This window comes from Amphiprion ocellaris, chromosome 3 (assembly GCF_022539595.1).
Source record: "Amphiprion ocellaris isolate individual 3 ecotype Okinawa chromosome 3, ASM2253959v1, whole genome shotgun sequence".
Taxonomy (NCBI): domain Eukaryota; kingdom Metazoa; phylum Chordata; class Actinopteri; family Pomacentridae; genus Amphiprion; species Amphiprion ocellaris.
In genome coordinates, this window is record NC_072768.1 from 35,938,478 (window position 1) to 35,999,684 (window position 61,207).

The 61,207-nt window shown below is 38.9% G+C and overlaps 1 protein-coding gene, 1 long non-coding RNA gene and 1 other non-coding gene across 5 annotated transcripts; 1 reads left to right on the plus strand and 2 right to left on the minus strand.

The window, feature by feature from the left end:
* Nucleotides 1–11,685: 11,685 nt before the first annotated feature.
* On the minus strand, nt 11,686–32,258 carry LOC129347998 (uncharacterized). Of its 3 annotated transcripts, none has more exons than XR_008600392.1 (7): nt 29,832–30,555; nt 23,183–23,278; nt 22,675–22,824; nt 17,481–17,596; nt 15,055–15,180; nt 13,910–13,955; nt 11,686–13,723 (listed from the first exon to the last, which is right to left on the minus strand). It is a non-coding gene; the product is annotated as an uncharacterized LOC129347998 (long non-coding RNA). The 3 variants fall into 3 exon arrangements; XR_008600390.1 differs by having other exon boundaries at nt 22,688–22,824; nt 29,832–30,554; XR_008600389.1 differs by having other exon boundaries at nt 17,481–22,824; nt 29,832–32,258.
* An 8,746-nt stretch (nt 32,259–41,004) lies between these two features.
* LOC129347876 (ankyrin repeat domain-containing protein SOWAHC) lies at nt 41,005–60,671 on the minus strand. Its single transcript, XM_055006439.1, has 4 exons — nt 60,663–60,671; nt 58,602–58,646; nt 55,020–55,142; nt 41,005–41,285 (listed from the first exon to the last, which is right to left on the minus strand). Exons 1-4 carry the CDS (start codon nt 60,669–60,671, stop codon nt 41,121–41,123), a joined length of 342 nt encoding a protein of 113 aa, XP_054862414.1. The 3' UTR covers nt 41,005–41,120.
* On the plus strand, nt 52,591–52,663 carry trnar-ucg (transfer RNA arginine (anticodon UCG)). The gene has a single exon. It is a non-coding gene; the product is annotated as a tRNA-Arg (tRNA).
* Nucleotides 60,672–61,207: the final 536 nt, after the last annotated feature.

Below are 61,207 nucleotides of genomic sequence, written 5' to 3' on the forward strand. Positions count from 1 at the left end.
CTAGTATGTAAATATGTACAATTATGTAACTAATTAATATATAAACACAAACCATGAATTAACACCAAGGTATGAATGATGAGCTTGTGCGTCTCACTAAACTCAGGACAGCTATTTCAGACCTACAGTGTTGTGTCTGGATGTTTTCCCCAAGTCTGAGCTGGATATAAAAGCTGCTGAGAGATGATTTCCAAAAAAACGGCGCTTTGAATGTGACACCAATGAGCGGCGACATATTGTGTCCTGCATTCGGCGGGAACAGCATATGGACGGAGGCCGAGAATCTGAGAGAGTTTCAGCGGAAAATAACTTCAGTGGAGCCGATGGGAGCCAACCAGCAGACGGTGGACTGGCAACAATACGTCAACAGGCTCTTTGAAAGTCACATGAAAGTCGCGTCGGGTTTCACAAACAGTCTTTTGTTGGTCGAGTCTCAGATTCTGCGTCTGGCCTCGAGTTTATTCCAGCAGCTGAAGACTTACAGCAAAAAATCTGTGTTCAATCAAGAAATACAAGTTTCAGACAGATTTAATAATTTAGATCAAGTTTAGTATTGATCCACTTAATGAGGCTGATCCAATAACAACTACATTACCCATAAACCTCTACTGGAAAAACAGACAAATCTGGAGTTTAGGGCTTTTTAATGACAGAACCAACAGTTTCTGTGACCAGTTGGATCACAAAATGTCTGATTATTTGATAAAAAGTCAAACTGTATTGAAAAACTGAAGGAAACAATGATTACAACTCCCAGAATGCATTGCATTGACCAAGTTTCTTCTTCTGACAGACCAACTGTCAAATGTCATGTTTAAGAGTTACTTTCTTATTTCAAGATCTAAACTCTTCACTGTAAATGACTGTAAAGAGGGATAATGAATTTTTAAGCATTTTTAACCTGACCTAACCTTGCCATTTTGAGTTTTTTATATAAAGCTACTTACTGGACAGATATTTTAGTTTTTTGCACTTAATTACTTATTTTTACCACACTGGCACTGATTTTTAGCTTGAAAAGTTAAAGTGTTATTGCTTTACAGAATATTTTGTGCTGATTCGGATGTTTGCGTTTTATTTTAACTAGAAGCATCTCATACAAAACTGATTTTTGGAAAAATTCTTGTCTTTTTTCAAGATTTCTTTGTCAGCTTGTTTCAGAATAAACTGAGGTGACATTTATTAAAATAACCAGCAAAAATCGAGTTTTCAACGGGTTCAAATATGATATTTTTCATTTTAAAAATCATTTTTAATTGAAAAATTTTCTGCCTTTTTCCAAAAATTCTGCAGATTTTCTTTAGCTTGAAATGATCAGATTTCACTGGTTAATAGAATGTTTTGTTATTTCATATGTTTGTATCGTATTTTAATAGGACGCATCTCATATGGAACTGAGTTATTAAAAAATTCATGTCCTAATTTAGTATTTAAACTTTTCTTTGTCATCTTTTTTCAGGATTAGAATTTGAGTTGAATTTGAAACTTATACAGAGGTCTCATTTATTAAAAATAATCAGCAAATAAACTAGTTTTAAACCTCCTTAACTTGAATTTCTGCTTATTTTCAGTTTATTTTGCACTTTTAAGGGCATAAAAATCTCATAAACATTGCGAGAATTAGGGTTCTCTTTGCTGAATTACAGTTTCTTTTTAGTGTAAATTCATGTAGTTATTTTCAGATTTTTTAACCCTTTATTCGAAGGTGTAGACTTTACATTTATTTAAAGATGAAGCAGCTTGTAAATAATTACTGTCTTATTTAAAAACTTTCACTGTATTTGCTGATCTGAATTTCAATTGTAAACATCACTTACCTGAATATCTGTTAAAGCTTTTTTTCTTTGGTTTTTACTGACTTTTTAAATTTGATTTTTTTTGCTGGTTAAAAAACCTGCAGATTTCCAGTTTATTTTGCTTGAAATGAACAGATTTCACTGGTTAACAGCATATTTTGTGTTATTTGTAGTCTAGTGGAGGAATTTAAAGTTGAACTTGCTTTTTAACTATCTGAATTAAATCTGAACATCCTTATATTACATTAAATATTACATATATTCCAAGGTTTATCGGGCCCCCTGCAGATGGACGGCGATATTTAAAGCTCTGAGCGGCAGACTGAATTTGCTCTCTGATGGATTTCATGTGGTCGGTCTGCAGTCGGAGCTCCGTGTCATTTCTAAACTGATGTCAGGAGCTCAGTTAGTTCAGCCTCCGGGCTCAGAGCAGCAGCCCGGCCAAAGCCTCGGCTCCACTCCACTCTCATCCAAGGAGCTTACAACTGTAATTAAATCATTAAATTCTTGTCTACGCTTCACAGAGCCGCGCCAAATTGACTTCCACCAACCTCATTTTCTATTTGAACACCAAATAATGATTTTCTGCCAGTCTAATTACAAAGCTCAACATCTGATCAGGCCGGCATCCGGCGGGGGAATTATCATACGGGCCCGGCATTAGACCTCATTACCAACCTGAGTGCAAAATTATTACATCTTGTAATTGGATGGGGATATTTATCAGCGGAGTGTTGGCCTGGACGCCGCTCGGCAATCACATGCTCGACTGAGCCACAGTTTGCTGGAAAACAAAGCAGAGCTGCCAAGTTTAATTGATCTTTAACCAGCTCAGGACAGAGCCGGAAACACTCCTTCTGTGTTTTCTAACGTCCCTCTGCAGGAATGTGGTGAAGCTTTCAGGCTGATTTCACCGATGACCTTTTATCAGATCACTGTCGTTAATTAGATTTAACCTTCTGAACCCAAAAAACACACCGCCGGGGTTTTACAGTCATGTTCTCTTTTTTAAACATCAACAAAATGACACAATTTACCAGCCAGAAATGATAAAAATAGAAAGATTAATCAAATTTTCAACTTTCCAGTAGTCTTTAAATGTATCATGTGTGACATGATGCGCCACTCCATCAGGAAAATGAACCAAGTCTCAGTTTAAATGGTGATATTTCATCAAAATAACTTCTTTCTACATGTGTCATTTAAGGTTGGGTTTTTACTCAGTTGATTGTGTCTCTTTGTAGCTGTTTTCTGTCTTTTTGTAGTTGTATTATGTATCTTTGCAGGTATTTTTTGTCTTTTGTAGCTTTTACATCTCTTTGTAGCTATACTCTGTCTCTTTGTAGCCATTTGAATCTCTTTGTAGTAATTTTGCTGCCCTTTGTTCCCATTTTTTGTCTGCCTGTAGCAGGTATGAATATCTTTGTAGCTGTTTTGAGTATCTTTGTAGTTGTCTTATGTCTCTGTCACACTTTTTGTAGTTGCAGTTTTGTGTGGTTTTTTTTTTTTAGCTAATTTGTGTCTCTTTGAAACTTTCCAATCTCTTGGTAGCTGTTTTGTGTCTGTAGACAATTTTAACTCTCTTTGTAGCAGTTTCAAGTCTCTTTGTAGCAGTTTCAAGTCTCTTTGTAGTAATTTTGCTACCCTTTGTGACCATCTTTTGTCTATCCGTAGCAGATACAAGCATCTTTGTAACTAGTTTGTGTCTCTTTGTAGCTGTTTTGAGTATCTTTATGTTTGGGTTATGTATCTTTGTAGCTAGTTTCTTTCTCGTTGAAACTTTTCTGTCTGTTTGTAGCCATTTTATCTTGCTTTGCTGCCTTTCTGTCTCTTTGTAGCTCTTTTGTGTCTCATTGTCGCCATTTGAATGTCTTTGTAGCTATTGTACTATTGAGTCTTGTGTGTGTTTTTATTCTTTTGTAGTCCTTTTGACTCTTTGTAGTTTTACTATTCTTTGTTGCCATCTTTTGTCTTTCTGCAGCAGATGTAACCATCTTCGTAGCTGTTTTGAGTGTCTTTGTAATTGTATTAGGTCTCTTTGCAGATTTTTTTTTTTGTCTTTGTAGTTATTTTATGTCTCTTTGAAGCTGTTTTGTGTCTCTTTCTGGACACCATAGTTAACATGTAGTCATTTTGAGCCTCTTTGCCTCCACATAATCTGGGATTACTTTCCCAAGAGCTCACATCAAAGGCTGAAAACCTCTACTGCAAGAAACTTCCAGATTGTATTCATCTTACGAACAAACAGCATGCTTTTTTGTTTACTCTTTTCTGCTTTTAACTTTTTGTGAGTAGAGATTTTGGCAGCAAAGAGTCTGGGATTCAGAAAATCTCCATCTTGATTTCTTGTGTCTGTATGAGCTTCTAATCTGGGATCAGATAATCAGATCCTGAGGTTTGGATGCTTCCTACAGATTATTTCTTGCTTTTATTCTCACAGACGGAGGTTTAGCTGTGATGAAGATGGTGGACTGTCATGTTGCTGCTTTCTGCAGTATCAGATCAGCCTCCGTCTGTCAGTCAGCTGCTGAAACCACAGCGCTGCATTTCTTCTGCTTACATAAAACCAGTAGCTTCTTCCATTTCCATGTGGATGGCAGCTTTTGTGCATTAATCATCCCAACAACAGAAAGCAAATGGCAGCGTGCAGCTCCCATATAAATCTGGAGGTATTTCAGTGAGCATTAACCACAGAGGCCAAGCGGAGCATAATGGAGCTCTGATTACTTTCCTATTGAGGATGTAAACGCTTTCATTTTCGCCTGTCATCTCTCATAAACCTTTACTGCGTGTTGAAGGTTTCTGTGATCGTCTAGTACAGCAGCAGGCTTTGGGAACTGCTAGAGGATGAGCTGCTGTGGAAACAGTCGCTCCGTGACGATGACAAATGTGCGGCAAACCTGACTTTAGATCCATCAACACCAAACCAGAAAAGGACGGACAAGGACCTGTTAGGACCTCGGACACCTTTACTTATCTAAACTTTGTAAAATATTGCCTTGATGTGTGTTTTTATTTTGGTCACATGATGTTGAAGGTCATTTTACAAATTACCACGCCCTGTAAAAAAACTCTTCGTAATAACTTCCTGTCTTCAGAAGTCGTCCTAGACTTCTCCTGTCATCTGAACTCATCCTAAATCTGTTCTTTTTCCACAATATGTCCTGTCTCCTCAATTAGTTCCATTTTTTGGACTCATCTCCAGAACTTGACCTCAACTCCTCTTGAACTCACCTCATGTCCTGAACTCATCCTGTTTTCTCTACTTGTTTGGTTCCTTGAAGTTGTCCTATTTCCAGAACTTGTCCTGAACTCGTCTTGTCTCTTGAATTCATTCTGAACTCGTCTTGTCTCCTGAACTTGTTCTATTTCTTGAACCTGTCCTGACCTGGTCCTAAACTGGCTCTGACCTTGTCCTTTCCCCTGAACTAATTTTGAACCCTTGCATGAATTAGGTTTCTTGTACTTGTCCTGTCCTCTGAACTCGTCCTGAACTGATTCTGTCTCCAGAAATTGTCCTAAACTTGTCTTGTCTCCTGAACTTTTCCTGAACCCGTCACATTTCCTGAACCTTTTCTGTTATTTGAGTTTGTCCTGTCTTCTGAACTCGTCCTGAACTGGTCCTGTCTCCAGAAATTGTCCTGAACTCGTGTCGTTTGATGAAGTTGTTCCATTTCTTGAAGTTGTCACATCTCCTGAAATGGTCTTGAATTAATCACTGAACTCATGTATTCTGACCTTGTTCCATCTCTTGAACTTATCTTTTTTCCTAAACTTGTTCTGTCTCTTGAACTGGTTCTGTAAACGTCTCGTTTCCTGAATTTGTTTGAATTTTTGAACTTGTTGTGTCTTCTGAACTCATCCTAAACTGGTTCCGTCTCCAGAACTTGACTTCAACTAGTCTGGTCTCCTGATCTTGTGCCGTCATATGAACTGGTCCTGAACATGTCTTCAGAATTCATCCAGGACTCATCCCATCCCTTACACTTGTTAGGTTTCTTGAAGTTGTCCTGTCTTGAACTGGGTCTGTCTCCAGAACATCCACAACACATCTGGTCTTCAGAACTCGTCCTATACTCATTGGGTCTCCTGAATTTGTCCTGAATTTGTCTCTTCTGCTGAATTTGATGTATTTTTTGAGCTTGCCCCATCTCATGGACTGGTCCAGAACTCATGAATTTGGCCTGTCTCCTGACCTTGTCCCATCTCTTGAATTCATCTTTTCTCCTCAACTTGTCCTGTCTTTTGAACTGGTTCTGAACTCATCTCGTCTCCTGAACTTGATCTAATTCTTCAACTTGTCCCATCTTCTGAACTCGTCCTGAACTGTTTCTGTCTCCAGAATTTATCCGGAACTCATCCCATCCCTTACACTTGTTAGGTTTCTTGAACTTGTCAGGTCTCCAGAGCTCATCCTGAACTCATTGGGTCAACTGAACTTGTCCCATTTCAAGAAATGTCCACTTTCTTGAACTTGACTCATACAATCTCTTGGACTTGAACTTTACTTGTCACTGGAATTTGTTCTGTCTCCTGAACTCTTTCCATTCCCTGAAACCCTTTCAGGTCCATGAATGACATCCCAACTCTTTATGTCCATCATAACATGCACTCTGAGGTTACATTTTTACTTAAAACTACCAAAAGTAATACCAAATGTATCATTATTCTGAATTTGGTGTGTCCCCTACAGCATCTCACTCTATATTCTTGGATTATAACATCCCGTCACACCTCCTGCTCCGGCTTCCTCAGCTGAGTTTGTTCCACGGTGAGAAAACAAATTATTTTCTGCAAGTGTTATTTTCTCTGACAGCGCCTGATGACGGTTCTCTGTGAGCTGATTTCCTCCCGTCTGGCAGCAGCTGAGAGCGTCACATTGAGCGCCGACGGTGTCCAGGCCCAGCCGTCCTCTTTAATCAGCGCTGCCTGTCAGGACGCTGCCTGGGGCTCATTAAGAGCCTCACTCCTGGCTCTCTGCAGGCCTGCTGGGCACACCTTTACACCGGCAAACACATCGCTGTATGACTGCAGCTGACTGACAGCCAGCCGGAGTTCACCTCACTGATGGAGCTGCAGAATGTCACCAGCAGTGACTGACGTTACAGCCGGCAGAGAATAACCAGGAGGCAGGACGACCGCAGACTGAGACATCTGATGTGAAAAGTGTTGCTCACAGTCACCAACTCTCAGACAATTATCTCCATTTTTAGCCTCTTTTAGGTGCTCATTTCGATTTTTTTGGCACATTTCCTGTCTTTTTGAGCAACGAAAGTACCTGCCTAGCCAGACACTAACTCTACTGTCTCTGCACAGAGACAAAACACAGAATTAAAAGAAATATGTGTCCAGAACTGACTTAAAGCCTGTATCTGACATTTGGACATCTGTTGTGCTATGTCAAAAATTCTACACAGCTAAAGTGATGTAACCGTGCTAACTCTGCAGCTTATAGAAACAGCTAAATATGCAGCTAAAGCCAAAGAAACAATCTAATGGCACAGCTATACTCAAGATGCTAACTATACAGCCAAAGTCATCGAAGAAGCTGCCTACACAGCTAAAGTCATAAAGAGAGCTAACTACGCAGCTAGTCATAGAGAGAGTTAATGATGCAGCTAGTCCTGGAGAGACCTTAGTATGCAGTGAGAGTCACATAAAGCAGCTAAATAAACAGCTAAACCTACAGCAAAAAACTATCTATATAGCTAAAATCATGGAGAGAGCTAACAATGCAGATAGAGCCATATAAAGAAGCTAACTACACAGCTAAAGTTGCATAGAGAGCTAACTATGTAGCTCAAGTCACAGAGAAACAGCTAGCTAGACAGCTAAACTTATAGCATAAAGCTACCTACATAACATAAAATCTTGGAGACAGCCACCAGTGCTGCTAGAGTCATATAAATAAGCTAACTACACAGCTAAAGTCATAGAAGGGCAGCTAACTACGTAGCTAGATTCATATAAATGAGCTAACTATACTAAAGTCATAGAAAGACAGCTAACTACACAGCTAGATTCATATAAATACAGCTAACTAAACAGTTAAACTTATAGCAAAAAGCTGACAACGCAGCTAAAGTAACAGAAAGATCTAGCTATGCAACTAATCATGGGGAGAGATAGCTACATAGCTAGAGTCATATAACTGACTTAAAAATAAACAACTAAACCTATAGCAAAAAGCTACCTGCATATCTAAAATCATGGAGAGAGCCAACAATGCAGCTAGAGTCATATAAAGAAGCTAACTATACAGCTAAAGTCATAGAAAGACAGCTAAACTTACAGCAAAAAGTTGACTACGCAAGCTAAAGTCATAGAACAACAGCTAACCATGCAGCTAGATTCATATAAAGAAGCTACCAACACACCTAAAGTTGTAGAAAGACAGCTAACTACATAGCTAAACCTATAGCAAAAAGCTACCTGCACAGATAAAATCACGAAGATAATAAGATGAACTCTGCTTCATCATGTTTTCTTTTCATGACCTGAACCTAATCTTAAAACTACATAATCAGATCTCTCAGCTTATATTTACAATACGACAGGTGCGTCTGTCTTTAGCTTAGCATCATCCCTTCATTCCTATACTTTTTAGGGTCCGAGCACCGAATGGTGCGAAGACCCTATTGGAATGCAAGGAATTATTTATTATTATTATTATTATTATTATTATTATTCTTTTCCGGACTTTTGAATTGCCTTTTTGGCGGCCTTATCATACCCCAAAACGCATCAAACGTGGCATGCTCATCAGGCCTCGCAAAAAATTTGATATTTTATGGGAGTTGCGCATGTGTGTGGCAAAATGGCTCCATAGCGCCCCCTGGAAAATTGAAAATTTGGTCATTAGGCCAACTTGCACGATGTTTCATGTACAGCTACAAAATTTTGTATGCATATTCAGCACATCAGGAAACCCAAAAAAGTCAATCATGACCACGCCCTAACACCAACAGGAAGTCGACCATCTTGAATTAGCTGTAAATTTTTCAAAATTAATAACTCATCGGGGATAAGTCCGACAGACGTTAAATTTGGCCAATATATGCAAACACGCGACCTGATAAAAAATTATCAAAATGTTCATTTCATTTCAAAGGGCGTGGCCATGGCGACTCCCAAAAAAATGGATCCTTCGCCATGAAACAGGAAGTGGTGTCTAACTCAGCTGTACATGGTCCAATCTGCCTGAAATTTGACATGTGTGATCAATGTCCAGGCCTGACAATATCCATGTGGTTATATACATTCACAGTCATAGCGCCACCTTGTGGTAGCAGGAAATTAACATTTTTCACACTTTGATGTACTATTCTTAGCACGTTGATCAGATTCACCTCAAATGTGGTGACATAAGCCTGAACACATTGATGATGATTCCCAGAGAAAATGGTGACTCGTCGTCAAGGGGCGTGTCTGTGGCATTGCGGCGAATTTCGATTTCTCGCCATAAAAATTGAATTATTAATATCTCAGCTGGAAATGATCCAATCCGGACCAAACTTGATGTGATGGACACCAGTCCGGTTCTGAACACATCCACATTCATAAATTTAGAAATACTCATAGCGCCACCTATTGGCAACAGGAAGAAATTGTCATTACATTTGCACGTGCCATTGCCTGATACTTTGTCATATGATTCTGAAAATTGGTCAGGTGAGTGACCACACATTGACGATGGCACAGTGCGAAGATTTTGACGATTCATAAAATGCTGTTGCCGTGGAAACGTATCGTTGCCGGAATAAACAAAGTACTTTTTGACAGGTTAAAAATGCTCAAATGCTCGCCAAAATTACCACACATATCTGGACCGGCAACCCATTTCAGATTTTAGGGAAACTGCACATGTGTGTGGCAAAATGGCTCCATAGCGCCACCTGGAAAATTTCAAACATTTACTACGGCCAGTACGTGTCACCTAGAATTATGAAACTTGGTAGGCATATGTAACTCGTCAAGACACACCAAAATGTAATTGACAGCCATGCCCAAAACCCAACAGGAAGTCGGCCATTTTGAATTATATGTCATACGTTTTGACGATTTTGGGTCATTTTTGTACATTTTCAAAAGCTATAAACTCACATAGGGTAACACCGAGAGAGCTGAAATTCGGCCAGGATGTATTCCAGGCATGGGTGATCAAAAGTTATCAAAATGCTCACCTTAAGTCTGAGGGCGTGGCCATGGCGGCCTCGTGAATTTTGATGCTTCGCCATGAAACATCAACTGCTGTGTAACTGCCCTAAACATGCTCCAATCTGCCTCAAACTTTACAGGTGTGATCAGAGTCCAGTCCTGATCACATCCATAGGCCGACATAAACTCTCGGTCGCAGCGCCACCTGGTGGTTGGAAGGAAATGCTCTATAACTAGCCTGGACATGGTCCGATCTGCCTGAAATTTTACGTGTGATCAGAGTCTGACCCTGATCACATCCATAGGCCAATATACACTCTCGGTCGCAGCGCCACCTGGTGGATGGACAGGAAAAGCTCTAGAAGTAGCCTGAATATGCTCCAATCTGCCTGAAATTTTGCACGTGTGATCAGAGTCCAGCCCTCATCGCATCCATAGGCCGACCTGCACTCTCGGTCGCAGCGCCACCTGGTGGATGTGCGTGGATTCGCCGACCAGCAAGGATGCGAGGACCCGTCCAACGCTGCTTGCAGCTTTAGTTTACTTTTTGATCGCAACAACTTGTCAAGATATGGAAATGATTTTAATTTGATATTCATTTCCACGTGTAGTAATCCTGACACCACAGCATACAAACTAAACAGGAACTATTAAGGAAGAAGTTTCGGTTATCTCCCTGCCTTGTAAATGGAGAAAATTTATTTTTAAAAAATGCATAAAAGTTTTCTTGGTGCATGAACTGAGGCTGCTGACTGACCTTATATTGCACAATGTTCAATGTCTTTAAATATTTTCACAGTAAGGATTCATCTGTCGATCCATCTATACCTGAAACCTGATCCTCTGTATATAGTCTTCTACATGTTTGTTGTTTTTTTTTTTTTTTTTTAAGAATGAAGTCATCTGTATATAATGCTATGGGCGATTTTTGCACCGTTTTTTTCTTATTTATTCTTGCACTGCCTTTATACTCTTATACTTTCTCCTTTCCTAAGGAAGAAGTTTCGGTTATTTCCCCAGTTATGTTTGAAATGTAACATTACTTCTTCAGCTCAGTGCATCAGTGATCATATTGGTTTAGTGGTTGGAAGTCAATAAAACATTAGCGTCAGTCAAATTGAATGCGTCAGTGGATGGAAGTGGTGGTTGCCTTGTGCTGCTCTTCACTTCACTGCAGCTCCATGGCTCCATCTGCTGGACGGACAGAAGTGCAGCAGCTGATGGCAGCTTCTTTGACCTCACGCTGCTGTCAGACCCACAGATTAGGGTTTATTTCAGATATATATAATAGAAAATAGTAATTAAAAAATAAGCTGATGTTGTATTTTTGCAGCAGTGAGTTTTACAGGGTTAAGAGCAACCAGTCAAAGGTTATTACTGAGGATTTTAAACAAAAACATTCAGGCAAACAGTTAACATCATAGGGTGCCTGACATGTTTGTTTTTTTTCCGGGTCGATACAGATTTTTTTTGTAATCAAGGAGATCAATAACCAAGATTTGGAATCACTACACATTTGCAGAAAAAATAAAGTTTTTGAACAGCACATAAAGTTAAGTTAAAATTAAAATAATCACGAGTTGCAGCCTTTGCTTATTTATGTTTTACATGCTGAAGTTGTCCTTCAGTGTTTCACTGATCAGATTGTGCTGTGGGCAGGACAAAGATCAGAGGGAGGCAGCTGCAGCAGACCCAAAGTAGTTTCACATTCATTTATCTGATCAGATTTCAGGGGGCTTTTTTTTTTTTTTTTTTTTTTTTAAGAAATGGGACCAATAATTGAAAACATGCTAAATATCAGATGGGATCATTGGTGTCACAGGACATCTGCAGACACAGGTCAAAGATTACAAGGAGTTTATTTAACGAATGAAACTAAAACCAACACAGAAAGGATAACTAAACCAAGGTGAAAACAAAAAGGGGAAACCAGACTAATTGTAGGAGAAAGGTTCTGGTTTCAAAGTCTCTGGTCTGGCAGAGAGCGGAAGAATGAAGAACCGGGCCTTCGTGGATTAAGGTGATTGAGAACAGGTGAATCAACCCCCACACCTGTGAGAGAGATGGATGGATGGATGGATAGATGGATGGATGGATGGATGGATGGATGGATGGATGGATGGATAGATGGATGGATAGATGGATGGATGGATGGATGGATGGATAGATAGGTAGGGAGGTAGATGGACCATAGATAGATGGATGGATAGGTAGATCCTGCAGTGGGGAAATTTTCAGTGTGGCAGTAGCAGATAGGAAAAAAAGTTCAAAAAAAAAAAAAAGCAGCACTCAGTGCACAGATATAAATAGATGCTTTCTCCTTAGAGAAGAAATAGAAATGCTTGTAAAAAAAAAAACCCTGTGAAATTGCACATATTGACTTATTTACATTTTATTGCAGTTACTTCATGGGTGATCTGAACTACTGGGAGCAGGCTTGATTGAACACAGTCTGACTGCTGCAGGAAGGAAGGACCTCCTTCAAACATCGTGGGTGAAGCAGTCTGTCCCTGAAGGAGCTTCCGGTGATGGTCCTGTTTCCTGCAGGGGGTGGGAGATGTCCTCCATGATAGACAACAGCTTTGTCATCATCCTCCTGTCTACCACCAGCCCAGGACAGAGCTTGCTTTCTTAACCAGTTTCTTTAGTCTCTTCCTGTCTGCAGCCGTGATGCTGCTGCTCCAGCAGACCAGTCCATACAGGATGGCTGATACCACCACACAACCATAAAAGGTCCTCAGAATTGCTCCCTGCACCCCGAAGGACCTCAGTTTCCTGAGCAGGTGAAGTCTGTTCTGACCTTTCTTACACCGTGCGTTGGTGTTCTATCTCTAGACATGTTTGAATGTCTTTATCAATAAATGCTCAAACATATGTTGAGTGTCAGCTCAGCTCTTTGTTCCATACATGTAAATGTTCCTATGTGATTGGTGTCTTGCAGTCAGAGTGTAAAGAATTGAAGCTGTCAGAGGCTTTCTGTGGTGAAGAGGCTGCAGGACATCAGCTGCTCCAACAGGTGAAGCCTTTGTTCTTTGGCTCCAACCAGAAGCAGCAATAAATCAGCATGAGCTGCAGCTTATCCACCTCATAGAGTGTATAATAAAGAAACCAAGAGGTTTTAGTTGATAGCTGTCGCTAGCAGTGTGTTGTTCAGGTTGTGAGGAGAAGTAAAAAGCTTACAGCACCTGGTATTCCCAGGTAGTCTCCCATCCAAATACTAACCAGGCCCAACCCTGCTTAGCTTTGCAGATCAGATGAGATCAGGTGTATTCAGTCTCAAACAAACCTCACATGATTCAGATCTCCACTCACACCTTTTATTTGTCGTTTGGTTGCGCCAGTACTAATTGATAGCATCATTTAAGCAAAGTTAGAGCAACATGTTGTAGGACAGGTGGTGTAGAGGTAAGTTTTTTGCCTCCCCGGTACCTTAGTACCTTTATTATCTTCACTTCCTTAATACTTTTGTGTACCATCATTTACGAAAACTAACAGCTACACCCAGTAGGAAGGATAGTGCAGTGGTAAGTTATCTGCGTCTCATCCAGGAGGTCCTTGGTTGGAATCCAGCTCAAGGCTCTTTTTACACTTTGGCTGCATGACAACCTCTTGCAAGCATCATTACAACAAACTCCACCAGGGACCTTGTGTGACAGATAGCTCACACAGAGGGTGTGTGTCTGTCATGTGGATGGTCACGGTTCGAATCCCCGCTGGGAACCTTGTGGAAAGGTTGTGGTCTGTGGAGTGGAGTGTCACTGGACTGGACCCTGGAAAGAGGGAAAACATGGAGATTTACCCATAAGCAAGGCACGAAGGCACCTGTCTTTCAAGAAGATTTTTGGCAAATTTTGCCCAAATGTAAAAAAAAAAGCTTGAGCAGGGTGGGGGATTGAACCTGCAGTCTCCAGGTTCCAAACTACCACCACTACCTCTGGACTACCAGTCCTACATACCCAAATACAGGCTTTTCTTCTATTCGTCAAGGCGGTGACATCAACACTGAAAGAAAAAAAAACAATCCACAAAATCAAAAAAAGAAGATAATCTACCTACAACTTTTAAAGAACACGCTAAAAAACACAATACTAAAAAGTCACACTCTTCTCCTCATCACTCATTTTTACATTTTAACACAATTTCAAAGCCACACAAATCACATTCTTCATGTCAAATCACTTCTCTTCACTACAAATGGGAGAGAACAGCAAACAAATAAAATACAACTTATGGCTTAAATATCTTCAAAATCTCTTTGCTATTCCTCTACATTCAAATTCCTCAACACCACTCAACAATCACCTGCAGGATCTCTTACTTCTTTCTTAGCTCTGACAAAACATCTTCAAGACTCTGAGAAGACAACTCATTTTCAACACATTTGCTGCTTCGTCTAAGTGTCCACACACATCTCCAGTCATCCACAGGCCTCACCACTGATCAGCTGCACAAACTTACATGTTAAACTTCTCCAAAGATAAAATACAGGCCCTTCTGCCTGATCACAACTTTTACTGGTGGCTCATATTTCAAGTTCATTTCCTTGCAAAGTCTTTATTTTGGATTAAAGTGGGATCTGTGACCAGGCAGATCACTTGTTTATTCTTAGCATTTGGATTTCACTGACATTCCTGTCATGTAGAAAAATAGAAATATCTTTGCATTGATTCAGCTAAACTAACTGCAGACACTGAGAGGCGTAAAGTTCAACAAATGCTGTTTTTATTTACTTCATTGGTGACATCAGTAGATGCTTGCAGTGAAACCACCACTGCAAATATTTATGCATTTAAGTATTACAACTGAAAACTCCCTACAAACGTCCACTTCTAACACCACAAACATTGTCCAGAGGAAATGATATTAGCTGAACATAAAAACATGTAAAACAGCTCTGATGCTTTCATCCTGAGCTCCACTCAAACATTTCACTGTGCAGCAGCTCAGCAGTTTGTTTAAGAAAAGCATTTAGGTTCAATCTGTGAAGCCCAAAACCCACCAGCTTTGAAAAATGACACCATTTACCAGAGTCACAAACTGTAAAAACAGAAGGAATTGTTGGATTTTCTATGTGAATGTGTCGCCTCTCTAGTTAACTCACCCGGTTACGTCTCCGTCCTGACGCTGCTCTGCTGGACCGGAGCTTCTGGACCAGCCGGGTGGACCTTCCTTCACAGATCTTCCCGGTGGGAGTGATTCTGAGTCGGCCTTGGTTGACTGCAAACTCCTTAAAATGGACACACGAGAGGAAATCGTGGACAAATCGATACAACAGCTTGCTCGGTTTGTCCTGTTCTTAAATGGGTAGAAAACTGCTGAGAGCTCTCAGTTCAATTCAATTTTCAATTCAATTTTATTTATATAGCGCCAATTACAGTCAAATTGTCTCGAGACGCTTTACAGAACCCATAAGCCTGACCCCCAGAGCAAGCCAAAAGGCGACAGTGGCAAGGAAAACACCCTTTTAACAGGGAAAAAAACCTCGAGCAGAATCCGGCTCTAATGTGGGGGGAACCATCTGCCTGCTGGCCGGGCGGGTTGAGAGGGACAGAAGAGGTAGAAAGGTAGAGATAGAGGGGTAGAGGTAGAGATAGAGGGGTAGAGATAGAGAGGTGGGGGGGTGGGACACAAGGACCATAAAACACAGCCACACATCTGAAGCATCCAGCATCCAGCTCTGGGACCAGGGACACTCGGAGAAAGGACACAGAAAGAAACAGAGTGAATGTAATGCAATAATGGTATATGTAGTAAATACATAGGTAGTTAGAGAAGGGCTCAGTGCATCAAGAGAGGTTCCCCAGCAGTCTAGGCCTATAGCAGCATAACTAGGGGCAAACTAAAGGGACGTCAAGAGGGGAAGTCAGTTGTGCAAATGAAAACACCAGCATACCCCGTCAGGGTCCCCCAGTCAGCCCTAACTATAAGCTTTGTCGAAAAGGAAGGTTTTAAGCCTGGTCTTAAAAATAGAGAGGGTGTCCGCCTCCCGAACCCAAACTGGGAGCTGGTTCCACAGGAGAGGCGCCTGATAACTGAAGGCTCTGCCTCCCATTCTACTTTTAGAGATTCTAGGAATAACAAGTAAGCCTGCAGTCTGAGAGCGAAGAGTTCTGCTAGGATAATATGGTACTATCAGGTCTTTAAGATATGATGGAGATTGGTTGTTAAGAGCTTTATATGTCAGAAGAAGGATTTTGAATTCTATTCTAGATTTAACAGGAAGCCAATGAAGAGAATCCAATATAGGAGAAATATGATCTCTCTTGCTAACTCCCGTCAGTACTCTGGCTGCAGCATTTTGGATCAGCTGTAGATATTTCAGAGAGCTATTGGGACAACCTGATAATAAGGAATTACAGTAGTCAAGCCTAGAAGTAACAAATGCATGGACTAGTTTTTCTGCATCACTCTGAGACAGGATGTTCCTGATTTTCACAGTATTTCTCAGGTGGAAAAAGGAAGTCCTACAGATTTGTTTTATGTGCGAGTTAAAGGACATGTCCTGGTCAAAGATAACACCGAGGTTCCTCACAGTAGTACTGGAGGCCAATGTAATGCCATCCAGAGTAGCTATATGCTTTGAAAGCAATTCTCTAAGATGTTTGGGGCCAAATACAATGACTTCAGTCTTGTCTGAATTTAGTAGTAAGAAATTATAGGTCATCCAGGTCTTTATGTCCTTAAGACAATCTTGCAGTCTAGCTAGCTGATTAGTTTCATTTGGCTTCATAGATAAATACAATTGAGTGTCGTCAGCATAACAATGGAAATTAATACAGTGCTTCCTAATAATGTTGCCTAAGGGAAGCATGTATAATGTGAACAGTATTGGTCCTAAGACAGAACCCTGAGGAACTCCATGATTAACCCTAGTATGCTCAGAAGAGTCATTGTTGACATGCACAAACTGGAACCTGTCTGATAAGTAGGATTTAAACCAGTCCAGTGCTGTCCCTTTAATGCCAATAGAATGTTCTAGTCGCTGTAATAAAAGTTTGTGGTCGATTGTATCGAATGCTGCACTAAGGTCCAATAAAATAAGTATAGAGACCAGTCCATTATCTGACGCTATGAGAAGGTCATCAGTAACTTTCACCAGAGCTGTTTCTGTGCTATGATGCACTCTGAAGCCTGACTGAAACTCTTCAAACAAGCTATTCCTTTGTAAATGTTCACATAATTGATTTGCAACTGTTCTTTCCAGAATTTTGGAGAGAAATGGGAGGTTGGAAACTGGTCTATAGTTGGCTAAAACATCTGGATCTAGAGTGGGCTTTTTAAGTAAAGGTTTGATTACAGCAACCTTAAAAGCCTGTGGTACATAACCTGTTACTAGAGAGAGATTAATCAGATCTAACATTGAGGAATCAGCTCTGACAGAGTGTTGTTCTGACTCCATGTGTGACTGAGGCTGGAGTGAACAGAGCTGCTGCTGCTCAGATGCAGCTTCTTATTAGCACAACAACAGACGCTGCGTTCACTACGTCTGTGGGTGTGGAGCTGATAAAGAGGATCTTCACCACTGACCTGAGCTGCTGCCACACGGTGAGACGTCCAACAGAGTCACTGAGCAGCTGATGATGAAGAAGATGAAGGCTTCAGGAGGAGGTGGAGGAGGAGAAGCTGCAGGGCCACATGAGACACTGAAGAGACAAACCAGAAATGATTCACACACTAGACATGAAGAAAAGAAAACATCAGAGAGTGTAAAATACAAGAATGAGTCCTGAACATCACAGGCGTAACCCGTAGAGCTACATGACCACACATGTTCTGGTCTTGAAAACGTGTATTAATCCAATAGAAAGTCTAGGGGTAGGGTTAGGGTTGGAGAGGAAGGTCCTTACAGTTGCAATGAAAAAAATAGGGTAATTAATATTACACATAAATATTTTTAATGTTAATACTAAGCAGCCGAATATTCTGAGAAATTAATCCGTGGTTTTTCCTTCAGCCGTTGTAGATCTAGATAACCTAAAGGTACAGTGCAACCACAACGGCTGAAGGAAAAACCCCAACTTTATTCTAAGAATTTTTTGGCTAGTGTGACTTAATATTAAATTATGAAAAAATGTATAATTTTATATCCATGTTTTTGGTACATTGCTACTGTCAGGACCTTCCTCTGTAACCCGAACCCTACCCCTAGACTTTCTATTGGATTGATACACCTTTGCTGACAGCCAACATGTGTGATCATATAGCTCTGCGGGTTAAGCCACTGACGCATGTAGTTGGTCCTCGATGCTGAGGCCCTGGTTCGATTCCCGCTCGCAACCCTGTGCTATATTAGTTGTTCTCATTCTTATTTCTACCCCATTGTCTGGCTGTCTCTCACTACGCCTATCCATCAATTAACTGCAAAAGACTACAACACTTATTTACAAATTTCCTGTTTATTTATTAAATACAATTCTTTAATTTCTTACATCTTTTTTCCCCCCATACTTTATAAAAGTTTAATTGTCTTAACTTTTTCCCATTTATTTAATTGCTTCTTTTTTATGTATTTTCTTTCTTTAATCTTCTTCTTCTTTCTAGAATTTAACACCAACCTTCAATTTTGGGTCATTTTGAGACATTTTGAAAAGCTATCAACTCAAACAGGGTAACACCGACAGATATGAAATTCAGCCAGGATGTACTCCAGGCATGGGTGATCAAAAGTTATCAAAATGCTCCACAAAAGTCTGAGGGCGTGGCCATGGCAGGCTCCCAAACTTTGATGCTTCGACATGACACATCAACTGCTGTGTAACTGCCCTAAACATGCTCCAATCTGCCTCAAACTTTACATGTATGATCAGAGTCCCGCCCTGATGACATTCACATGCTGAAATACAGCCACAGTCATAACGCCACCTGGTGGATAGAAGGAAAAGCTCTATAACTAGCCTGGACATGGTCCGATCTGCCTGAAATGTTATATGTGTCATCAGAGTGCGGACGTGATCACATCCATAGGCCAATATACACTCTCGGTCGCAGCGCCACCTGGTGGACGTGCGTGGATTCGACGACGAGCATGGATGCGAGGACCCGTCCAACGCTGCTTGCAGCTTTAATTGAATCTTGTTTTCTTCCACAGAAAGATGTATCTGCGACGACTAGTTAATTAGCTGATTACAGAAAATCTAATTAGCATTTGGTAAGTCATATACAAAGCAAAAATATCAAAAGAAATGCTGTTTATCTTCTCAAATATGCGGATTTGATGTTCTTTCTTGTAGCACATTATAGTAAATGGAAGATCTTAACATCAATCAGATGTAACAAGATATTTAAAAATGTTAACTTGGTGTTTTTCGCCATTTACAGGCCCTTCATAGACAAAATAATTGATTGAAAAAACAATAAAATAAGAACTTTGGACTGAACTTTGAATCCTTTGACTTTCATAATTACAAATAAGACTTTTGAAGGCATTTATTTTAAAATCTAAAACCAAAACACTTAAAGGATCAGCTAGCACCCTGCAATGATAAAACCTGATAATTAGATTAATTAAACAGCTAAAAAGCTATTTGGACAACTGGTGCAATTTAAAGCTTTGTTGAGTTCTCAGCTGGTCGAGGTTCCAGTGCTGCACATTAAAGTGTCTCTGAACAAAGCCAACGTTCCCTTCGGGCTGCAGGTGGCAGCACATCACAGGCTGCTCCGTTGCGTCACTTTGTAAACCTTTGATGTCATTTTTTTTTTTTTTAGCTCATTAGGCCTCGTTTCCCACTGACTGGGCGTCATGGCGACGGCCACTCTGGACCCAACAATGACCCGGCGACGAGTTAATGGCTCTGTTTTCATTCTCGTCCTCACCGGCCGGCCTCTTAACGGGCTTTGTGAGCACTGACAGCTGTGGGAAAACAGCAGAGTCAGAGTTCACCGCTGAGGTCGGAGGTCGCCACATTGTTGAGACGTCGGTTTTCCTCCCAAAACGCCTCTTTGTGCGGCGACATGAACACTCCAGGCAACCACTCGGCTCCTGAAAAGGCTTCTTCGTCACATGTTTTGTTGCTAAATAGCTGTTGATGAGCTGAGCGGGGGAAATTAACGGCAGCGCAGGGCAGTAAAACGCTGCTTCTCGATAGGAAATGAGCTTGTAAACGCAGATTGATGCCTTGGCGGCGATTCGCAGAGCGATCAATCTGGTCATGAGGTCATGGCTGAGACTCTGGTCTGTTAAGGACCTGAAAACTCTGCAGGAACCACCTCAATAAGCTGCCACTATACGGCACTACCGCCAGTTCATAGGCTGATTTTTATATATTTTACTTTATTTTATTTATTTATACGGTATTTTGAACCTTTTTTAAATGTATGACGCTAATACAAAAGTGTGAGAGAGATGTTCTGGATATAGAGAGAAAACTGACAATAAAAAATCTTCTATTTTATTCTATAAACACAGAAAACCTACTCAGTCACAAAAATTACACAAATCTAAGATTAAAATTGGAATATTTTATCAAACTTACATCAACATCTGCATGTCTCATTTAAAAAATCTCCAACTATAAAGTGTTTACACCAGATTCTGTAAAAAAAAAAAAAAAAAAAAAATCAAAAATCAAAAATCTGAGCTCCTCTGTGCAACTGAGAGCTTTTAGGTTGAACTGCAGGCAGTGTTTCCCCAGAGAGACTGAGAGGAAAACCATCCAACCTCCTGGATGAATGAAATAAATGCAGCATGGCTCAGAAACAGTGAACAGAGGAGCAAGTTGTTGGAAGATACATTCAGCATGGAGAAACATCTTTCTATGGATGATCAGCAGAGTAGAGAGAAAAAGTTTGCAGAGGCAAAAAACGTAGTAGTTAATGATGAGGCAACACTTTTAACCCTCCAAACTCTGAGCAGTGTCTAAGATCTTTTTTTATCTCCAAATTTTGGAAATCAACAAAAATTTAAAGCAAAAAAAGTAACATCTTTGTAAAAGAAAGTCAAAATTTATGCTCAGTTTGTTTTTTATCTCCAAAAATGGGAAAACAATTTCGTGTGACAATCAAAAATTGAAAAAACAATGAAGCATTCCATTTTTTTTTGTTATTTTGTGGGTTTTTCGCAATTATTTTTTCAATTTTTCATTTAGAAACCACAATTTTGAACTCAAAATTTCAAGCGATTCGTGAGATGGTGACCAAAACCAGAAATACAGAAAAAATTAAGATAAAAAAACCCAAAGAGCTGATTTTATATTAAGGTTTGTATTATTTAGGCATCAAGTGAAACCTCTGATAATTAAAATGAGATGTTTTCTGACATTTCATCTCCTTTTCTGGAGAATTTTCTTCTTCTGTGGATTCAGTGGAGCTGCTCACACCTCATTGTTCTGCAGATGATGCATGCTGGATCTGTTCTACATTCTGCACGTTCTTTATGTTCTTTATGTTCTTCATGTTCCCGTTAGCTGAGTGCTGCTTTGCTCGGTGGCCTTTAGTCACAGCTGGACTGCAGCACATTAAGCAGAGTGAGCGCTTGTTATTAGCTGCTGCTGATCATTTACACAAACGCTGCTGCTTCGCCTTATTAAAGCAGATAATGAGCTTTATGCTGTCAGCAGCCAATGGACCGGAAGTTAATGAAGACATTTATAGGAGGGAGGACGAGACGAGTCCAACATTTACAGACCATTCCTTCCACAGATTCAACACTATCGGCTTCACGGAGTGGCAAATACAAATATATCTATATTTTAACTCAAATACAGTCAGAAATTAACATTTAGAACATTAAATTACTAGAAAAAACAACTTTTGCTCTTCAATCAAACTGCATTGAATCAATAAAACTGTTTATAGTCCATTTAAATCCATTCACTCCCCAAAAGACAACAACAAAAAACACTCATTGGTATGGAAGCCCATTTCTGCCACAAAAACTGTCATTTTACGAAGAAGAAAAGTGACTTACTTTATAACGAGTGAAATTTTTTAGCTAAAATTGATCATTTGTGTGATAGAAAGTCAAAATTGCTGCATAGTTTAGGTTGTTCATCACAAAATTTTCTAACACATGAAATTTCAAGTAAATAAGAAACATGTCTCTGATAGAAAGTTTAAATTGCTGCATAATTTAAATGATTAAGTCCAACATTTTGCTAGTCACTCCAAATTTTGAGCAAAAATGTAACAATTTTTGTGACAGAAAGTCAACACTGCCACAAAATTTAGATCATTTTAGCGCCAAATTTTGGAAATCACCAAAATTTCAAGCAAAAAAAGTAACATTTTTGTAAACGAAAGTCCAAATTTATGCTCAATTTATGTTTTTTGTCTCCCAAATTTTTGAAGTAACTTAAATTTTTGAGCAAAACAGCAACATTTTTGTTATAAACGTCAAAATTGATGCATAGTTTAGATTTTTTTGGACATCACTCAAAATTGCAAGTATTTTTCTTACAGAAAGTCAACATTGCCACAAAATTTGGATAGTTTTATCCCCAAATATAGCAAATTTCAAACAAAACAGTAACATTTTTGTCATAAAATGCCAAAATTGATGCATAATTTAGGTTTTTTTATTGCCCAAATTTTGGAAATCTGGAAAAAATTCAAGCAGAAAAATTTTTGTAAAAGAAAGTCTAAATTTACAGTCAATTGGGGTTTTTTTATCTGAAATTTTTGAAGTTACTCAAAATTTCAAGCAAAAAAAGTAACATCTTTGTGATAGAAAGTCCCATAGGAGCATCATTTAGATTTTTTTAGTGGGCAGGGCCTCCACCAGAACAGTGAGGTCATACGTAGAGGTCCAACGCATCATGTGACGTCGACTGAGGCAGCGTCCCGAAGTCCAGGTGAAGCTGACCCTGACTACGAGATCGAGACAACAGCAGAGGAAGAACGTAACGCTGAGTCCTCCGACTGCGACTGAACCTGCCTGAAAACACAACGACAACACAGGTGGTACTGCAGTACTGTGAAAACTGTATACTTCAACTACACTGAGGGAATACTACAGTAATATAACACTGCAATACTGTAATACTGCAGCACTTTAACACTGAAATACTTCAGTCTCACTCAGGTAATACTGCAGCACTGAAACACTTCAGTACTTCAGTCTGACTGAAGTAACACTGCAGTACTGTAACAATGAAATATTTGAACAAGACTGAGGTAAAACACAATAGTACTGTACTGCAGTACTGTAACATTGCAGTAACTCTGTAGTACTTCTGACAAACCAATGCAGGAAAAAAAAATATAAACAAGTCAGGTATAATAAAATGACTGACCGGACTGAGAGCCGGGTTTGTTGAAGACGTCGCTGCTACCGCTCCAGTAGTGTTCAGCTCTTTTCCCGTGATAATCTCTGATGTTGGTTTTAGCGTCTGACAGAGAGAAAAGCATGTTACAGATGTTAAAGATGATATAGACGTAACTGAGGGTATATGACTTCCTGAAAACCTGTTCATTGTGGTGATTAAAGATGGTATAGACCATGGACTGTATATAAAGATGGACGTAGCACCTGTGACGTCACCCGTTGGTTTCTGCAATGAGAAACAGTGAACAGAGGAGGAAGTTGTTGGAAGATACATTCATCATGGTGAAACATCTTTCTACTGATGATGAGCAGAGATTGTAGAGTTTGTAAAAATGTAAATATTTCCATGCGTTCTATCATGATTCAGAGTTTATTGCAGGGATCTGGGTGGAAAATTAGTTAACACCATCAATCCCAGTGAACCAGTTTGAATTTATCTACCTTCCATTAACAGGAGGCTCAGAACGAAGCTGAAGACGCCTCAGGAGAGTCACTGAGAGGAGGAGGGTAATTATTAGAGATAAGAGACCGAGGGGAGGCGGGTGAGAGAAGGGGAGGAAAGGTCAACAGCTCCTTGTAACTGAAAACCAACAGCAGGATGAATGACGGCAGGTTTACTCAAGAGATTCTTCAGTTTTTATCTGAGAGAATCAATCAGTTCCTCCATAAGACCTCCTCAGAATCAGCTGATTCTTTATCTACAGTAACTCTGGTATATTTATTGAATCCATGCCGAGTTTTACCTTCAAACTATGAATATTTTCAGAGTTAAGCATCCTTGAAGTCCATAGAAGTGGTTTGAAATTTCACATTCCATCAATTCAGAGCCTCATAACTTCATCAGTTCAGTAGACAGACACATGAAACTTTCAGACTCCAGGTGTCACAGTCTAAAGACTAAATCTGCTTTTTGTTCAGCAGGATTTTTTTTTTTTACTAAAACCAACTTTGAGCATCAGTGTTATGGGATGTATCATAGTTTCAACAGCTAAACTACACCAGTTTAATATCATAGAAACAATCATTGGTACCCTGTATGTGTTTTTTTTCAGCTTGGCCAAAATTATGAACATTTTGCCAAGAATGTCTCATAATTTGTCCAGAATAAGACACGCAAAATGTCCAAACTACATCAAACTTATCCAAATTGCCTCAAAACTGTTCCAAAATGACTCACAATTTGATCTGGATTTTGTTCAGCATGATTTTTTTACTGCAACCAAGTCCGAACATCAGTATTATGGGATGTATCATAGTTTCAACAGCTAATCCACACCAGTTTAGTGTCTCTGTAATGACACAGAGTCATAGAAACCATCATTGGTACCCTGGATGTGTTTTCTGTTTCAGTTTGGCCAAAATGATTTAAATATTGCCAAGAATGTCTCATAATTTGTCCAACAAAAAAACACCATCCAAAATACCTCAAGCTTGTCAGAATTGCTTTAAAACCTTTCCAAAATGACAAAAGTTTCCTAAAATGACTCTGTATTTGCTTCCAGTTAGTAAATCTACTCAACCACAGTACGTTTTAACCACTTTGAAGTACTTGTATTTGTGTTTTCTGCAAATTTACACCTCTAGTCTGAGAGAAATATTCCACTTTTTAACTCCACTTCAGTGACACCTTCAGTTACTTTTCCCAATAAATATGATGAATTTACAAATGATGTATGCTTTATTCCAGTTTGTAATCTGCAGAATTTATGTATTAATGCAAGAAAAAATATGCAACAATCAATTTAAATCATTTAAATACATTTTATTTAGAAAACGCCTAAACTTTCCCCTTTTGACTTCCTAAAATTTTGTTTTTGCAGTACTGTTTCACTGCAGTATTTTGTTTTATTGTATGAACTGAATACTTGATGCACCAGGATTTTCTTTTTGCTGTAGAAGAAAGTGTTTGTGTAGAAGCTCCTAAGTTTAATCAGGACACATGCTGCTCGTGTTCATATCCCATCTGAGGAGGCTGGAGGCTGCTAATGGTTACAGCCGGTAACCGACCCTGGTCATTAGCTACAGTTTAACTCCCACCGTCACTCCACCCACCGGCCTCAAACACAGTTTCTGCTGCTTCTCGGAGAAATAAAAGCTCGACTCCGCTGCAGCGAGGAGGCCAAACAAACTTTTCCTGAAACTGTATCTCCACTACGACCACCAGAAACCGAGGAGCTGCAGCAGGAAGTCTGTCCTACGTTATTTAAAGGAGAAACCAAACCGCTGCAGTCAGACTGGAACAAAGTACTGAAGTATTAGCAAAAAAGCAAAAACACGTCAAAGGAAATGTAGTCGTTCTTCAAAGTGTTTAAATATGGAGTCTTTAGGGTCCTGGAAGATGAGCTTTTTCAACTTTATGTTCATAAAATAAAAGTTTAAGTTAATCTCTAAAGAGTTCAGGAGAAACATCTTCATTATTCTCAATATAGAAGTAAATTCAGCTCCCTCAAAGTAACCTGTAACTGTAACTGGACGAAAGTTTTGAGACGGTAGATGTTTGGATGTCCATCTGTCATAGATAGACCCACAAACAGTATCCACCTACAATATATAGACAGAAGTGCATTGAAACAATTATGTTCAGACTTTTCCAGTAAGTTCTACAATTAAACATCTGTTAATTACAAATAAAATCACATGTGAGGTAAGCTGTAACATCTGAACCATCCAGGAACAGCAGGAAACAAACTTTGATCGTCCACGTTTAACAGAGATGGGTATGTTGCTTGTATAAAATGACAATTTATCCAACTCAAATTAGCCAAAAAAATGTGTTAGGTTGTGCCATGCTCTCCGTTACCATTTACTTGGACTTTACAGTAGTATAAAGACTCCTGTATCTAGATGGTCCAGTCACTGGTGTATTAGTACTCCTGGATATAACTACACCATGAGAACTACAGAACACTCCGACTAACTCTGTGAAAAGTTTACTGAAAAGCAAAAGTCAGGGGATGATACAAGAAAATTTCCAAGTCACTGAAAATCCATTGGAGGACAGTAAAATCCATCATTAAGAATTGGAAAGAATATGGCACATGTGTAAATCTGCTTAGATCAGGTCGTCCTCAAAAAATGAGCGTAGTCACAAGAAAGAGTCTAGTGATGGAGGCCACCAAGACACGATGATTCCCCTGAAGGAATTACAAGAAATCAGACTAGTGATGGAGGCCACCAAGACACCTATGACTCCTCTGAAAGAGTTACAAGCTTCAATCACTGAGATTGGAAACTGTTAATACAACAACTATTGTCTGTTCTTCACCAGTCAGAGCTTTGCGATAGAGTAGCAAAAACAAAGGCACTGTTGAAATAGGCTCATAGTCAGTGTTGACTAGAATTCACTAGAAGGCATGTGGGAGACTCTAAAGTCAACTGGAACAAGGTTCTTTGGCTTGGTGAAGCCAAAATTGAGCTTTTAGGCCATCCAATTAGACGCTATGTTTTGCAGACACTAAAGACTGCACATCATCACAAACACACCATACCCACTGTTTAACATGGTGGTGGCAGCATCATGACTTGGGCTTGTCTCGGCAGCAGGCCCTGGAAGTCTTGTAAAAATAGAGCGTAAAATGAATGCACCAAAGTACAGTGAAATCCTGAAGGACAACCTGATACAGTCTGCAAGAAAACTGAGACTTGGAAGAAAATTTGTTTTCTGGCAAGACAATGAGGCGAAGCAAACAGCCAAAGCTACACATAGTGGTTTAAAGACAAGGTGGATGTTCTGGAGGGGTCAATTCAGAGACCAGACCCTAATCCAACTGACAATATGTAGCTGGACTTGAAAAAGGGCTGTTTAATCAGGATCCCACTGTGAAGCACGGTGGAGGCAGCATCATGATGTGGGCTTTGCTCAGCAGTGCGTCCTGGAAGGCTTGTAACGGTAGAGGGTAAAATGAATGCAGCAAAGTTTAGAAAAATTCTAGTGGATAACCTGATGCAGAAGATTTGTTTTCCAGTAAGACAATGACTTGAAGCAAAAAGCCAAAGATACGCAAAATGGCTTAAAGACAGCAAGTTGAATGTTCTGGAGTGGCCGAGTCACAGTCCAGACCTCAATCCAGCTGAGAAAAGTTGTGGGTTGATTTTAAAAGGGCTGTTCCCTCATGATCCCTGTTCAACCTGACAGATCCTGGAAAGTTTTTTAAAGAAGAATGTGGCAAAATTGCAACAACCAGATGCTGTAGTTTAGTGCATCTACTAAATACTGACTTAAAAGGTGAATACTTATGCAATCACCTAATTTGAAGTTTTAATTCACTGACAGCACTTTGCAGAAATCTATTTTCACTTTGACATTAAAGAGTCTTTTTTGGGGGCAAATTCTTGTCAAAAAAGGCAAATTTAATTGACCAAGATCAATGTTTAAAGGCAATAAAAGGAGAAAATCTTCTAAGGAGAGATGAATATTTTGTTTTAGACAGTGTATTTGTTAGCATGGATATTGGAACACACCCAGTTTTTGTGGCTAAGTAAATACAGTTTGATTGGCAGGTCTGTTGTCCTGCTGGGTGTTTTATTTTGGCGGTCTCTGAGCGGCGGCCCCGCCCCCTCCCTCTCCATATGGAAACACGTTGTGACCCTGCGGACCACATGTGTCGTCTGCGGTCCGCTCTGACTTGCAGCATATGGCGATCTGCAGCTAGAAGGGGAATGGAACCGGCGCTCTGCAGGGATCATGAGGACTCCATGATGGAGCGTCTGCAGGCTCGGCCGGGCCTCATTAGCAGCCGTATGAACTCCTGCCTCGCCTCGTCCCGGGGAGGCGGAGGAGGAGGTGGAGGTGTGCGATCGGGCCGGACCTGTCAATCTGAGCTTTGGGTGGGTCTTTTGTCTGGCAGCAGCGATTTGCATCAGTGGTTTCTTCACCTCTGCGAGTCTGTGAGGCGTGGAGAGGAAGAATCCCTCGCCGTTTGATTCTCAGTGTGTGAATATCAATTTGAAGCCTCATATGAAGAAAATCCTCACATGTAGCTTCACCGAGAACAGACCGAGCGGAAGGAAAACACGCGTTTCTTATTCCAGAGGCGACGTTAGAGGCTGGACCTGCCAATTAAATTACATTCTGCATTCAGAGTGAACAGATGGGTGATGTTTTCTGCTAATATTCAGTATATGCTCTGATTTATAGGTGATCAATAAACTGAAACAAATCCCCTTTCTGTAAAAATGCTGCTTCTATCCGTCAGTCTTGGCCTTTTCATTTATCGATGCTCAAGGATACTCAGCAGCTCTTCAAGTACAGATGACAAGCAGCATCCTCCAATGGTCTCCTAACAGCAGCTGATTAGTTATTTGGCCAGAAAATAGTGAAAAAAATCAATTAATGTTTTACAAAGATGACTAATGTTTTGTCCACAACCTAAAGATATTCAATTTACTGTCATAGGGGATGAAAGAAACAAGAAAATATTCACGTTTAAGGAGCTGGAAACAGAGAATTTAAACAGTTTACATAAAATTACTGAAACAGTTTAATCAATTTAATAGTTGACAACTAATCACTTATCAATCAATGAATCCTTCCAGCTTTCATCAAGATTTTTAGCTTAAGTTCACACTATTTAAATGCAAATATTGAATAAATGTATGGATTTTTATACACACTAATCATTAGTAGACTGAAACTTATTTGGTAGATTCTCACTGGTTAATTGTGTATTCCTCTTGTAATTAAAAAAAACACCACCGTAACATGTCTTAAGTTCTGTTTTATTTGTTTCGTTTTTAGTTTGATCTTCTGTATTAAAAGTTCCTCATAAATTTGTTCTTTTTGAAATTTAACCGCAAATGCATGAGTCATTTGTATGCTTTTAAAGTAGATTCAGTCACATATTAAACTCATATTGCTGCAGCCTTTGTAGAGTGTAGCATAAACAGTAAAAAATATACAGAAAGCTGTTGTTTCTGTCCATCAGAAACTGTGTTTGTTCTACCTGGATGAATATTAATCAGGTCATGACTGATATATTTCATGTTTCTTAAGTTGCACACAGCCACTGTAACTTCTCAGAATGATAATGAGTACCAAAACCCAGATCCCATTTCCTTTTCTGTGGCTGAGGGTATCCAGGAGACTTTAAAGATCCTGTGGATTCACAAGCTGCAAACCTGTTCTGGAAACCTACCTCTGTGTTTCTATAGCAGCAGCATCAAGGCAGCTGGAGAAACCATCAATTTATTTGCAGTTTTAATAATCACAGTATGCTGCCTGGATAGAAACATAAACCAGAGCCTCATCTGCATATAAACTGATATTTAGCTGAATTTAGGGGGGATGTTGCCAAGCGGGAGTATGTGTAGTTAAAAAAAAAGAAGCAGAGGTCCTCATACAGAGCCTTGTGGTACACCAGCAAAGAAAGAGCAGAAAATGAAGTAGAGAAGACAGATGTATACTTGAATGTCTCCATCTCTGGTTCTGCTTTATAATGATCTGAGTGATAAACGCCACGTAAACGAATGTTTCTTCCACCTCATCCAAACCATCCAACAACAAAGAAAATGCTGCTTTTAAGTAATATTTTTCATTTTTGACACATTGACACTTGGACATTATGGGTGTCATGAGGTTCATAGATATGGATCAGAAGGTTTGGGAAGGATGGACTCACTGTAAGTGTTGATCAGAGTTCGGATGATCTCCTGGTGTCCGTGGATGCAGGCGAGATGAAGAGGTGTGTAACCCTGCAAATAACAGAGGTCAGGTAAATTTAACTACTTTCACAGATTTAATATTTTCCACAGAACAGACTGGATGTGGAATCAGCAGGAAGAGAAGGAACTTTTCTTAATCTGACTCAGTTCACTTCGATCAGTTTCTTACAAAATGAATGCACATTTATACAAGCAAAGTTTAAACTGTCTTTTTCATGCTGTCACAAGTGGCTGACGTGTGGACAGAAGTATTGTAATGAGGGCAACAAAGGAAGAAGGGCTTTTGTTTTTCTATCTATATTGTCACATTTGACATATTTAGCACTATAAGTAAACTGTTTTTCAAGCTGAACCATGAGACTACAAAAGACTTAAGCTTTAAATGAAGAAACCACCACAAAAGACACACAAAATCACCACAAAGATATGAAAGCCACAAATAGACACGAGACAACTACGAAGAAATGCAAAATAACTATAAATATACAAAAACAGCCACGAAGAGAAGCATAATGACCGCAAAGATATAAAAACAGCCATAAAGCAATGCAGAGATGCAAAACAACTCCAAATAGATACAAAACAACTCCAAATAGATACAAAACAACTACGATACGAAAACAGCCATAAAGAGATGATAAAGATACTAAAACAGCATCAAAAAGCTGCAAAACAATAGCAAAGATACAACGCTCACAAACAGATGTAAAACAACTATAAATATACGAACAAACAACCACAAAGAGAAACAAAATGACCAAAAAGTGACACAAAACAACCACAAAGGAATGCTATATACTCATTAAGGAATGTAAAATGACCAAAAAGAGACACAAAATGACAATACAGAGTCACAAAACTATCAGAAAGAGACTAACACAACTAAAGAGAAAAAAACAAAAGCAACCCAAAGAGGCACAACACAATCACAAGGAAGTGCAAAAATAAATAAATAAAAGGAGACGGAAATGACCATAAAGACACAAAAACAACTACAAACATGTGAAAACAGCCCAAAGAGATGCAAAACAAAAAAAAGAGACACAATACAACCAAAAAGAGATACAAACCAACCACAAAGAGACTAAACCAACTAAAGAGTGACAAAAATGGCCAAAAGAGACGTAAAACAGAGACAAACAAGGACTGCTAAAAGACTGAAACAACAAAAGGCATACAAAAACAACCACAAAGAGATGCAAAACGACAAAAAACGGGCGCAAACGATGACAAAAAAAACACCAAAATACAAAAACAGTCACAAAAAGACACAAACCAACCACAAAGAGACACAAATGGGCCATCCTTCTCCTCTATATTTATGGGATTTATGCTGGCTGACGTGGTTTCAGTGATTTACTTGTTAACAGCATTTTTCACGCTGTCGTATTGAGATGTGAGAACTTCTTGCAGCTCTTCCTGCCAACTACAGTAACGCTGATTGTTCGTCTTCGGTTCCTCCGGACGTCAGGAAACATCTCTCTGGGTGTCCATCAGCTGTCGGCTCTGATTTCCCTGATCGCTGACAGACGCTCGTCACAGCGTTTACTCTCTGCGATGATTCGTGTGAAGCCGGCGGCCGTCGTTTGTACACTTTAACACCGACGAGTCCCAGAGGACCGGCTGCTCGTCATCCAGAGCTGCTGTCAGAGTCGAACAGACGCCTGCGTTTAAACTCACGTTAACTGACAGAAGCAGAGAGTTTGAAGTCTGTGTTCATTAAGGCGACGGATCTGTAGTTTACAGAGCGTCGTGTCGCTAAACTCTCATCACGGTGTCGACTGTAAATGGGTTCTGTTTGATGCGAAGAACACAAAGACGCCTCGCCGTCACCGTCCTGTCAGCGTCTTCACCCTCACACACATCACAACGTAACGCCATATGATGAAAACCTACAGCTCCCAGAGACGACTGTGATCAGAGGAGGGTGTGTGTTGTTTTTGGACAAACAGCTGGTAAACACTAAACGCTGACAAAACACCCAAAGCAGGGAGTCAGTCGTCACTTTCAGGAATCTATACGTGTGCCCGTCGCCGTGGAAGACGTCTCCGAGACTGTAAACAGCCCAGCTGACATTTTCCTGAAAGGTTGAGCTGCTTTTTATGTGTTCAAATAGACTTTGAGCTCCGTATCAGAGGTAAAGGTTATTTCAGCAGGAGGTCCTGAGAGCCCAGAACATCAAGGTGAGGCCTCAGCCGTGACCACGGAGTGACGGCGAGTTCAGATACATCAGCTTATGAACATAAGACACAGGTCTGTGTGTTGTGTGACTGACATCACCCTGATCTCTTATTAAATACAACATATCTGACTTTACCTGCAATCCAGATGTTAAATACTGGACCTGATGTTTGCACCAGATGTTTAAATGAAACACAAACTGTTACCAAGAAAGAAAAAGTCATTTTATCAGGTGATTGTATTGCCGAAATTTCTGCAAACACAGACCGACTACATTCAATAGAATGAGGAGGTTTTCTAATTCAGTGCGATTGTTTGTCCGAATCTGTACACAGAGGCTAAAAACAGCCATAAAGACATGAAAAACGACCACAAAAACACACAAAATGACCACAAATACACAAAACAACTTAAAAGAGATGTAATACGATCACAAAGACATGCAAAACCACCAGAAAGAGACACACGACTACCACAAAAAGACACAAAACCACCACAAAGAGACCAAAACTCAAACAAAATACCAAAATGGCTGCAAAAGCACACAAAAGCACGATAAGGACACAGAAAACAACCACAAATAGGCACAAAGAAATCATAGAGATGCGGAACAACCGAAAGGAAATACACAATGGCCACAAAAGAACACAAAACCAACACAAAGAGACACAAATCAACCATAAAGACATACAAAATTACTATAAAGGGACACAAATGACCAAAAAAATGACACAAAACCTCAATAGGACAGCAAACCACCACAAAGAGATGCACAACAGCCAAAGAGACACACAAACACAGAGATGCAAACTAACTACAAAGGAACACAAAATGACCACAAAAAGACACAAACAACCACAAAAAGACACCAAACAACCACAAAGACATTTAAAATAACCACAGAGACACAACGACCACAAAAGGACACAAAACCAACACGAAGAGCCACAAAACAACTAAAATGGACCCAAAACATTTACAGAGACACACAAAATGACTGCAAAGAGACAAGAAACAAGCACAAAGTCTTTTGAAGTAACCACAAAGAGACACACAATGACCAGAAAAGAACACAAAACAACCACAAAGTCTTTTGAAGTAACCACAAAGAGGCACACAATGACCAAAAAAAGAACACAAAACAACCACAAAGTCTTTTGAAGTAACCACAAAGAGGCACACAATGACCAAAAAAGAACACAAAACAACCACAAAGAGACATAAAAGGACACCAAAGAGAAACACAACAACCACAACAACCACAACAACATGGTGTCGGCTTTGGGATGTTCTGATTTGAAGACGTGTCTTTAACATTTCTCTCTTTGGTCCAGCAGCTGCAGGGTCTTTGGATTTGTGTATGTTTTCTTTCAGGCTTGGATTTAAGAAACACAATAATCCTCACTATGATTTACAGTTGCCATGCAAACATCGACGGAGCAGCAGCTGGAAACCATGATTTCACTGGGATTTGTTCAATCGACAAGATTAAATATGAAAAAAACGACTTCAGAACATCAACCAGAAGAATCTCCTGAAGTTTCTACCTGCAACATGTAACTGCTGCCTAATATACAAACGTCCACAGTCTGTAAGTAAATGAATCAGCCTGAGGATCCCTGCAGCTCTTTGTGATAAAAACCAATGTTATTTTAAAGTGTGGTGAAAGTGATTCGCTGAGAAATGAGATTTGTCTTCTTGCTCGAAGACGTTTTGCCTCGATTCTCTGAAAACTGCGTGTCTTCCTTCATGTTTCGCCACATTTGTGTAGATTTGAAGGTGCATTACAACATGACTTACCCCCTTCAGCGAGCAGCATGGAGAGGTCACAGAAATGCAGAGTTAAACACCGGAGATCAAAGACAGAAGCAGCAAACTCATTTCACACCACCGCCGGAGGTCATTTCACTCAAGTCAATATTTGTCCGAGCTCTATTTGCTTAAATACCATGACATCTAAAGGGAGTTTGCTACGAAAGCTCGTCTTTGTGCGGATTTCTGGAATCAGAAACTCACTTACATGCTGTTGTGGTGGAGAGGAGGGCGAAGAGGGAAGAAAAAGAGAGAAAACACAGAAATTATTACTTTGAAATGAAGAAACATGAGCTCTGGGAAAACATTTTGACTTTATGAAGTGGAATTTAGCCCTGAAAGGCGAAAATAACATTTTTCTTGACTGTATTTCAGCATCATATTTACAGTACACTAAAAAGGTGCAATATTACTGAAATGCCAAATGATTCCACACTGTATTATCAGTAAGATATTTGCTATGATGTAAAATTAAAAATCAACAGCTTAGATTTGCTATATTAAAAACACAGCCCCACAATTCAGGTGACATGCTGGTCCAGGTCATAGTTTTTACTTCTCTTCTATAGCAATTCCTGCGTGATTTTGTACTTCGGATGGTTCTCCTGCTGGAATATTCCTCTTTTTCAAGCTTCTGCACACTGGGAGTCATCTTGTCAGCCAGTATTTTGGTGTAATAACAGACATTCATCTATAAATGTCATTTCCCCAACACCTTTTGCACTCATGCAGCCCCATATCATCACTATTCCACCTCCGTTCTTCACTGTCAGGACTATGCATTCACAGTGGTAGTCAAAAGTCCAGCTAAACATGCTTGATCCCATCTGAGCTGAATGAATTTATCTTATTTTTTCTGAGAAAACTCTAGGTAGCAGTCAGGACTACCATGGTGGATCCATAATAGTGGTGTGCGATACTGCAAGTTTTGGTATCGATCCGATACCAACTAAATATAAGGCCAGTATCGCAGATATCCATACCGATACTCGAGACTAACTTTTTCAGCAGTCGGTAGGTTTAGAACAAAGGTTAGGTGCTGTATATGGTCCAGATCTGGAATGAAGATGGGGCTATAAATGGTCACAGGGTCTAAGAATCAGACTAATTCCTGGCTAGGTTTTCTGTGGGCCAGACAAGGAAGAATCTGGGGTGCCGATGAAATCACAACGTGGAAAACCTCCTTAAACAGTGTTCATTTTTGACAGTTTGGTCAATATTTGTGTGAGATGTCTGGCACTGAAATAGGAAATGCTCTTTTAAGATGCATTTTTACATAATTTTTTTGCACAGAGTTACTTCTGTAATGTTGAATATGATCTTTTAATCATCTTTTTAATCATTTTCAATTAGACATACAGGACAGAAACTGAAACTAAAGTGTCAATATCATTACACTGGTATCATTCAATATCAATACCAACGCTGGTATCGATATTATCGACATTTGGATCGATCCGCCCACCTCTAATGCATAGTCCTTAGAGTGAAAAACGAAAGCGGAATAGTGATGATTTGGCAGCCCCATATCATCACTATTCCACCTCCATTTTTCACTGTCAGGACTATGCATCCACTGTGGTAGTCTTGACTTAGTCCCCCATCTGAGCTAAACAAATTTCTCTTGATCTCATCTAAAAGTGCTCCCAACACGTGTCAGACATTTTTTTCATGCTCTTGATAAAACTTTCAACTTGCAGTTTTGTCCCAAATAGCAAGAGAGTAATTTTAATCTTGGATGGCATCCAGTGTAGTGGTCCTGGTCAGGATCACACCAAACATGCTGAACTCCCTCTGAGTTGAAGAAATTTATCTCATCAAAGAATGTTCTCCAACAATTATCCGGCTTCTTTTCATGTTGTTCAGCAAAGGTTCATCTGGACATTTTGTACCAAACAGGAAGCAACGGTGGGTTTTTTGACCTGTCTATAGATATTGATGTTTTAAACTGTCGTTACACTGTCTGAGCTGTCACAGAAACTCTTATTTTTTAGCTCCTCCGTCAGAGTTCTTTTCCATATGAGCCATGATGTAGACATGCAGATAGATACAATCGATAGGTTCAAAACGAGAAAGTTCGGGTATTCATGGCTAATTTTTTTATGTTTCCATTGATTTTAAGTTGGTCACTGGTCTTTTTGCATAATTTCCCATTATTGTGAAGTCTCACAATCAGATTTTTCAGCTCCTCCCTCTATTCTTTATCACGTCGAGCCATGATGAATACATGCAGACAAACATATTCAGTACGTACAAAACTGAGAAAGTTCAGGTCGTTTTATAACCACGCTCATGCAGTTAGACTGAATGAAAATCACAGGTAGACTCAATTTAGTTTTAGTGATCCCAGGTGTATTCACTATTGTTGCACTCAGTTTCTACTTTGGGGCATAAAATTCAATATAGACCTTTAAAGATTTTGTTTTTGATTGTTCATTGGAGGAGATACTCTACTGTCCAACTTAGAATTACTGAAGTTACTGAAAGGTGATTTATTTTTGATCACTTGATATTTATTTATCATTTATAGCCCAGGGGTGCACTCACTTCTGTTGTATACTGTAATAATAATACATTTATCCAATTAAAAGATCCATTATTTTATATATTAATATGTATATATTAACAGTCTGATGGGATTCAGAAGAGTTCTTACAGTGCGGACAACCCATCGTATTTTAAATCTCACATATCGAATGTGTTTCGTATCACAAGCTGCTGCATCTCACACATTTGTTATTTCTTTTACAAAGTGAGATTTAATTTTTAAACTCTTTGGGTCTGACTTAACGGTGCTGAGAAAACTAATGCTGCACAATTTAAATCTGCAGTTCGTCTTTATCTTTTCTCTCCAAGAAACCAATGTTCAGGTGAGTATTTAAAGCACTGCATAGCTGCGGTGGAGAAAAACTCACCGACTGCAGGAAAATCCATTACAAAAGCATTGAAACCCCTCCAGCGAGTCCAAAGCGTTAACTGAAACCTGAGCTATTTCTCTCCTCTTAATGCCATTCTATGGATTATTGATCTTTGATTTGCTGGCTGCTCGAGCTGAGGGTCTTTTTATCAGAGCCATTACCTCCTTAACGATTAGAGACAAAAAGTTAATTATGTAATTATGGAGCCAATAAGTGACTTGTCTGCTCTGCTTTGCTCTGGTGGGGCTTAAACATTATCTCCTGTGTGCACATCATCAACAGAGGCAGCCGGGACCAGAGCAGATTAACACTTAGAGAGGCAGATGCTAAATTGAATTCTCCAGGCCCACGGCTGTCTGGGAAGCCATTAAGTAATCACAACATTGGCCTTTTCGAATCAATCCACCGCACACTGCTGCTCTGTGTGTGCGTGAGTGTTAAACAGCACATTTTCATTTTTATCGACTGTGAAAGAAAAGAAACAAACGAGTGCTGAGACCATTTCTGAAGTGAATGAACTGTGAATAATCTGTTTCTTTTATAGATATGTGATTTTTTGTGTGTGTGTGTCTGTAGCAGCAGCACTGAAATGTCTTTTAACTAATGAGCTCATTCTAAGCTAAACAGTAATTATATAAAAGTCGTAATTTAATAATTTTTCATAGATTACATTTTTAGTGTTTCAACTTCTGTGGCCAAGTTTGCTTTTGTACAGTGATCACATAGCAACCTTGGATATTTCAGCTTCTTTTATCTGTTATATTTTGTAGCTAACTAGTTAACTGTACTTTTAGCTAGTTAAAATGCAAATTATTTCATGTTTATCCATTACTTTTAGCTAGCTACGTCAGCTAGTTTTTAAGTAACTAGTTAGTTAAAATGCTAACTATCTGAACTGGTCTTTGCTTTTTGCTAACTACTTCAACTAGATACCTGTGATTTTATGTAATTAAATTGCTGAATATTTCTGCTGTTCATCATGTACTTTAAACTAACTACTTCAAGTATGTGTTTACTCAACAAAAATGCAACTTATTTCAGCTATTTATTACTTGTAGCTCACTAGCTAAACAATTTTACTAAACTTTTAGCTAAAATGCTAACTATTTCAGCTGTTTATGCATTAATTTTGGTTAACTGCATTCGCTAGATATCTGTGCTTTTAGCTAGTTAAAATGCTAATTATTTTATGTTTATTCATTGCTTTTAGTTCGCTACGTCAACTAGTTTTTAACCAACTAACTGGTTTATACCTTACTTTTAGCTAACAGGGTTTCTATGCTCTAAGCTAGTTCAATGCTAGCTCTTTCCACTGTAAATTCATTTGTGTAAGCTAACTACTTCAGCAAGTTTTCTGTGCTTTCAGCTAGTTAAAACCCTATTTCTGTTTGTTACTTTTGGCGTACTTCTTCAACTAGTTGTCCGTGCTTTTAGCTAATTAAAATGTTAACAATTTCAGGTGTCATTTCATTACTTTTAGCTATCTACTTGGAATATTTGTCAAAATGCTAACTATTTCAGCTGTTTGTCCATTACATTTACAAAACAACTTCAAATAGTTATCTGTGCTTTTAGCTAGTTCAGATGCTAACTGTTTCAGCTTTTTGGTCTTTGTTTTGAGCTTGTTAACTTGCTAACCATTTCAACTACCTATCTATTACATTTAACTAATTAAGGGAGTTATCGATGCTTTTAGCTAGTTAGCTAAAAAGCTGTGTTTCAACTGTTTGTTCTTTGCTTTTTGCTAACTAGTTCAACAAGATACCTGTGCTTTTACATACTTAAATTGCTGACTATTTCCGCTGTTTGTCATTTACTTTACGCTAACTACTTCAAGTATGTGTTTAGCTAACAAAATGCAAACTATTTCACCTGTTTATTACTTTTAGCTAACTAGCTAAACAACTTAAAAAAAATTTTAGTTAAAATGCTAGCTTTTTCAGCCGTTTATCCATTAATTTTGGTTAACAGCATTCACTAGTTATCGATGCTTTTAGCTGGTTAACTATTTACTGCAATTACATTTGACAATAGCGAAAAATTTATAATTGACTGACATAAAAATTTACTAAAGGTTTGTATTAAAACTGTGCTTAACCCTATGTGGATATTTGTTTTCCTCCACATGAGGACATATTTTTTTACTGAGTCATAGTTTTAGTAGTTTGGGAGCTTGTCTATAGAACCGAGGAGACTCCTTTATGTTGTGAAAACAGCTCTGTTTTCTGGTGAAACATGATTTTAATGTTATATAACTCTTCATCACTAAATCAGTCTTTATATTATCCCTCTTGACAACCTGCTGAAAATCATTTAAAAAAGTAGACTTTTTTTGGGAGCGTAAATTTAGAATGTGTTTTTGAATGTGCTTTTGAGGAAATGCAGACACTGTGTTGCCATTGTTCATGTAATTGCTGGTTCTGAAATGAGCCAAAGATCTTACAGCCATAAGTCACCCTGCAGCTCCTGCAGTTCTGAAGGCTGGTAGAAGAATTTGAAAACCTTGTAATCTCCTTCCTCCTCCATCTTTCTTTAAGAGGAAACCAAACACGCTGTGAGAGGCTCAGCAGTACAATATAAAGTAACTTAATCACTAATATTTAAATCAAATTAACTGCATGGATGCTGAAATGAGTGTGTGAGCTGCAGCAGGAGGATTACGGCTGAACTCTCAGGAGGTGTTTGCTGCGTGTCGGCAGGTTAACGCCGTGAACTTCACACGCCGACGGGGTAATTGGAGGGGAAAGGCCTCATGGGGAGTCCACTGTACATAACCTCAGGGTTAAAGGAGAGAGCCAATGATATAATTGGATAATCAAAGAGCCCCTGCAGGCTTCAGAGGATGTGAAGGAGAGAGAGCGCAGTACATCTGTGTAGAGTAGTGGGATGATGTTAGGTAAAACCGTCATAGATGAAGCTGATAGGGTCATTTTTGTGCTGTATTTAGAATTTTTTTCTAAATTGTTGTTTCTTGCGCTGTAGTGGTTGTCTTTGTTCATGAATAAATTCAACCAGTGACTAAAAACGAAAGAAAACAGCAACTGATAGTGAAAGTAAACAGCGGGTGAACAAGGAAATAAACAGCAACCAAACCAAGGTAAGCAGTGACCAGAAATTTAGGAAATTGCAGCTGGATACAAAGGAAGAGAGCAGTCAAAAACAAAAATAAACTGCTAGCAAAAATGACAGAAAAAACTGCAACGGAAACGGAAAGTAAATAGTGACCAAAAATGAAAGAAAGTAGTGGCTGAAAAGAAAAGAAGACAGCAACCAAAAACATACGTAAAGAGCGTCCAAAACAGCAGCTAAAAATGAAAGAATACAGCAACTAAAAACAAATGTGAAGTGCAATCGACAACAAAAGCAGCAATTGAAAAAGAAAGTAAACAGCCAGTGAAAATTAAAACAAACCGTGAATGAAAGAAAAAAAATTGACTGAAAACAACATCAAATTGCGACACAAAGTAAACGCAAATAGAAAATCAAATTGAACAGCAACCAAAAACAAAAGAAAACCGCAACTATAAATAGCGACCGAACACAAAAGTAAATAAAAAAAAGATACAAAAGTAAACAGTCAATATGAAGGCAAGCAGGGAGTGAATACGAATTTTACAAAACAGTGACTGAAAACAAAACTAACTGACAGAAAGTATATGTTAACTATAGATTGAAAACGAAAGAGATCAGCAACTAAAAACAGCGACCAAACATCTAAGTAAATAAAAAACTGAAAATGAAAGTAAACTGTGACCAAAAATGAAAGAAAATAGTGGCTGAAAACAAAAGAAGACAGACACCAAAATGTGAAAAAACAGCAACTAAAGACGGAAGAAAACAGAGTCTGAAAACAAAACAGCAACTAAAAATGAAAGATAACATAAGCTAAAAACAAAGAGGAACTGTAGTCGACAAAAAAGCAGCAATTAGGAAAGAATGTAAACAGCCAGTGAAATTTAAAACAGTGAATGAAAACAACAGTAGATGAAACAACAGAAAGTAAATGTAAACAGAAAACCGCAACTGAAAGGCAGTGACTGAACACAAAAGTAAATAAAAATAGATACGAAAGTAAACAGTGTCAATATGTAGACAAACAGCGAGTGAAAATGAAAGTAAACAGTGAGCTAAAACAAGTCTGAGTTTGTTGATCTGCATTTATACATATGTTCACATTAGGTTTTGGAACTTTGACCATAAATAACATGGATATCTGGTTCTAACAGGAGATCAATGACAAGAAGCGTCACATTTAAAATCCCATTTTCAGTGTCACCATCTCGCTCAAGGAACGGCAGCTTCTGAAAAAGTGAAACTGTTCCTTTAAGGTGAATATTAGGGACGATCTGTGCTGCAGAGCCGAGGCTGTTTGGTTATTAAAGTGCATGAGGCTGCTGATACACAAACGCTCACCGATCTGACGTTGACGTCGGCTCCGGAGCGAAGCATCATGTCCACGGCCTCCTGCCGGCCCTGCTTGGCTGCCCAGTGAAGCGCCGTCTGAAAACATATGGAAATATTACACCTGAAGCACAAACACACACAACTGACACACTCTATCTGCACTAGAGGTGGAAAATATGCTTTCTTTTTTACAAGAGATCAACTTTAAAGAGCATAAACAGAATCAGTTGGTGTGTATTTTCTCTATTAGTCAATCATTTGGTGCGTAAAACGTCAGAAAAAAGGACACGTGCTTAAAAAAAGGCATCTTGTCTAAAAAAAAAAAAAAAAAACTGTCAAAAACAACAAACGTGCTCTTTTCAAAGTCTTGAATTTTGGTGAAACAATTGACTATCAAATATTTGCAGATCTCTTTCCTGTCACTGCTTCTACATTTGAATATTTGCTTCTGCAGCTCAAAGAGGAGTCGAATATTCCTTCAGACTGAGTCCAGCATTAAACGTATCTGCCATGGACGAGGCAGATGTGTTCAAATATCTCTGCAGTCTTGTTTCAGAGAGAGAAACGCGGCTCATTTGAATAAAGTCCCGCTTTGAAGTGAATTCATGGTTAATTAGTTTAAACAGATTTGGCTGCGAGCTGCAGACAGACGCACAAACGGCTCTGCAATAATGTGAGCTTTAATTCAACCCAATGGGAGTTAATTCTCTGCTAAAGAGCCACATTCAAGGACGGTTATCCCATCGCCATTGTGCTGTATTAAAACGTGTTGCTAATCGTGTTTGTTAATGTGTTCCAATCAATCCGAATAAGCGGCGCCGTGTGAAGGACATGAGGATGCGAGGAGTTCATTTACACGAAGCTGAAGGGGAAAAGATATGAAACATTTTCTAATGTTTCGTTCATTTACATCTCTGAACTGTTTAAAAGTATAAAAATGTGCCAACAAACAATGTTTTAATGATCTTTAACACAATGCTGTAGTTCGTTCTACAGGAGAAGTATCACCTAAATGGTTCAAATTATATCACCTATGAATAACTGCATAATTTCTAAGTTGACAAGTGTTCTTCTGATGAACAGTCAAAAACACACATTTCAGAAAGGCTACATTTAGAGGGCAGTACTCTGTCAAAATTGCTCAGTCGTATCATTTTCACAATCATGTGATCGTCAGCAGGCATCTGATGTTGTGTTCACTTGTCATAGTTACAGTGATGCCGTGCTGCTATCTCACAATGATACAGAAATCTTTAACAAATCCGTGGATCCAGACTACAAGCCACATCACTGCCAAAATCTAATCACTTGGTCCTTGTGTCATTTCTGACCTTCCCTGAAAATTTCATCTAAATCCGTTTGTCCATTTTTGAGTAATGCTGCTAACAGACAGACAGTCAGGCAAACGTACGCCGATTGTCACATAACTCCGCCATTCCTTGGAAGAGTAAAAATAGGCCCCAAAGTAAAAACTTGATTCAACAAAAATGAATACACCTGTGATTTTAAATGAGCCTGATTGCATAAACATGGTTATAGAAGGAGATGTGAACACCTAAACATTATGGGTTTTGGACCATATGGGCCCATCTGCATGCTTCATCATGGCTCCCCATGAAAAGACTTGTCAGAGGAACTGAAAAATCTGATTGTGAGACTTCACAAAGAAGGAAACGAACCCATAGAGATCGACGAGAAACTAAAAGTCAGCGGAAACCCAGTTGCGTCAGTAATCAGGAGGTATAAACCGAGTCATAGTACCACTAATCAGAACTGCAGTGGTTGTCCTTCTCAAATGACACCACAAACAGTGAACTGCCTTCACAATTTAGGTCTGAAAAACAGATGGGGAAGCAAGGACAGTGAGAAGTACACATAAGAACATCAACCTCTATGGATGGTTAAAAAAAAACTAAACTAAACCTTACTTGCTTTTTAGCACAAAACTACAAGATGAAATGTTACTAAAGAACTTAAAAAGAAGCCTTCTGAATATTTTGAGCACATACTTTGCTCAGAAAAACTACGATAAATTTGTTCAGCTTAGACGGAATCAAGCATGTTTAGCTGGACCTTCGACTACCACAGTGAATGCATAGTCCTGACAGTGAAGCACAGAGGTGCTGATATGAGGCTGCATGAGTGGAAAAGGTGTTGGTTACAGGGGATATCAGCTCAATCCCACCTCTGTGCTTCACTGTTAGGATTATGCAGTCACTGTGAAGCATGGGACTGACTGTGAAGCTTGGCATCAACAAAGCTACAGCGCTAACACTCTTTACTGACACTAGGACACAAACACACCAGGGTCAAACTTACAAACTGGATGTGTCCAAAGTTTTCGAAGAGCCAAAGAGAGGAAAACAAGCAATATTAGACTTCAGCAAAACAGTGAAAACCTCATTCCAAAAGTCTGAATTAATATAATTTAACCCAATCACAAGGAAGATAGCAAGATGCAGCACTGAAGTACAGGTTTTAATGTGAAATAAGCTGTTTTCATGTTTACAGCTGGTTGGTTGATTCAAGGGTAATGAGAGTGAACAAAGTAACGATGAACAGAAGGACATGGCAGTATCTTAATAATCTAAATGTCTGGAGTGTATGATGGTGCTACAGGTTCTAGAGTTTGTTTGTTTGCATCAGGACCGTATTTGCTGTAACACCAGGACGCTGCCGTCCTCCGGTCACAGCAGGTGGTGTCTCCTCACACATTCATCCATTCACACCGTGGACCCTCTTCAGGCCACATCTGGACTGGATTTAAGGCGAGCAAACATCATAATCAGCCTTTAAAGATTAGCATCGCCTCCATCCGGCACACAGAGAGCCACAGTAACGGTCTGTATCCCGTCTGATTCATCTAAATAACACCTCTGAACTCTCACCAGGTGAAAACAGGTCAAATGTGGGATTAAAAATCTGGCACTTATCTCTTAGTGGTTGCTATCAGGTTGTTTTGCATCTCTTTGTGGTGGTTTTACATTTTTTTATGGTTATTTTTTGTTTATTTTTTGGACCTTATGTGGTTGTGTTGCATCTCTTGTGGTTGTTGTGTCTTTGTGGATGTCTACTGCATTTGTTTTTGTTATTTTTTGTCTTTTTATGCTTGTTCTGCATCTGCTTATGGTTGTTTTGTGTCTCTTCAGAGCTATTTTGTGTCTCCTTGTGTTTGTTTTGCATCTCTTTGTGGCTGGTTTGCTTCTGTTTGTGGTGGCTTTGCAGCTATTTAGGGTAATTTTTTGTGTCTCTGTGGTAATTTTTGGATCTATATGCTATTGTGTTGTGTTTCTCTGAGGCTATTTTGTGTCTTTGAGGATGTTTATTATATTTCTTTTGGTTATTTTTTTGACTCTACGGTTGTTTCATGTCTACTCGTGGTTGTTTGCTTCTCTTTGTGGTGGTTTTGCATCTATTTAGGGTTATTTTTCATGTCTCTAGTAATTTTTTGGTCCATACGTCGTTGTGTTGTGTCTCCCTGTGGTTGTTTTGTGTCTTTGTGGATGTTTATTGCATTTCTGTTGATTATTTTTTGTTTTTTTGTGGCTTTTCTGCATCTGTTTGTGGTAGTTTTGTGTCTTTTTATGGTTGTTTTGTGGTTTGCTTCAGATGGTTTCTTTTTGTGGTTGTTTTGTGTCTTTTTACAGTTGTTTTTTTCTCTTCTTGGAGTGTTTTTGTGTCTCAAAGATTGTTTTGCATCTCCTTGTGGTCTTTCTGTATATTCTTATGGCTGTTTTGTGTCAGCTTGCTGTTGTTTTACCTCTCTTTGCGGGGATTTTGCATCTTTTATAATCATTTTGCTTGTCTATTGGTCATTTTGCTTGTCATTGTGGTCATTTTGTGTGTGTGACTGTTTTGTGTCTCTTTGCAGCCAGGATTTAATCCCACATGAGGATTAACAGAAAAATACAAGGACTGTTTTAGTTATAATCCATTTTCCTCAATTGCAGAATGCAGTTCGCCAGCAGTTGGATTTACAGCCTGATATTATTTTCTCTCACAGATATTTAAGGCATTCTAAATCCAAAAACATAAATGAAACACTTTTGTTTATAAGGCAGCATGATTAAGAAGATTTATTTCCTGCTGCTGCTGCAATAGTTTCAGGGAAAAATCTGAACACAGCTATGACAAGTTTAATTGTGCAGTAATTAATTTGAAGTCTTTACCCTCATAACTCCCTGAAACGTCCACAACAGGATGCTGTAACTGTGAAAAATGGGGCTAAAAATGCATCATTCCTCTGAGAGTTTGGACTGATTTGGACAGCAGATAAATCCTGGTCCTGACGTCCACCTTCCTGCTCCTCCGTCAGCGTCTCGTCCTCCTGTTTGGACCCCCTCCCTCGTGTTGCTGCTGTAAACTGAATTAAACAAGCCAAACATTGTTTTCTGCTGTTTTCCGCCCATTTAATTACGCCGCACTGATGTTCCTCATTCAGCCAACAACCGGGAGCGTGAAAATCGAGCAGGGCGCCGCCATCGGGGGGAGACGAGGGGGAAAAAACCTGTCGCTGTCCACAGGATGGTTAATGGTGGTTTATTTTGGCGGCGTCCTCGTGTTTGATGCAGACTGACCGCTGAGCCTGGACAGGCGGCTGCAGTTTTCATTAGAAGGTGCTAACTGAACCCGGCCTCGCCTGCCGGCCTCTTCCGACACTCGGTGAGATTGTTTGGGCGTCCACCTGAGTCACACACACAAACACACTCACCCTGACAGCACTGATATTACAAGCTGCTACTGATGCTGAGGCTTCACACAGAGGTCGCCTCACTGGGACTTTCTAATAAGGCACTGTTTATATAAACGCCAATAATTAATGTATGTATTAGCGGTTTATTAACATTCACTTATGATTTATAGAGCTAAGAAAACATTTGGATAGCCAGATTGTTAAAATTCCCTCTCTAACATGATGCGTTTTGGTCATTTTAGCTGTTTAATAGAGGCACTCCAATTGATTGTTTGCAAAGTGCAAAATACTTGCAGAACGTCTGGACCAAAGTCCTTTCATGAATATACTCAATTTGCATCTGTAGTTTAGTATTTTTGCATTTGGTTTTGCATCTCGTTGCAGTTGTTTTGCATCTATTGTGATTATTCAGAAGCTTAAAATATAAGTTTAACTTAAACTTAACTGCAAATACAGTGAATTGTGAAACAGAAAGAAATGGCACAAAAGCTAAAAAAAATTGCATAAAATGCTTGATGTTATTTTTAGAAAAATATATTCTTGCTAACTATTTAAAGTCCAGAGCTTCATTGTGTGTTTCAATCTGTCCCAGTACCATTCTGAAACAAATACTTTACATTAATTTACAGTTTAATATGTGTAGTTATGAGATTTGAGGGCAGCTTCCCCACCAAATCACTAGACATTTACTGGAATCAGAAATTAGATCAGAGCTACTGCTAAGCTAAACTAGCTACCTTTAGGAGAGGAGCTGTGTTTTTCTGTAACTATCATGGAAAGATTTGGCTACTACCATATTTAATTATGTGGCATATCAAACTGATGTAACAGACCATTCTCTTCATTATAATGGAGTTTTTTTTATTACAAATATGGGAAAATAAATAACTAAACTTAGCTATCTAGCTGGGGCTAGCTCAAGCTAAATTTAGCAGTGTATTTAGCTTCTTTCTGCTGCTTTAGCTGTGTAGTCACCTGTCTGTTTCCGACTTTAGCTGTGTAGGTAGCTGTTTTACTATTATTTAGTTGTGTAGTAATCTTTCTATGACGTAAACTGTATAGTTAGCTACATTCTATGACTTTATCTGTGTTTTTAGCTACTGTTTTCCTCTAACTTTAATTGTGTGGCTAGCTTCTTTTGATAACTTTGGCTCTGAAATTAGCACTGTTTAAGATTTTAGCAGTGTAGTTAGCTTCTTACGATAGCTTAGGCTATGTAGCTAGCTCATTTCTATGACTTTAGCTGGGCAGTTAGCTTCTTTGATAACTTTGGCTCCATAGTTAGCTCTATTTAGATCTTTAGCAGTGAAATTTTCTTCTCTCTATGACCTAAACTGTGTAGCTAGCTTCTTTCTATGACTATAGCTGTGTAGCTAGCTTCTTTTGAAAACCTTGGCTCTTCAGTTAGCTCTGTTATAGCTATAGCTTAGGCTGTTTAGTTAGCTTCTTTCTATATCTTTAGCAGTGTAGTTTCACTCTATGACCTAAACTGTGTAGATAGCTTCTTTCTATGACTTTAGCTGTACAGTTAGCTTCTTTGGTAACTTTGGCTCTGCAGTTAGTGCTGTTTATAACTTTAGTGGTGTTTAGAGTGCAGTAGGCATCCTGAAGTTCAGGAATTACAACCCAGAATGCAGTAACTGTAGCCTGCAGCAACACACAGACTACACATAGTACACATACTGTGCTTTGATTAGATTTTTCGAATAGTAGTGGGTCTGTATTGTAATTACCGCTAATTTATGAAACATTTTCCAGAGAAAGTGTCCGTTTTTGTCGTGGAATTTGTTTCATATAATATATACAACAACAGATGCCAGAAATGTCTTACAGGTTACTCTGTGTGTTTGTTGTTTGTTGTGCCGTCTGGTGCTTTAAGTGTTGCCTAAAAATGTTTAACAAGCCGAGTAGAAACAGGCCACAGCAGCTCCGTGTTACATTTCCACAGACATGATGGACACCTGTCTGCCTCAGCAGGAAGCTCAGGCCTCCGTCAGCCTCTTGCAGCCGTCGTCCTCTGACAGATCCGGGGGGAGAGCTGACAGTGACCCGGCACAAACCGCCAACTGGCCACCGACAGTCGGCCTCGGAGCGCCGGGCATCTGTCGGGCCTTTGGTGGCGGAGGACTGACAGGCAGGATGAGTTAGCGCTGCTCGTCTGAAGGCAGCAGGCAAAAAGCACATCAAACGGCCGTAAATCTCACTGCTTCCGTTTTGATCAAGTGAAGCATGAAAAGGAGTGTAATACTCTCAAGTGGCGCGAGGGTTACACCATTGATGTTGTTATTTCTGCATGGGGAGGTCCATGCAGCTAATAGGGGGGGAACAACAGCGAGCAGCGCAGTAGGCGAGGCCATATGGAGGGGTCTTTTTTTTTTTGCTAAAAGCTCCTGAATAGGAAGCTTAGAGTCCCATAATGCCGTGTGAAATTCTACTTCTGGCATCGGCGGGGAGTTTTCAAAGCCAGCCTGCAACAGCACCACCATATGTGCCGCTCTGAAACGCCGTCTCTTTTATTGGGTGTGGAATCACACTTTGACTTAACAATGAATCTGAAGAACATATGCTGGGACTTGAGGAGGCGCATCTCAAAGAGAATAAAGGAAAAATCACACGTAAACAGAGCCACAGAAATGAGGACAATCGCGCTCCGTCCCCTGTTGACTAATTTTCCACATCCTCACTGTAAAACCGTGAAATCGGGGCTTCAGAAAAAATAAGGAACGGCAGCAGCGGCAGTGGAGGGAAAACAGAGGCTCCACTCCAACGTTCAAGCGAACGATTGTGTGAAGAAATTATCAGTCCCTCCCATCTGCCGAGGAGCCGAGTCGCCTCCCTGCAGGCTCAGTGTTTGCTCAAATATTAATTACCATGTAATTACAATATCATTACATCCCCACAGTCTGAGCTGCTGCAACCACACGCTGCCTGACGGAAACATCATCCCGATGCAGCGTCCAGAGGATGAGTCTAGACCAGGAATAAACAACAGATCTCTGGACATGAAGAGGCCCCCCACTATAATATACAGGGGCAGGACCTCTGGACTGGTAGAGACACAAAACTAACACAAACAGACACAAAATGACCACAAATAGACACAAAATGACCACAAATAGACACAAAACAGCCACAAACAGACACAAAACAGCCACAACGAGATGCCAAGCCGAGATTAAGGGATGCATATGACCTCAAAGACACACGACACTCTGACAACGTGACAAAAAATATCCACAGACACAAAATGATTGATGAACGGTTGTTTTTTGTCATTTTTCATGTCTCTGTGGTCATTTTTTGGTCCGTATATGATTGCGTTGTCTCTCTGTGGTTGTTTTATGTCTTTTTGTGGTTGTTTTGTGGTTGTTTTGTGTCTTTTTGTCATTTTGTGTTGTTGCGGTTGTTTTGTGTCTGTGGTTGTTTTATATTGTTTTGTGGTGGTTTTGTGCCTCTTTGTGGTTGTTTTGTGTCTTTTTGTGATTGTTTTGTGTCTATTTGTAGTTGTCTTGTGTCTGTTTGCTATTGTTTTGTGTCTTTTTGTGGTTGTTTTGTGGTTGTCATGTGTCTCTTTGTGGTTGTTTTGTGTCTTTTGTGGTTGTTTTGTTGTTGTTTTGTGGTTGTTTTGTGTCTTTGTGGTTGTTTTGTGGAATTTTGTGGTCATTTTGTGGTTGTTTTATGTCTATTTGTGGTTTTGTTGTGTCTCTCTGGGGTTTTGTTGTGTCTCTGTGGTTAGTTTCTATCTATGTGGTTGTTTTGTCTCTTTGTGGTAGTTTTTTGTGACTCTTGGTTTCATTTTTATCTCTTTATTGTTATTTTTGGTCAGTGTGACTGTTTGTGCCCTTGTGGTCATTAGGGTCTTTTTATGGTTGTGTTGTGTCTCTCTGTGGTTGTTTTGTGTCCCTGTGGTAGTTGTTTGCGTCTGTTTTGGTTATTTTCCGTCTTATTATTGTCATTTTATGTCTCTTTGTGGTCATTTTGGGTCTGTGAAGTCACTTTGTGTGACCTGTGTTTGTTTTCTGTGTGTCCATATGGATGTTTTGAGGCCTTGTGGTTCGTTTGGTTAGTTGTTTGCGTCTGTTTTGGTTATTTTCTGTCTCTTTATTGTCATTTTATATGTCTTTTTGGTCATTTTGTGTCTCCTTACAGCACATTTGCATCTGTGTGACTGTTTTGCATCTGTTTGTAATTGTTTTGTGTCTCTTTTGGTTATTTTCTGTCTCTTTATTGTTGTTTTTTATGTCTATGTGGCAGTTTTGTGTCTCTTTATGGTTGTTTTGTGTGTTCGTGGTTATTTTGTGTCTCTGTGTGGTTGTTTTATGCATCTTATTATGGCTGTTTTTTGTCCATATTTGGTTAATTTTCATCTTTTTGTGGTTATTTTGCCTCTGTGTATTTTTTTTTATGTCGCTTTGTGGTTGTTTTGTGTTTTATTTATGGTTATTTGGTGTCTTTGTGGTCATTTGGTATCTTTTTGTGGTTGATTTGTCTCTAGTTTTTTTTTGTGTCTTTATACTTGTTTGGTGTCTCTGAAGGGTTGTTTTGTTTCTTCTTGTTATCGTTTTGTGCTCTTTTGGGGAATCTTTGCAGGCTTTTCTCTGCCTTTATGGTTGTTTTGTGTGTCTTTGCAGGTTCATTGTGTATCTTTGTGGCCATTGTGGTTTCGTATACACAGGACAGTGTAAAGTTAGGTTTTGCTTGCATAGGATAATGTAAAATGAGTTGGATTTGTGTATGTGAGACGGTGTAAAATGAGGTTTTGCTGATGTGAGATGCTGTCAAATGAGGTTTTGTGAACATGACACAATGTAAATGGAGTTTTGTGTACATGAGACAGTGCAAATTAAGGTTTTGTGTATGTATTGTGTCTGTGTTTTCCTGCTCAGAGCTGTCAGGGCAGTTTGAAGGCAGGACTACACGCTTCACACAGCAATGCCGCCTTTCTGCAGCTTCAGTCGACAAACCTGCCAGAAAACTGGGCGTCTGTGTGAATCTTATTTACATGAGCAGCATTTTGCATTAACTCTCCTCCTCCTCCTCATCCTTACGCTGTTCAAAGAGGCAGCAGACGTCTGAACGTCCGACTCCTCCAGGCTGCTGTGATGACGGAGGTGAGGAAGCTGCTCTCTGTGATATCAGCTAATTGAGGCAGAAGGCAGCAGTGTGTTTGTGAGTCCCGGTGTTTGGATGATTAGTGTTAACGTGGCCGCCAGGAAAACACAACTTACCCCCTTTGTGAGCGGCGAAGTTTACATCACACGAGGTCGACGTCGGAAACAGAAACAAAGACAGAATTTACCCGTGTTAGTGTAGAAACCTGCAGTGACACTAAATCTGCAGCACTTACTGGGATTAAAGCTACATTTACAACAGCATGAGGTTGGAATAACACAAATTTAAACACTTTTCTACGTCTTACTCCACAGGCTGGACACAGGACATTTGAACCTCCTAACAAAGAGCATTTTCTAATGGAATGTTTACTTTAAAAACTCATAACAGAAGAGCTGCAAAGCCAAAATGCACGTGTCATTTAAAACATTTCTTGTAGTTTTTGAAAACTGCTTAGCATGAGGCTAAAATATTTTTTCTATATATAAAAATATGCAATATCAGTATTTTTCTGCTCGTGGTGGAATCTGTGCTAATGCAATTCTGTTTTTTTTCTTCCATATCCAAAGGAATATCTCAATATCCACATATGGAAGGATCAGTATGTGCATATTTTATGTTTCTAATTATTTTTAACTAATGTTTCCTACATTTTTGCACTTTCCCCTTAGCTGCTGTAACACTGCAAATTTCCCCAAATGTACAATGGATAAAGACTTATCTTAAAACTCTACTACATGAGTTCAAACATGGTTCCAAAAGTTATTTTTGCCCTTGTCTACAATAAATAAATTACGTATTTTTATCTTTTTTGATTGTCATGTTTGTAGTTTCATGTTTGTACTAGTTAAACCCCTATAAAACTGTGTGCTTACTAACTGGAAACTGCCTACCCCATCTGATTGCTACAGTGTTAAACACTAAGAGGCTCCACCTGGTGGAACAACCAGGTACTACAGCTAATCTACAATACTTAAAAAGTGTGTATTACCAAGAAAAAGGTAATCGGATATGTGTTCGGAATCGGAAGATACTCAATATCGAACGATTCGGATCTGATTGGGAGCAAAACAAACTTGATCTGGAAATTTCTATTCTTTCAGGTTATTTATATAATCAAGTCAAGTTCTGAAAATAGACTTTTTTTCCAGTATATGATGTTAAAAAAAACTAAATATCGCAATATTAGTATTTTCAAATATCGTGTTGACCTGTTAGAGCTAGAGATTTTTACATACACTACCATTCAAAAGTCCTTATTTTTGAAAGAAAAGCAGTTTTTTTTAAAAATGAAGATAACATTGAATTAATCAGAAATACAGTCTAGACATTGTTAATGTAGTAAATGACTATTCTAGCTGGAAACAGCTGATTTTTAATGGAATATCTCCATAGAGGTACAGAGGAACATTTCCAGCAACCATCACTCCTGTGTTCTAATGCTACATTGTGTTAGCTAATGGTGTTGAAAGGCTCATTGATGATTAGAAAACCCTTGTGCAGTTATGTTAGTACATGAATAAAAGTAGGAGTTTTCATGGAAAACACGGAATTGTCTGGGTGACCTCAAACTTTTGAACAGTAATGTATACATAAGACCATGTGGCCTAATGGATAAGGCGTCTGACTTCGGATCAGAAGATTGAGGGTTCAAGTCCCTTCATGGTTGGAGATTGTGATTATTTAAGTCCTTCACCACTGCTCAATCCAAAACAACAGTTTTCAAGTAGGTGTAAGTCTAGATGCATACAAGGCATCTACTTTAAGCCTCTTGTTGTGTTGTTTATTTAGTATAATATTATCATAAACAAATGTTGGCAAAGTGACTTGAGCAAATGCTAGCTTGCTACAAAGGTCAAACTAGCCAGCTGATAAGTTAATGCTAACTTGTTTTGCTAACTGAGATTATCTTTCTGGTGAAACTTAGCTCCTCAGTTTTTCTGAGTTGTATTAGAAGTGTCCTGTTGTAAAGTGTGTTGGAGGGCGCATGTCTCTGCTGCTGATGGGATTTCAGTTTATCTGATCATCTTCTTTATAAAAACCTGCCGCCCGACGCTCAGCAGCTTCTTATCCAGACTAATAGGATCATTACTCCATCCCTCCTCCATTCACCTCCGCTGCCCTCAGCTTTCATTCATTTCAATAAGCAGATTACTAACTTGTTTACTGCTCTTTCAACATTTAATTTCCTTAAGCCAATTGTTTTCTGAAAGTGCTCGGCTCTGGAAAGCCGTTGATCGAGTTTCAACGATAGAATGAGGACGTGATTCGACCGACCGCCTTGACCAACCGGCTCCATTTAAGGAGGTATCCTCAGTTACACTCTGGGATCCATCAACATCTGCTTTTTACTGCTTTAAAACAAACCAAAGTTTGTCTATTTACAGGGGAAACCTTGTGGGGTTATTCTTTTTGAAAATTTTGCGGTTGCCACAAACTTTTTTATGAACTTTATGAATAAAACTCATCTAAAACTCTACTAGTCTAATCCTCTATAGTGTTGTGTTTTACTCACAGTGATGAAATCCTGGTGGAAACAGAAAAGAAGCAAAGAAACAAAATGGGTTTGAGTCAAAAGACAACATTTTTATATTTATTATATATATTATTTGCCCTGTTGATGTGATAAGTACTGTACTTGTTGACCAACATCTGTAACCTTTTTACTACACTGGAATAATTTAGCATTTCCATCTGAAGCACCATTCAAATATCTGCCAACTTATCTGTGTGTAGATGGACACTGATGATATATTGAAGAGTAAATACTAAATACCGATGTATTTTCTGAGCTAATATGAATCTACGTCACGCTACAGTGAAATATCAGTAATTTCACACATTTATCTCAGATATTCAGCTTAAATTGAGGGTTTTTCCAATGATTTTTGGTGCTCTTAAAGAGATTTTATAGTGTAGTACGACAGAATTTAAAAGGGTTAAATCAGAAAAAAAAGAAAACTAAAGGTGAATTCCTTTGATTATTGTTGCTGTTATATGTTATTGGTATGTTTGTTACCAATAATGTAAAAAGACGGCTTTATAATTATTTTCCATTCTTGTTTCTTCTCAGCTGAGTCAGTCACAACTTTTAGTTTTTAACAGAATCTGGTGAAAAACACTTTATTTTTAGCAAATTTTTAAATAGGACATGCACAATGAAGTGATTTTGAGGATATATCCTAATTTAAATATTAGATTTGGTTCATTCTCTTAATGGAGCTCCACGCCACAGACGAGTAGTTTAAAGACTCTTGGAAAGTTGAAAATCTGGTTATTCTTTGAAATATCAGTCAGTTTCACACACTTCTGTCAGATATTCAGTATAAACTGAGTTTTTTCTGTGTACAGGAATTTTTGATGCAACAAAAAGAGATTTTAATCACAGCAAAAGTGTCACCTGTGCAGTATGACAGTTTTAATGCCTTAAAGCAGAACAAAAATAAATAAAGGTAAATGTATTTGATTATTGTTATTATTATTTTACATAAACTAAGAAAATCTGGAGTCAACATGTTCAACATTTTTACCAAGTGCCCACATTTGTTACCAATATTATAAAAAAAGAAGAGAAGGCTTTAATTCTTTTCCATTCTTGTTGACTTTCTTTGGAAACACTGCCTGCAGTTCAGCTGAGTCAGAATTTTTTATTTTTATTTATTTTTTTATACCAGAATCTGGTGAAAAAAACACTTTAATTTTGGACTTTTTTTTTTTTTTTAACAAAACATGTAGATTAAAGTGAGTTCGATGAAATATCAAGAGCCTAATTTGATAGATTTAATTTTATAGATGAACTGGATGCCACAAACGATTAGTTAAAGGACTATTGGAAAGTTGAAAATCGGATTATTCTTTCTGTTTTTAAGTTTCTGGCTCTGACAAATGATGTAATTTTGGAGATTTTTTAAAAAATATATCATGGATTTCACACTCACTGGTGGGTTTTGGTGTTCGAAGGGTTAAATATCTTGTGTAATTGGTTATGAATTAGCTTTTAAGTCCGTTCGGAGTCACATGTGTACCTTCTTTAGGACCAGGCTGGGCTCCTGAGCCAGCAGCTGACGTTGGGCAGCCATGTTTCCTGAAGCACAGCTCCTCATCCAGTCCTTCTCCAGAGGATCCAGCTGCAGCCTGTGGAACAGAGACTGAGGAGGAAGAGGAGGATGAAGTCAATGAAAACATCCAGCCTGCATTTAAACTGGCTGAGCTGCTGAACGACAGAAAACCACAGAAGAAGAAACTGTGTGTTTGTGCAGCAGCTTTCTACCATTTTCAGCAGCTTGTTGTTGCAGCGACAGAAAGTTTTAAATGACGTGAATCAAACAGATCAGACTTTCAGATTTGATGCTAAAAACAGTTTTAAAAAAAATCTTATTGTCGTTTTTGTTTCTCTTTGTTGTTTTCTGTCACTTTGTGGTTGCTTTGTGTATTTATGGTTGTTTGTTGTGTCTATTTTGGTTACTATCTGTCTTTTTTGTGTCACTCTAGTCTCTTTTTGGTTGCTTTGCATCTCTTTGTGACCATTTTGTGTCTCTTTGTGGTCATTTTGGCTATTTTGTGTTGTTTTTTGCATTTCTTTTGGTTAATTTTGTCTCTTTATTGTAGTTTTTTTTTTGTCTCCGTGGTCATTTTCCATTACTTTGGGGTTGTTTTGTATTGTTTTGGGTCATTGTGTTTGTTCTCTTTCAGCCTTTAGTATCATTTGTTGTGTCTTTATGTTTGCTTTGCATCACTTTGTGGTGATTTTCTTTCTCTTTGTGTGTTTTTTTGCATCAGTGTGGTTGTTTTGCATCTCTTTGTGGTAATTTTGGAGGTTACTTTGTGTTGTTTTTTGCATCTCTTTTGGTTTATTTTTGTCTCTTTATTGTTGTTTGTGTCTATATGTTGCTGTTTTGTATCTGTGTGGCTGTTCTGTGTTACTTTGTGGTTGTTTTGTGTCTTTGTGTTTGTTTTTTGCATCTCTTTTGCTTATTATTTGTCTCTTTAGTATCATTTATTGTGTCTTTAAGGTTGTTTTTCATTACTTTTTCTTTTTTTTTGCATCAGTGTGGCTGTTATGTGTTGCTTTGTGGTCGTTTTGGGTTTTTGTGGTTAGTTTGTGTGTTCTATGACTGCTTAGTGTCACTTTGTGGTATGCTTGTAACTGTTATTGTTATTTTGGACTTCTTTGTGGTTGTTTGTGACTTTTAACAGTTGTTTTGTGTCTCTTTGACGTTGTTTTTGTGCTCACAGCATTGTGAACACAGGACAGTGTAGAAGAAGAAGAAACTGTTTGTGCAGCAGCTCTCTGCTTGTTGTGTGATAAAGTTTTAAGTTTTGAATGACATAAACATAACAGATCTGATTTTTTTCAGGTGCTGTGAACATTTGATGCAAAAAACAGGCTTTCTTTTCCCTAATATTCCCTCTCCTGTCTGTGTTTTCCGTCATTAGCCGGTGTCCTCGTTGTCCTTTAGCGGGTCTCCGGGCTGCAGGCTGACGGGGGTCCTGATGCCATTAGTGGTGTTTATTGGCCAGCAGGGCGCTGTGAAGCACCACCCAGGCCTTTAATCAGAGGCCTGCCGGGCCGTCCTCACTGTTTACCTGATACCTCCATGTTAATTACACAGGCTGAGCAGGCACAGAGGGAGGCTGTCCTTCAGCCTGACAGCAGGCCGAGGCAGCCGGCAGCTCATACAGCTCATACAGCAGGACGCAAACATGGACCGGTTCATGCAAGTTAAACACAGAATCTGATGGCTAATTTATGTTCTCCTTTAAGGATGTTTATATAATCAAACCAATGATAAAACAGCCGTAAAGATGCAAAATATCGGGAATTGCAGGTGGAATTTAGCGACAAGCACAACTCTGCAGTTTTGTACACCATCCCTGACACATAAAGACAATTAACTCAAATAAAACTGCTTTTTTAAAATTACTTCCTTATGTATAAATTAGTTAACTACAAACTTATTTTGATAACTAGTAAATTATTTAATTTTTTGCTCTCGTTTCCTCATTATGGTAGCAAACAGTGACTTAATTTTTGATAAAATCATTGAAAGCTCAATCAAACTGTACTATATTTCTTTATTAACAGAAAACTGTGTGACTGATGAGCAAAAATATTGGAGTAGTTTGGAGGATTATTAGTGGATTTTGAATCATTTTGGACATTTTCATAATTCAAATGGCTGCTTAAGTTAAAAAAAAGTTTATTATTTAAATGTTTAACACAGTGAAGCTGCATTCCAGAATCAGAAGAGCTCAGTGTGATTAATGTGAACATTAAGACACAGTACTTATTTATTAGTATTTACAACATTAGCTCATTAGCTGGCTAATTTAACTCTTTGCTAGCTAATATTAGCATATGTCATTTTGCCTCATAGCACTTTAGAGCATAATAAAAATAATTATTAAAGAGGTACAATTACAGGAAACGTCCAGATGAGATGGTAATTCAGGTAAATGACATCATGAAAAACATGAGCAGAACTGAAGAAAGTTGGAAAAATACTGTCTCAACGTTCACATCAATCAACAAACGGTGGCAAAGTGACTTAGGCTAATATAAACTAGTTACACTGTTAAGAGTTGTAGTAATATAATCATCAACAAATGTTGGCAAAGTGACTTGTGCTAATGCTAGCTTGCTACAAAAGCTAAAACTAGCCAGTTCATGAGCTGATGCTAACTGCAATTATCATTATAGTAATGTGATGAAGGAAAACCTAGTGACTCTTTGTAGCTTAGCTTGCTAGCTACGTTCATATGTTAAGCTAATACTATTTTTTATTCTGTTAAGTGCTGTATTCTTTACTAAAGGTGATGATCATTTTGCTAATGGAACAAATTCTTGTAGCTTAGCTTGCTAGCTAAGTTAATATGTTGCTTCAGATAACTTTAAATGTGTTACAGGAAATATTTATTTTAATTTTTAAAATATTGTCTATTAAATTGAGTCAGCAACAACAGTAACGCCTAAAACCACTCCAATATTGTCCATATCAGAGAGGATAATTTATGCTAATTATGTTAATTATGCTAATTAACCAACATATGGAAGTTAGCATCTGGCAGTTTCTAAATGCTGGAGACCCGTAATGAATGTTTTAAATGTAAAACTTTGGAATACAGAATATTTTTAAGTTCAAAATAGGCTGGTAAATAGATAAGAAGGTTAAAAATATATTTTATTTTGTGCAGCAGATAAAATATTTTTAGTCTATAAAGAGTCAAAATGTCAAAAGTAGTTTAAATGGCTTCTAGTAAATCAGCTTAATGATAAACGAGGATCAAGCTGTAGCTGCCAGAAGTCAATCAGATTAATCAGTGGAGTCAATAATCAATACTGACAACAGAATCCGACCAAACTGGAACTTTTAGCTGTTAACCAGCAGCTCCAGTTTCACCAGCATCTCCTGCTGCTTCCAGTCAGACAGCAGTGGGAGGCCGTCACAGCCAATGAGCAGCCGGCGCTGCGTCCCGCCAGTGATTATGGGATATCGCCACGGGAACGGCGTGGGGGGAGAGGATCTGTTTCAGTTTGTGTGGATGCTGACAGCAAACACTGCAGGATTCACACAAACAAACACTTTGTTCCGGTGTCTTGAACTCACCATGACGGACGAAGCAGCGACGCTCCTCGTGTCGTCGTCTTCACTCTGAAAAACAAACAAACCGAATATTAACACACCAGAAACCTGACTTTTACCTCCAATTCACACAGATTACAACATTTTTTTCCCAAGATTAGTTGTCTATGTATTTACTGATGATGGTTTTGAACTGGTTTCAGAATAATGTCCGGATTGGATTTTGACTTGTTAGACTGGTTTCACACCTGTTTTTACTTGCTCTGAACATGATTCAGACTGGTTTCAGATTAGTTTTTGGACTCATCTTTGGCTTGTTTTTAAGACCAGTTTCTGACTGCTTTTGGGCTGGTTTCAGACTCATTGTTAGACTGCTTTCACACTGGTTTTTGACTGGTTTTAGGCCTGTATTTGGACTGGTATCAGACTGGGTTTTGAACTGGTTTTGCCCTGGGTCAAGGCTAGTTTCAGACTACGTCCAGTTCATACAACTATTTCACTGGTTTTTGACCAGTTTAAGATTGGTTTTAATGTGTTTTTTGACTTGTTTTTGAGCAGGTTTTAAACTGGCTTCAGACTGGTTTTTGAATTCATTTTATACAGGTTTTTGGATTGGTTTTGGACTGATTATAGACTGGTTTTAGACTGGTATTTGGAACGGTATTTGACTCAATTTTGGACTGATTTCATGTTTGTTTTGACTTGTTTTTTGTCTTGAGTCAGCCTGGTTTTAGCCTGATTTCAGGTTGGTTTTGGACTGGTTTCAGACTAATTTCTGGATTGGAATTTGACTTGTCGTTGGACTGGTTTCACACTGGTTTTGAACATGATTCAGATTAGTTTTTGGACTCATCTTTGACTTGTTTTTAGACCAGTTTCTGACTGGTTTTGGGCTGGTTTCAGACTAATTTCTGGATTGGTTTTTGACTCATTGTTAGACTGCTTTCACACTGTTTTTTGGACTGGTTTTATACAAGTTTTTGACTGGTTTCAGGCCTGTATTTGGACTGGTTTTAGACTGAGTTTTAAACTGGCTTTGTCCTGGGTCACAGCTAGTTTCAGACTAGGTTCAGATTGATTTCTGGACTGGCTTTTGACTTGTTGGACTGGCTTCACACATGTTTTTGGAATAGTTTTGGCTTGTTAATGGGCTAATTTTAGACAGGCTTCAGACGGGTTTTTGAATTGATTTTATACAGGTTTTTAATTAGTTCCAACTTTCATCAACAAAATGCCAAAATATTTATCTTTGAAATATTCTATCTTTTAGCTCACAATATTTGATCAGTCTTAATATCTTTTCCTCGCTAAATCTGACTTGTGTACGTCTCTCTGTGTTCTGTTTATGGTCTGAACTGATGAGATAAAACCGACCTGTTCTCCCACCTGGAACAATGAACAGTGCAGTAGTCTGTGTTCTCGCATTAATAATTATCTTTGGGATAATTTGTTGTGTAATTGTTTGCAGTGTGAACGTTATATAAGACTGGAGCAGACTGAGAGTGAAGCTCCCCGAAGGAGCGATAAGGGCTAAAATCTAACGAATCCATTAAATCCCTAAAAAGACGGTTAGACGTCTCAAAGGCTCCCTAAAACACACTTCAGAGGACTTGTGGAGGCTGAGGCTGCTTTCATCTCCAACCTGACATCTTTATTTACCGTCTGCAGTCGCCGTGGCAGATTGGAAAGGTCTGCTCTCACTGTGTTAATGAGCGCCGTTCGATTGTCTCGTTTATTCTTTCATTCTCTCCATACATGAATAAATCCCTTTCATGTCTGCTGTTGCACTCATTGTCTCACTCATCCCTTCGCTCCGTCGGCTCTTTGTGCGATTTCTTCCCACCAGGAGGAAATAAAAGTACAGTCTGGATCCATATACAGTGAATGTGGGAATTTTAAAACTGTAAATTTTCCCTGACGACGCTCAGTGTGGAGCTAAAAACCCCATCGGGACAGGTTAAAATCCTTCAAGACTACGAATCGTGGCATCTGCTGTGAGAAAACACTGTCAGCTTTTTGTTTATTCTGAAACACCTGCTGTAATTTGAAGAGACGTCTTTTTAAACAACATATTTCTCTCCTCACTGACTCCATGTCTGCTGCTGTTTTCTGATCTTTGTCAAAACTCACAAACTGCTCATTTCTGTGGCTGTTTTTTAACCTGATGCAGCACAGAGTTGACACGCATTTGGAATGGTTTTAGACTAGTTTTAAGCTGGGTTTGGACTGGCTTCAAAAAGGTTTTTGACATGTTCATGGACTGGTTTTAAAGAGGTTTTTGACAGGTTTTACGTTGGTGTTTAAAAAAGTATGAAAGACTTAAGAAAAGACAATTTTGGGCTGGTTTTGACTTTATTCTTTGACTTGATTCAGACTGGTTTAAGGTTGCTTTTGGAACTAATTTCTGGATTGGATTTTGACTTGTTTTAGACTGCTTTCACACTGGTTTTGAACATGATTCAGACTGGATTCAGACTAGTTTCTGACTGGTTTCAGATTTTTCATTTCTCGTCTTTGACTTGTTTAAGACCAGTTTCTGACTGGTTTTGAGCTGGTTTCAGAATCATTTTTGGACTGACTTTTGACTCATTGTTAGACTGCTTTCACACTGGTTTTTGGACTCATTTCTG

Bases quoted from the DNA above. Each gene is read 5' to 3' on its own strand.
- LOC129347876 (XM_055006439.1), bottom strand. The intron at 55,143-58,601 runs GTGAGTTCAAGA...CTTCCTCCTCAG, and splicing joins TCGCTGCTTCGTCCGTCATG to TCTCTGTTCCACAGGCTGCA. The intron at 41,286-55,019 runs GTACACATGTGA...ATATGTTTTCAG, and splicing joins CCAGCCTGGTCCTAAAGAAG to ACGGCGCTTCACTGGGCAGC.